Raw genomic sequence first — 72,089 nt, forward strand, 5'->3', positions numbered from 1 at the left:
CCAGAAATGTGCCTAAGCTAGGCAGAGCATTTGAAACTGATGTTAAGTCTCTGCGTCATGATTTGGGAGCTGGTTGGTAGCCCAAAAGAAAAGGCCTGGAATGGGTGGTCACTGTGGGGGCTGTTGTAGAAAGCTGCACACACAGGCTCTCCATTCTCTCATGTGAGATGGGGACAGCCCTGCGCTGCTGGGACATTGTGGGCGCTAACACTCATGGTCCAGGCTCAGTTCCTTCTCCACCCTTCACTCCTCCACTAGTCCACCTCCCATCCAAATGCCAAGAGACATGTGAAGAAAGACTTCTCTCCCTTGCCTGGAACTCTCCATGTGACTCATGTGTTTCCAGTCTGGTACATTCTACCCCAACTTTCAGGCTTCAGGACGCCACTGTGGCCCACACTGACCCCTTCCCAGGTCCCTCTGTTCCCTCTCTACACACCCACCTTACAGCTCAGCCACCTCCACTGTAGAGACTTCCTGACATGTTCCTTTTGAGGGGAGACTGACCACCACCTCATGTGTGTTCCTGTCTCCTTCTGACTTTCCTTGTCCAGCTCAGCTCTGGAGACTACCACATCTCTCAGACCGGAAACTCCTGCTGCAAGGGTGAAGTGTCTGCCCATCTCTGGTTTTTCTGGCCAGGCCATAGGAGCATGTCCATGAATGGAGGTGTGCACATCTTTCCCAAAGGCAGCCTGTTCCTTTTGTAAACCTACCTCAGATGAATATGTATTAGGGAAAATTCAGTTAGCAGAGGGACAGGAACACAGGTACAAGTCTAGAGCCTGCCTGTCTAGAAGGAAGCATGATGAGCTCTTCCTACAAATGCACCTTCCTGTCACCCTTATCTTGGTGAATCAAGTAACAATACAATCCCTGGGGACTTTGTGAACTTTAGTAGTGTGTTAGAGATATTTTAAAGTAGGCTTTTCAGGGCTTCACACATTTCTTCTTTGTTTGGATGGAAAAGCTGAAGCACAGCAATAAGAACAGACAGGGAGCCTCAGACAGCAGTGAAATGACAAGCTTCATACTTGGGAGATTCCAAAACTGAAGAGGACTTGAAGTCACGATCCCCACTCCCCCGTCTCTCTGTCCAAATTCTGATTCCTGGGCCAGCAACACAAGCCTCATCCTGGGCCTTGTTAGAAATAAAGACTGTGGGTCCTGTCTATACCCACGGGAGCAATAGGCCTGCCTAGGTGTGCATGTAGGAGTAGACTGTGGTCGTGTCCACACCCACAGAAGCAATAGACCTGTTACGATAAATCTTTCTGCCAAAGCTGCCTGAGCCCTACCACCACATGGGCAGCTTCCACCAGCCGCCTGAGTTCTGCCCCACCGCGTGGATGGACAAAATAATACAGAGACATATTAGGTACAAAGCTGCTTGGCCAATGACTAGGATTCCTCATCTGTTAGCTCAGTCTAAATGATCATAAACCTATATATTTTATAAGACTTATCTCATAGAGGATGCCTTTCGCTGGCGCCTCTCTTGCCGGTGGCTCACATCCCGCCACTGGAGGATGTGAAGGGGGAAAGGGACACTTCCTGTTTCTTCGTGCTTAAATATGAGTCTCCTTGCTATGTCACTTCCTGCCTGGATCACCACTTCTCTACTACATTTCCCAGAATCCTCTTTGACTCCTAGTCCTGTCTAACTTGCTATTTCATTGGCCAAACAGTATTTTATTCAATAATCAATCAGATGAACATGCACAGTACATTCCCCATCATAGACCCGTCTAAGTATGCATGTAGGAGTAGACTGTGCGTCGTGTCCACACCCACAGAAGCAATAGACCCGTCTAAGTATGCATGTAGGAGTAATTCCAGAGACACTGAACATCTGAAGTCCTCTAGGGCCTTCATACATAGGCCTACCCCACTGCAACCCCAAATGTGTGAGTGCACCCAGGAAGTAGCCAGCCGATCCTGATGTGCAGCAGACTTTAATTAGTCCAAATCTGGCCCTTTGTGTACATGGCATGCCCGTGAACCTCTGCTTGAGCCACACTGAGGATCTAAACCCCACTGCTTCAAAGCTGGCAGCACCTGCTCACAGTTAGATGCTCTCCTTGGGTGGTAGGAAAAGGTCTTTGGAGGTGGCCCAACCAGCTAGGGTTCCTTGGCTGACTTCCTGGTCCCCTGCTTTGGTCCACATCACAGGAAAGTCAGTTGTTCCTGAAGAGGACCGTAGACTTAGCACATGTGTGCACACACCCAGTTTCTTTTCTATACTGTGTCTTTCTGGTACTGTGGTATATCAGAGGTCTGTGAGCTTTCTATTCTCAGTTAACTGTTTCCTAGAAATCAGGGTTTTCATAGCCCCAGGTGTATAGGATGACACCATCTGGAAGGGACTAACTAGAATTTCTTCATGCATAGTTTCCAATCAAGTGCTCTTTGTAGTTTCTTTGCCTTCAAATATGCTATGTTAAGTAAATGGACTTCCTAGAAAAATATCTCAGTGTCTCGCCCCTCAGCCTGTCCCTCTCTCTCCCTGGTGGTATTTGTCGTTGATGTGATCATAGCATTAGATTGTATCTTAAAACCAACACAAAAGAAAACAAACCAAAACAAAAGAAAAGAAGAAACCCTGGAATATCCCTTATTCACAGTGACAGTGAGATGGAAGTAGAGGTAGGTAAATTGAGCATTCACCGCTGTGCCCCTTGGTGGGTTCCTGCTTGTCTTTCCATCCTGTGTGTTCCCCCAGCTGGTGGGTTACATGCAGTTCGAGTTCTGTGGAAGTGGAGAGAGAAGACAGCCCCTTTTGCTGAGCCAGGAAAGTTCCCTCAGATGACGAACAGATGAACGCTGTAGAAAGTGTAGCATTTCAAAGCTACCCAAAGCTCGCAGAATACTTTACATTTCAGGGGATTCATCTGTTTAACAGCCATTGTGCGCCTGGTGCGTGCCCCTCCGAGACATGTGCTTTCAGTTTGGCTCTTTATTGGTTTTGTTCTTTCTTCCACTCTTTCCTTTACATAGGCTCATAGGAAATCATGACTGAAATCATATTCATAAACGGGTGTATGGTGCGAATAGAAACAAATATCCCCTTTCTTCTGAGGAAGAGACAAGTCTAACAGTTAGGGGCGATTGATCATCCATGCCGCTGCTGGAGCTGCCTTTGATAGGCACGGAGGAGGAAGAGCCCTGATTAAAGACCATCTCCCACTCTGCTCCATGAGGCCAGAGAAGGTTCCAGAAAGTTCAAACCATGGTCATATTCATGTGACTTCCATAAGAACCAAATTGACACTTTTGTATTCAATCATAGCTCCATTTACTTTGCCCCCTCCTCCACACACACACACACACATGTGTTAGGCTGCATTAAAAAATGGGGTCTTTGAACATATTCACTTGTGCCAAGGTAGTCATTTGCTTTGCTGGCTCCTATAGACAAGGTCTGGCTGGTTCTGCATGTGTGTGCGGCAGTTAGAAGATGTGCAGCTCTGCACTGGAGCACAGATTTATAGAGAATGTGATGAGATGTGTGAGAATAAGACGACTCCAGGAGGAGGAATGGGATAAATGAATATTCTTAATATTGATGTCTGTGTGTTCAGGTCTATGAACCAATAAGGTGATGTGGCCAGGATTGTCACTAGACCAAATTGACCTCCAATGACCTGCTCATTGGAAGCCAACAAAAACCTCACATCAAAAAATTCCTAGGCTTAAAGCTGGCCTGATTCTCACCTCACACACCTACAAGGTACACACAAATGATCAGGAGAGTCATATAGATATTTTAGTCAAGAATAGATACATATGTAGCAGTCGTCTCATGAAATTATAACAGAGCTGAAAAAATCTTATTGTTTAAAGTTTTTTGTATATCTTTCTGTCATGGCTGGACCTGGAATGTTCTGTAAGGCTCAGATGTTCAAGGCTTGGTTGCAGATTACCGCACTATTGAAAGGTAGGTAGTAAATCTTAGGTGGTGTGGCCTAGTGGCAGAAAGTTTGGTTGTTGGGAATGAGCTCTTAAAGATATTGGGACTCTAGTTCATCCCTTTCCCCTCTTGGCTTGTCACCATTAGGTGACAGATGATGCCTCATGGCACACAGGTATTTTTTCGAAGTAGCTGAGAGCCAACTAACACACTTCTACATTTAGATACTCTTATCATTGTGTTGTAGTTTCTCACAGTATTCAGCACAATAAACACTGTAGGCTTGTATCCTCAGAATAATGAACTATCACACAGCTTAAGTGCATGGTAGTGGTAGGCTACACCACTTAGGACTGTGAAAGTACAGGGGTCCCCCTGTCCCCACCTCCCCAGTATAGGGATGATAAGTGTGTGCCACCATAATTGGCTTTCTTATGTGGATTATGGAGGTAAAACTCAGGACTTCGTGATTACAAGGATAGAAATTTTCTTCCTGAGATATTGCACAGCATGAAATGTTAATTTTAAATTCTGCATCTGTCACAGATTAGATGAAACCAGGTAAATCTGATAAATACATGACAAGTTGAATTATAATTTCATATTATTTAATCTAGTACACACCTAGCCACAGCCAACTAAAGTGTTTTACTAACTTGAATTATTGCTGTTTGCTCATTTGTTTATTTAATCAACAGACTTCTCCTAGTTCTCTCATAGACAGAAGATACTCTGAAAGGCATCAGGAGTAAAATAGTAAACAAGCCGTGCATAAGCCAACATATTCCATTTGTATTAACACACTTCTCAACTTGAAGAAACAATTTTATGAATCAGAATTTTTTCCCTGAAAATCAAATCAAATCCTTTTTTGTAAACCCAGGCTGTCTTAAACCTTAACTTCTAAGGATCAGAGACACATCCTGTAAGGGTCATTGTGTTGTACTTCTAAAGTTAGAAAACTGACAGATGAAATTTTTAAAAAAAGATTTGCCACATGCCCCTCAGAAATAAAAATACCCCAGATAATAAACTTACTACTCATCACTTAGGTCTTTTTAAAATAGCATAAACAGTAGCTCAGTCCCAGAGTTCTTGCCTCCTAAACAGAGTACCATTTTACATATAATTTGTATATTCTTCATAGGGTATCCAAATAAACAGAGCTCAGACTTCTGCACTGCACCATCAACTTTTTTTTAACATTTAGCATTGTTATTTTTCCTTTTTTTTTTTAATCTCAGTTAAAGGCAATCTTATTTTACAAACCAATCTCAGTTGTCGCTCCCTCCCTTCCTCCCATCCCCCCAACTCCCCCCCCCCGCCCGCCAACCTGCCATCCCACCTGCCATCCTCTCCCCAGGGAGGGTGAGGCCTCCCATGGGGCATCATCAAAGTCTGTCACATCATTTGGAGTACGTATCTAGGCTGAGAGCATATTCCTCTATGGGGAATGGGCTCCCAAAGTCCGTGCACTAGGAATAAATGCTGGTTTCACTGCCAGAGCCCCTATAGACTGTCCAAGCCCCTCAACTGACACCCATATTCAGGGGGCCTGGTTCAGTTCTGGTTCCGTTCTACCCCAGCTGGATGTCAGACTGGGGTCCATGAGCTCCTACTTGCTCAGGTCAGCTGTTTCTGACCCCAGCATGGTTGGAGGGTGGGAAGGTAGGAAGAAGGAGAGGTGGGCGGGCAGCATGAGGGATCAGGAAGACCGAGTTGAGGGAAGAATAGAGAAGGAGAGCAAGGAAAGAGAGACCTTAATAGAGGGAGCCATTAAAGGGTTAAAGAGAAATATGGCACTAGGGAAATGTCCAGAGATGCACAAGGATGACCCCAACTAGAACCATTGACTCTTCTTTCTTCCTAACTACAGTCAGCTTTAACACAAAGTTGAGATGTATAGAGTTTGGGACTGGGCAAGTGTTTGCTTGAGAGGCTGTATGGTGTTTTGTGCTCATTACAATTAACTGGTGGTTTTTACACTAAAACCAGTAGTTTGAAATGAGATTTCTCTTCAGTGGCATAAACTAAGGCTACACTAGTTCGTTAGCTAGTGGAATTATCTTTTTAAGTGGAGTTATTTGGGGGAAATCACTTTTGATTCATAGTAAAAATTTGTGTTTTTTATATACTCTCACAAATCCCCTGTAAGCCACTCTGGGGATTATTATTATATTATCTATTTATTATTTTGTAGTGATGTTTTGAGCATAAATAAAGGAAGAGAGGGAAGGAGGAAGGAAAGGAAAGGAAAGGAAAGGAAAGGAATGGAAAGGAAAGGAAAGGAAAGGAAAGTCCCTACTGGGAATAGAGTTGTTTGAATCAAGATCACAATAAATTTAAACAGCTCACCAAAAAATAAAGCCACTTCAATTTATTTTATAACAACAGAAAAAGTAACCTCAAATATTATAAAATAGTATTAAAAGAGAAAAGTGCAGACCAAGTTCCCATGTGGTTACAGATGCGTATTGAATCCTGCAATGTGTTTGTAAATTAATACATCATGGCTAAATAGGATTCACTCCAGGAGTAGAAAAATGACCAAATGTGGGGGAATCTGACGGGATAACTCATTACAGAAAGGAAAACATTACTATGCTATCATTTGAAAAAAAAAAAAACTGACCAAATGGTCTGGATAAAATATAGCAGAAGAAAATTATTTAAACATAGTAAGTTCCATTTACCCCAATCATATCAAATGGCAAAAGGCAAAGGCACCTACCTGACATAAAGGAGAAGATATGTTTTATCCTCAGTGTCTGCTGAAATGATTTTGGAAGTTTAGCTGTTGTGATAAGATAGGAAAACAAAATAGATTCTGTAGGTGAAAATGAAGAGATAAAACTATTTCTACAAACACGTGACATATGCTCATACACGAAGAAAAGATTCTACTAAAATTTTTTAAATTCATTTGTTTATTGGAAAACCTCTTATTTATTCTCTCACAACTGTATAATGTGTACAGTGTGCCTTGATAATACACACCTCTAACTTTCTGTGTCTTGCTTCCCCAGACATCCCACAACACATCCCCTGCTCACCCTCAAGTCCTCCCCCTTTTGTCTTTTGTAACCCTCTGGCTCCAATCTATACAGTTTGCTGAGATGTTGATGGAACTTGTTGACTTCATTTTGTGCAGGTGACCACAGCTGCACTGAGTTCATGAGCCCAAGGGCAATGCCATGAAGGGGGTTTATTTTATTTTATTCTTCTCTCCATTTTTATTTGAATAAGAAACAAGATTGTTTTACATGTCAATTCCAGTCCCCTCTCCCTCCCCTCCTCCCCACCCCCCCAACTAACACCCTACCTATCCCATACCCTTTCTGCTCCCCAGGGAGGGTGAGGCCTTCCATAGGGGGTCTTATGTGTCTGCGATATCCTTTGGGATAGGGCCTAGGCCCACCCGTGTGTGTCTAGGCTCAGGAAGTATCTCTCTATGTGGAATGGGCTCCCAAAGTCCATTCCTATTTTAGGAATAAGCACTGATCTACTACAAGAAGCCCCATAGATTTCTGAAGCCTCCTCACTGACACATTCATGGGGTCTGGATCAGTCCCATGCTGGTTTCCCAGTTATCAGTCTGGGGAGCAAGAGTTCTCCCTTGTTCAGGGAAGCTGTTTCTGTGGGTTTCACCAGCCTGATTTGGACCCCTTTGCTCATCACTCCTCCCTCTCTGCATCTGGATTCCAGTTCAGTTCAGTGTTTAGCTGTGGTGTCTGCTTCTGCTTCACCAGCTGCTGGGTGAAGGCTCTAGGATGGCATATAAGTTAGTCATCAATCTCATTATCAGGGGAAGGTGTTTCAAGTAGCCTCTCCTCTGTTGCTTAGATTGTTAGTTGGTGTCATCTTTGTAGATCTCTAAACATTTCCCTAGTGAAGGAAGGGATTGAAATGAATCCACCAGACCCAAGATAAATGATAAGCAGGTGTTTTATTGGGGAGCAGCTTACACACATGAGAGTAAAGAACCGCTGAGGCCTTCCTGCTCCAGAACATGCCATCTCTGCCCTTCTGATGCTCTCGGAGACCCAAAAGAGTGAGTGCCCTTAAAGCAGAGCACCCGAAACCACACCCAAAGGGCGTGGCCATTACTACAAGTTCACTACAGTGCCATGCTCAGAAGACGGCACAGCACTCTTTCCCATCCTCTAACTCTTACATTCTTTCTGCCCCTGCCTAAGCTTTTTGGTGGTGTAGGAGGGTGATATACAGATGTCCAATTTAGGGCTGAACACTCACTCATACATACTCTCGGCATTTTGAACAGTTAGGAGTATCCACACTAACTGCTGCCCACCGCAGACAGGCTTCTCTGACCAATGCTGAGAGCATCAATGATCTATAGGTATAAACATAAATAATTAGAAGACAGTTTAACAAGAAGTCTATTTAGCAAAACAGAGCTATTAGGCTCACCCTTAGGGCCTATGACCTCCCAAGCCACAGGTTTTCAGCCAGTTTTGCAGCATCGAGGATAAATTCCCTCCTGAGGTGCAAACCTCAAGTCCCATCAGAAAGTGAGTGGTTATACTCCAACTTTCATGCCTCTATTGTACCAGCAAGTACTTCTTTCTTGGTGACTCAGTATTGCAGTATTCAGGGTTCAATTCTGGGCAAAACCACTGATGACTTTTCTTCCCCCAGTGGTCTACATAGCACCTCTGGCACTACAAAAGCTGGCTGCACAAAGGAAATTTGGGGTCAGTTCCAGCTTGTTTTCTCTATGACTTTCAAACAAAATATGTTGTTTTTTCAGCAATGAAGTTTTACCATCAGTTGGAAAATAAAGAATAATGTCAATGGCCTGTGTTTTCTTTCTTTTTTTTTTCCATGATCTCTGGGGTCTCGCTGACCAATAACTCATAGGGAGTTATCCCACAGCTGGTACTAGATTTTCATTTAATAGCCCATTTCTTCCGAGGCTAAGAATTGTCTACCTATGCATGGTACCTGTGTTCAAATACCTTCTGGGACTCTTTAAATCCACAGAATTTAGTTAAATGGCTGGATAAAAGATGTATCATGAAAATTCAGTAGCTTCAAAACTGATATTTGTCAGCCTAACCCAAGCTAGAGTTATCTAGGAAAAAGAACCCTAATGGAGAAAATGACCCCATCAGACTATCCTGCAGGCTAATCTGTGGGATATTTTGATATATTCTTTACTAATGATGAATGTGGGCAGCCCATTGTGGGCAGTGTCACTTCTGGGCAAGGTGGTCCTGGGTTCTATAAAAAAGCAAGCCATGGGAGCAAGCCAGTAAATACCACAATCTTTCCCTTTTTTACTCTTTTGGCTCTTTACTCTTCAGGGGCCTGCCAAACAGCTCCCAAATTAATACATACACGGAAACTTAGTCTTTCTTATGGATGTCGAGCCTTAGCTTAGATTAGTTCTAGATAGCTTTTCTTAAGTTATCCCATCTACCTTTTGCCTCTGGGCTTCTTATCTTTCTCTATTTCTCTATAGCTCTCTTTACTCATTACTCCACTGATGGTCGTGTGGCTGGGTGGCTAGCCCCGATGTCTCCTTTCCTTCTTCTCTTGCTCCTCGATTCTCTCTTCCCAGATTTCTACTCCTATTTATTCTTTCTGCATGCCAGCCCCACCTGTCCTTTCTCCTGCCTGGCTATTGACCATTCATCTCTTTATTAGACCAATCAGGTGTTTTAGGCAGGCAAAGTAACACAGCTTCATGGAATTAAACAAATGCAATATAAAAGAATGCAACACACATTTGCATCATTAAACAAACATTACACAACATAAACAAATGTGACACATTTTCAACTAATATTTTACAACAGAGGTGAAATAAATTTTTCCTCCCCAAGTTGCCTTTGCCCATGGTCTTTATCAGCAATAGAAAGCAAACTAAGAGAGTAGGCAACATTTTAGAGGAAATAGAAATTGTATGGTTTCAGAAACACCTAACTAAGATATTTATAGAGTACAAAACAAAAGATAGTAACTTTCCAGTAAAGAAACTCAGTTGAGTCAAGTTATCAAGATGAAAATCACAAATAGTAAGATATTGTGGACCCCTTGATATGAGGCAATGGGAATGACTTAGTAGCATTTTCATTGTATTTTTGTCACACATGAAATGACATTACACAAAACCAAATTGAAAGGACACTTAAAAAAAAGAAGGGGAAAGGTTCAAGATCCCCTGAGAAAATTGGGAGCATGGGAAGAGGGGGGAGGGAGCTAGGAGAATGAGAAGGGGAGAAGAGGAGGAATGCAGAGGACATGAGGGAGCAGAAAGGTTGAGTCAGGGGAAGAATAGAAGAAAACAAGAATGGAGACACCATAATAGAGGGAGACATTTTAAGTTTATAGAGAAATCAGGCACTAGGGAAATGTCTGGAGATCTACAAAGACGAAACCAGCTAACAATCTAAGCAACAGAGGAGAGGCTACCTTAAATGCCCTCCCCTAATAATAAGATTGATGACTGACTTACATGCTATCCAATAGCCCTCATCCAGCAGCTGGTAGAAGTAGAAGCAGACACCCACATCCACAATTAATCACGGAACTGAACTGGAATCCAGATGCAGAGAAGGACGAGTGATGAGCAAAGACCTCCTGTAGTAGTTCAGTATTTATCCCTAGCATAGGTGTGGACTTTGGGAGTCCATTCCACATAGAGGAATACTCCCCGAGCCAAGACACACGGGGGTGGGCCTAGGCCCTATCCCAAAGGATACAATAGACTCTGATGACACTCTATGGAAGGCCTCACCATCTGGGGAGCAGAAAGGATATGTAATAGGTAGGGTTTTAGTTGGAGGGGTGGCAGGGGAGGATGGGAGGGAGAAGGGGACTGGGATTGTCATGCAAAACAATCTTGCTTCTAATTTAATTTTAAAAATCTGAAAAAAAGTTGATAGTTTTGAAATTTTTCTAGGTCATAAGAGACAAACATGAGGAACTGCTGTAGACCTCAAGAAATGAAGCAAACCCAAGTCTGACATGGACTCTTGATAGGACAACAACAACAAAAAGAAAATTTGTGAGAAAAGAAATGAGGGCTGCTCATCATAATTTTAGCCTTAAAATATCAAGAAGAGGGACTAAGAGCACAGACTACTCTTGCAGAGGACCTGAGCTCAGTTCACAGCACCCACATGGCAAGTGTCAAGTGTCTTACAAATACCAGTAACTCAAGCTTCAGGGAATCTGATGCCCTGTTCTGGCCACCTCAAGCACTGCAGCGTGTGTGTGTGTGTGTGTGTGTGTGTGTGTGTGTGTGTGTGTGTGTGTGTGTGTGTGTGTGTGTGTTTATATACACAATCTTAAAATAAAAACTTAAAAAAGTGTTTTAAAAAGGAATACTTGGGCTGGAGAGATGGCTTAGAGGTTAAGAGCACTGGCTGCTCTTCCATAGGTCCTGAGTTCAATTCCCAGCAACCACATGGTGGCTCACAACCATCTATAATAAGTTCTGGTGTCCAAGCACATATGCAGGCAGAACACTGTATCTACAATAAATAAATGTGTGTGCTGTAATTTTTTTAAAAAAAATACTTGTCAGTTAATAGTTATTAGGACAATGTACAGAATGATGGTCAGCATTTTCCTTCTACATCGGTGGTTCTCAGCCCTCCTAATGCCATGACCCTTACAGTTCCTTGTGTTGTGGTGACCCCTAACCATAAAATTATTTCATTGCTACTTTAAAATTGTTATTTTGCTACCATTAGGAATCATAATGTAAATATCTGATATGCAGGAAAGCTGAGATGTGATCCCCAAAGGGGTAATGACCCACAGGTTGAGAACCACCTGTCTAAGTCCTTGTATAAAAGAACAATTCAAACACTCACCCCAGTGTGTTCTGAGCTCCTGGTTACATGACCTCCTCAGACTCCTATTGTCAGCTTGTTCATCAGCTACCAAGAATCGATGAAACCCCAGGTGTAACCCTCATCTTCCTTACCATGGCTGAGACACTGCCTGCCTAAGACAAGGAGTCTTGACTACTTCTGATAGCACAGACCTTCCCTTTCACCTGCCATATTCATTACTTTCCTCATTGCTGGAATCAAATAGCAGCCAGAAGAAACTCAATGGAGGGAAGACTTACTTTGGCTTACAGTTTGAAGGGATACTATCCATCATGATAAAGAGGCATGTGAGCAGTGTGAGATGGCTAACCATATTGTGAACGTGTCAGGAAGTAGATAAATGAAGGCTGGTATGCGTCACCTCCTACACACACTTTTATCCAATCTAGTCCTAGCCCATGGGGTGGTGCTACCCACGTTTATGGTTGCTCTTCCCTTCTCAGCTGAATCTCTCTGAAACATTTTGATGGACAAACCCAGAGGTGTGTCTACTGGGTGACTCTAACTCCAGTCAACTTGGCACTGAATATTAAGCATCTCAAGTGGGGGCTTATGTGGTACACAAAGATCTCCATGTGATGAACCTGCCCTCTGGGACCCACCCACATACCTCGTCCCCAGAATTCTCTTATTTAATTTTCTTCTTTTCTAGACTGCTACCAACCAGATGACCATTTACCACTTCCAATTAGTTCACGTATATCCTCAGGTCACTTTACCCTCTACTCTAGGGAAAAGGGTGCTTCTTAAAGCAATTCCCCATAGGAAGAATTTCCCTTGGGCTCTTTTTAGGGTCTCACCGAGCAGAGGTGTCGCTTCCCAGCATGTATTTTAGTTTTCCTGATGTTTTGAACTGGGCTTTCCTTCCTGCATCAGTTGGTCCTAGAGAACTTCCTCTGTGGGCGTGTGAACATTTGGGGCACAAGTGGACACTGGAGGTTAACTCTACCTCCCATCATTCTCCAAAAGAATTTTCATTTCATGACTCTTCAAAGAGATATCATTGAGAGCACAGAGACAGGGAAATCTTGAGGATGTGATAAGGCCCAGCACAGTAGAAACAAGCAGTCACAAGGTCTCTGTGGATGCTTAGCTGTAGTGTCAACATTCAGAAGCTAAATCAGGAGGGTCTTAAGTTCAAGGACAGACTGGTCTACATGGTAATACTATATCACAAGCTACAACAAAACAAAAATACACTTTCAAGCTAGAAATTCTTAAAAACTGCCATATTTAGCTAGTAATGAATTTATAGCAATGCCACTAAACCTATATGGAAAAATCTGTAAAATCTTATTGAAAATCTTCAGATGAGGCCTGAAAAATATAGAGAAATATCATGTTTGGTGTTTATACCATAAACAGTTCTCAAATCAACTTAGAAACAAATTGTAGTTTAATTCAGTATTCCAATGATGCATTTGCTGGGACTGGAGTATGTGTATGAAACTATTTTAAAGCTTTCATATAGCAATAACTGAAAATGTCAAGGAGATGTAATATTTGGGAGGTCTTCTAAAAACTGTAAAATTATGCTAATATGCATAGATACATATAAATAATACTAAATTACACTATTATCTAAACAAAATGCCTTTCAGGGGGAAATGGAACAACAGATTAATAACAAAACAAATCCAGAGAAACATTACAGCTCATATGGGGACAAAATACATATATAAGGGATGCTTGAATGAGATGTGTAGAGGGTGACTTGCCACTAAATCATAAATGGATAACTGGCTATTTGGGTTGGAGGGCAGGGGAATGCCAGACTTCAACCCCCACACCAGAAACAAAATAAATTACAGATAAAATACCTAGAAGCCATGAATTTGGAGGAAGGACAGTCCCCACTGTCTGAGAGGTGGGATAGGGCTCTATGCTCTCCTGGGAAGTCAGTGCTATAGTGTCTGAAGCTCTGCTACTTCATGACAAACTCCACAGATTGTGATGGTGAGTTCATCATCCCAACATGAACCTGTCCCAAACCTGGGACAATGCATGATTCCAATCCAGCCATCTCCAGAGCTCAAAGTCCTAATTCAGAGGAGATCATGAAGATTCCTTGGGGATTGAGCAGGCATCTCAGTGGCAAAGCAGATGTCTATCATGGTAAAGGTCCTGGAATTGATTCCCAGACCACAAAACAACAGGAGAAAGGAAAGAATTTATTGAGAAGACATGAAGAATACCCTTAAGACAATTCCAGGTACCTTTCAGCATCTGGAGAACATTGGGGTAGGACTTTTATTTTTATTCTTATCATTGATATGTCTTTGAACCAACTAGTCATTCCTGGAAGACATCCTGCCCAACATCCTAGACATCAGTGACATCTCTTCCTTTATTAATATCCAGACACTGGTCCTGCAGAAGCAGCAGAATCTTAAGCTAATGGCCTCCCATCCATAGCGTCACTGTCTTCTGCCACTTGGTTTAGTTGGTATTGTTGTTCTGTGGTCAGTGTATCAGTTCTGCTGGCTCAATGATTTCAAAATGTGGGGTTTTCCTTTATTGTTTTTCACAGCCTGATACTTTACCCTTAGTGAAAGTCCAGCTTGGCTGACCTACTATATCATTTACTAATGGACTATTTTTTCTAGTAAAGAAATATTTATCTAATCACTTATAAAGGGAAGGGAGCCCAGGCTGACCCTATTGAGTTAGACCAATTCCTATGTCACAATGGACTCTCTTCTTTAATGTACTAACAGCTTTCCTAGTTCCAAGCTGTGACTTGGAGATCCGGGGGAACTTGAAAAAGATCTTCCACAGAGTGCTCTTAGAAAACCAGAAATCCCGAAACACTATTGCTTCTCCATTTAACTTCAGACCAAGTCCTAAAATGAGGCCAACTGTGTTTTATGCCCCAGATTTCAGCCATTTGATGTGTATATTTCTCTATGAATTGGTAAGTAGAGGAGACCTGTTAGTAGAGTAAAAGCATAACCACTGGGTGACTTCTTGGTGGCCAGGCATGACACCCGGTTCTCTCCATGTATATAGAGTATTAGATGAGTACTTCTGATATCAAGAACTATTAATAATTATTTTTATTTTTGTGTGTATGTCTATGCACCATGCATGTGCCTGGTGCCATGGAGGCCAGAAGAGGACATTGGATTCCCTGAAATTAAAGTTACAGAGTCACCAAGTCGTTACTGTGAATGGAAACCAGACCCTCTGAAAGAGCATCAGGTACTCTTAACCACTGAGACGTCTCTCTACTCCCACCCAGAAATTTTAATTTTAATTGTTCTGAAATACTTTAAGAACCACAAGAAGTGGAAAGAAAAAAAGAGAAATTCCAGAGACACCCTGGTACTTTTCATCCTACTTTCCTGTGATGGTTAATCTTGATGGTGATTAGAGATTCAGAAAGGGCCCCTCTTGGGTGTCTTTGGTAGTGTTTCCAGAGATGGATAGAGCACAAGGGCTCTAACCTAATCGCTTGGTGGATTCACAATATGATGGCAAGTGTTGGGGGTGGAGAAAGGCGGGTAGTAGGGCCTGTGAGGGAAGGAGGGTCACTGAAGACGCATCCTTGGGGCTGTATCTCACCCTTTCTCTTTTCTGTAATCCTTTCCTCTGCCTCCTATATACCAGGAAGTAAGGATCATCTTCTGCCACAGGCTTCCCCACCATGATGGTTAGTCCCAGTGCATGGGCCAAGCAACCAGGGCCTGGGCTGTATGAAATCATAAGCTAAAGTCTGCCCTCCTTTGTATTTTTTTCAGTTATTTACTCACAATAACACAAATGCCTAATACATCCCCATCAATGATTAAATATTCCATAACCACAGCACATTGTCAAAATGTGATGTTGATTGGTACCCGTGTGCTTGTTGGTCCAGGCACCAGCCATTCAGATTACCTTGCACTGCTTGGATCCATCTGGGCTTGACTCTAACCCTCATTAGTCATGGACAGCTCTGGAAGATTCTTGATGCCCTCTCCACTGTGGCTCACTCTTTCATAACATGAACTTTGAGGACGGTACCTACATGGCAGGGCTTTGGTGAGAACATAATGGTGTTTGTAACCCTCTGGTGAAGATTAAATGGGAAGTTAGCTGAGATGCTGCATACCATGGCTTACCTTCTTTGATCCACATGCCCCTGCTATGAGACTTCATTCTTCTTCCCATCTAAAGATAGAGTCTGTTTTTTCCTCCTTTGACTTGGGGTTTGTTATGTGAGACTTGTGTTGGCCAAGTGAACATGACTGTCTTAGGATTTCTATTGCTGACACTAACAACCATGACCAAAAAGCAAGTTGGGAAGGAAAGGGTTTATTTGTCTTCCATTTCCGCATTGTTGTTCATCACTGAAGGAAGATGGGACAGGACCTCAAACGGCAAAATCCCAGAGCTGATGCAGAGGCCATGGAAGGGGAGCAACTACCTGGCTTGCTTCCCCTGGCTTACTCAGCCCACCTTCTTACAGAACCCAAGACCAGAAGTCCAGGGATAGCACCACCTACCATTCCCCATGGTCACTAAATGAGGAAATGCCTTACATCTGGATCTCAAGGAGGCATTTCCTCAGCTGAGGCTCCTTCCTCTGATGACTCTAGCTTGTGTCAGGTTGACACAAAACCACCCAGTACAATGACATAAGTAGCAATGGGCCTGTCTGAGGACTGAACCTCAGGCCTGTTTTCTCAGTATTCTGTTTACAAGAATATAGCTTCCAATATATGAATAAGTCCAGGCTAGACTACATCACGAGGCAAGTCACATGACTAATGTTGCTTCTTAACCTCAGCCTCCAAATCCTGGAGTAAAACCTTCCCACTGACCAATAGATTCCAGAGCCCCACCAAAGGCCCCAGAATGACTCAGCCAAGCCCAGCCAGTACTGAAATGGCCTTTTGAGCCATTAAGTTTCCCGCAATTATTATGGAACCATAGACAATTGTTATAGGTAACATGGCAGCACTACTAGAACCTGCACATATAGACTATGAAGAGAATTAGTGAGGTCAGGGATTGTCAGCTCCAGTTCTTCTTGCTGTCATCCCTGTAGTCCCCTTATTTCACTACACAAATACAAAAACCAAGACTGGAGAGTTTTTCCAGCCTCACTTCACAGGAGGAAATAAGTGCCTGGAACTTAGACTGGCCCAAAACTCATGGTCATTGGAGGTGAGCCTACTACTATTATGTTGCTAAATGGACACAATGTCAAACAGCTGTCTATATTCATACCTCTCTACCCACAGGTTACTGCAGCTCTTAGACCTATTAGAGAAGTGTCAATGTAAAGGTGACAGTGATTAACACAGAAACTCACAACTGATCAAAGTACAAGAAAAAGTATCAGTGGAGTGCTGATCCATTCATGGGACATCTATATTACATCTTCTCCCTCAGGTCCAGGAACTACCACAGATGGGCTAGAAAGACTATAAGAGCCAGAAGCCAGGGATGACCAGAGAAAAACAATGTTTTCTGGACATGACAGGACCTCTGCACTCATAAACTCATAGTAGCTGTGGTTGCCATACAAGACCTGAACAAGATCAAGCCAGTCAGTGTTCTAGCATGAAGGAGAAAGGGTTCATGAGCCCCTACCCTTAACTGAGGATCTATGGACAGTTGATGGCTTCTGGTAGCAGGAATGACAGTTTTCTGGGCTCCTGATAGGTTGTCCATGCACTGCAATGGATGATGCAAGACCCAGAACAGCACAAACTGGAGTTAATGGGTTATTGAAAAAGGAGGAGGAGGAGGAGGAGGAGGAGGAGGAGGAGGAGGAGGAGGAGGAAGAAGAAGAAGAAGAAGAAGAAGAAGAAGAAGAAGAAGAAGAAGAAGAAGAAGAAGAAGAAGAAGAAAGCTGGATGAATAGAGAGGAGGGAATAGATTAGAAGATCTGAGTGTTGTTAGGATAAGAGTTAAGTATGATCAAAATGCATTGCATAAAATTCTTAAAGAATTGAATAAATATTTTAAAGTTTTCCAGAAAGCAGTTGAGCTTGGATCAAAGATGAGTTTGATTCTAAAGCTCTGCACTTTTTCATACAGGAAAACCTCTCTCTGCTGTCCAGTCTGCAGCCTCCTCTCTGGAATAGTGCTAATCTAATTTACCAGTGTTAAAATAATAACACTACAAAACAGGATCTTGTCTTTCCCCATTCCTTAGTGGAAGTTATAACACTTTCATATTGAAAGTTGGCATTATGAATATTTATCTGTACCCATGTATCCCAAAGCAGGGAAAACTACTTGAAATGTGTAATTATTCATTTAAAATGAAAATATTTAAACATCTCAATGGAGGAACCATATGGGACAGGCCCCAGAGAGCCCTTCAATACTGTCATCTTTGCAGTGTTACAGTTGTTTGGAATGCTGGGAAGAAGCCAACTGAATGTTCCTGAGAGGGTAAAAACAAAGATTGAAAATCTTGGGAGTTCTTAATAATTGTCCTAAGTGATGTATTATAACAACTTGGCACATTTTTCCCTCTTGGGTGAAGGCTATGGTGAATTGTGGGTCACATCAACGTACTACTTTCTGTAAGTAGGCAGAATCCCATCAGTGATTCTGGGGAAGAAATTTAACCTTCCCCAATAAAGAAAAAAAAAACAAGCAGTGGTGGGGCAATGTTTGCAAGGGGGATCTAGTTGAACTGAATGTACTGTTTTCATTTTTGATGAAAATTCGTTGTTTTTAATACTATCATAAACCCGAACATAATCATGGTCCAGATGTTCCTTTTATGCAGATACTCATCTTCTTTGATAATTCAATAATGTGGTCATGTTTCTGACCATCTCAAAAAGTCAGAAATATCACCCTCAGTGTACCATTTTGGCTTGGATTCTAGAGGAAGAACCAGAAAGCAAAAAGCTAGCCTGATAGATAAGGGGTCCTTCACCCACATGATAGACTGTCATCCCTCATGACAGAGATATCTAGTGATTAACCCAATGCTTGCCTCCCTCAATTTTAAGCTGATAGAACTGTGTCTTCCAGCCTCTTCTATAACCAAGGATGGCCAAGGGGCCAAGTTCTGCTAGTAGTGTGTAGGCATGTTACTAGGTGAGGCTTTGTGCTTCTTCATCCATTCTTCTAGGGATAGCTAGCCATGCTGCAGCCAGTTTGCAGTGATGTTCATATGACCACTTAGCCCTTAGTTGAGAAATGGCTCTAACTTTCTTGCCCTCGCATTTCCTTATCCCTGAAGTCTACATGGCAATGTAGACCCATCACAGGTGAGATCAGACACACAAAGAACCTCAAGCAATCACTGGTACCACAAAATTCTGGTGATAGACGGATCCTTTTTGCAGAAGTGTTTAGAGTAGACTAGATAAGCAGTCTTAGTGACAGCTGCAGTAACATTTTTGGTGATAAAGCAATCTGAGGGCTAGCATCGGAAGTACTTAAAATGCAATTATAAGGTCTTTGAATTCTAATGTACATAGAGAATTTATTTGCATAATCTTAGGGGGGATAGTAGCATGAACCCATCTAAGTAATATCTGGCAGACAGTGTTGGATAGATTCAGAGTTGGAAATGAAATTAACGGCATCAACTATTACGTTCAGGGGCAGAGGGTGTTAAATGAGAGACAAGACTGTTGTTTGCTCAGAAATCCTCAGTAATATCAATAGAAGGTTTTGGTGGGGTGGGAGACTGTTTCTTGAATTATGTCTGCCCTATGGGGGTTGATGGAGCCCTTGGCAAGCAGGAACTTCAGATTTTTCCTAGATGTCCCTGTGCTTATGCTCTGGCTTGGTATACTCCACAACTCCCTCCGGTGGACTTTTCCGGTACCTTCTTCAGTTTACTGTCAATTACAGTGGTTGGGCTAGTTTGTTTTTAACACTGTCATTTTCTATGGGCAGCTTCAAAGATCTGGAAACATTTCAAATCCCAAGTGCAGCTACTGCAGCTGTTCCAGACATCCAAATCCTTGCCCTTTTGGCATCAGTGAAAGAAAGCATTCTTCTAAAGTCATCTTTGGCTTGGAACTGTAATTTGCTTCCAATTTTGACGTTTCTCTGGGTTCTACCTCTGAGAAAATGGTGTGTTAGATTGCTAGGGAAATGTTCTAGACAAGGCTATGTGTTAACAGTCCTGTCAGGGTTAGAGTACATAAAAGTCACTATTGAGTGTGAATTGCCTCCCCTCATTTTGATATAATCAGAAACCCAAAGTTATAATTATTGCTCATTAAAAACTGCCCCAGATGTTTAAAAACCTAATGAAGGATTTGAGCAAAATGTCAAATATGCACTCTGTTGTTACAAATTCATGGGTCCCCAGACATTTGTGCTGGAGAAAGTTTCAGCCACTGAGCTGTCATAGCTGCTATTCTGTAAAGAAAACCTTGCCTAATGTCAGAGTGAACCAATTGCTATTCTGTAAAGAAAACCCTGCCTAATGTCAGAGTGAACCAGTTGGGTGTCATCTGGGAGCTCATATCTGTCTGTGCTTCCAGAACTGACAATGACAACCTGGTATCGACTTCTTGGGATTTATACACTGAGAGTGTGTAAGGACCTAGAGGGACAGTGGACTTAGTGGGTCAGTAGTATCTGCCAGGAGTCCACTAGCAGTAAAGAACATCAAAAACCAGGATTTTCTATCCCTGAGGGCACTATATAAGAGAAAGGCAACACGGAGTTGAAGGAATATTATATGTGTGAACTTACAGAACTGTTTCAGCTGGGACAATCTTTTGGCTTTTACTGGCTAAGGCTGTCCTCTGGGCAATTGCATACCTTCAGGGAACGTCAGTTTCTTTACAAAATTAAGTGAGATGGACCAATCACCTCTGAGATCTCTTTAAACACGAATGCACATGCTTTTTTAAAAAAATAATCTCCCATATAATGGATATTAATCTGCAGGATAAGATTCAGGGTGCTTATTCCATGCCAGCCTCCCTGCTAAGCCTCAACCTCACTCCCTTAAATAACATTGTCACCCCAATTACAAATTAGGACTCTGAAACATACAGAAAGCTCAGTAGTATGTCCTAGATCACAAAATGGAAAGACTAAGAGAAATGCCCCTAAAATAAATAGATTCAACAGAAACTCCTGTCCATGCCTGTTACGACATCACCACAGAGCCCACCACATGCAGCATGGGTGATGACTCATGGAGTTGTCTCCCTGAAACTCCTTGCTCAATTTGCAAGCAGAACCATTGAAGAGTCTCCTTCTCCTCAGCAATGGTTTTCTGCTTATATGACCTATGGACATACTCTTGTAAGTTTTGTGACTTTATGAGCCAGGTAAGTTTCCTTTGCTTCTGGAATCTTATAAGCCTCCCTTCTTCTACACTGAGGAAATGTTTCCTAACCTGAAAGAGTAGGTCACATTATACTTCTGCTACCTACATCTAATAGGGTGGGCTTTTCATCTTACTTGTGTCCTTGTCTCCGTAGTATTGTCTTCAGGGCTGGCCAATAGGTAAAGCAAGGAAAAGTTGGAACAATTATAAAAGGTAATGGTAATTAGGTCATGTCATTTTCTTGTTTTTAATCTATGATTATATCCTCTATTGTTTCCTGGATATGCCAAATTTAAGCTTTCTGGTCTACCTCAGAAAGGCCAAGGTAACTACAGAACATAAATCAAAGCAAGCTGCAGGATATATCAGTTGTTACCTCTACATTAAGGATCGGAGCCAACATTAGAGTTCCATCAGTCATATCCAAGACAGTTCCCTAGCCTGATCTTGAAAATACCGTTTCTTCTCCATGAATTCATGCTGGCAACCCTTTGCAGAGCCTAGGAAAACCCCTGAAATTCAGCCAAGTGCCTAGAAATCTTGTAGTGGAAACATTCTTTTGGCCTTAGTTTCCTAAGAGTTGTCTGTGGACCAACACCAACAGCATCACCAGGGAGCTGCTTAGACAGGAAAAATATCAGATCCCATCACTGACATGTGGGATAAGAATCTGTATTTGCATGACATCTCCAAGAAATATGTGCATGTGAGCATTGGAGATGCTCTGGAGTACAATCTCTGAGCATCAACACAGTGGTTTTGGGTTCATGATGTAGCTTAGTTGCTGCTTGCCTTGCAAGCATGAGGACCGGAGTTCAATCCCTAGAATCCATGTTTTTAAGGTTTTTTTTTTTTTTTTTTTTTTTTTTTTTTGTACAGGCATGGTGGTGTATGGTTGTAATCACAATGCTAGTGGGCTGGAGACAGGTAGATCCCTGGGGATTGTTAGCCAGCCAGCTTGACCTATTTGGTGAGTTTCAGATCAAGGAGAGACCCTGTCTCAAAAATCAAGGTAGACAATAACTGAGAAACACTAGGCAAAGTTTTCTGACCTCTACATACATGAGTAAACACACAGAGAGAGGGGGGGTGAGGGGAAAGAGAATACAAGCAAGCAGTGGGGTTTCAAACACTTAAAAACGTCTGGTATCTGCATCCTAAATCATATCAATTAAATCGAACCTCTTGGGGTGTTGCAAGAAGTTTCCAAAGCTTCCCCAGTTGATTATAAAGAGTGGCCTATGTGGGGAAACACTGATTTTAGCAGCACCTGTCCTCTTGTTCTTACATCACTCAGCATGGCCATTTCCTGACATGAACTGGTGGCACCATAGCAGGGAAACTCTCCATGTGACCAAAGAACAGCGTAATGAGTTTCATAGATATAAGCTGATTTTCTACTTAAAGCATTGGCTTTTCTCCTGAAATTATGGTTTTACTATTTCCTTCTGTCCTTTCTTTTGTGAAATGTTACAAGACATAAACATCATTCATTACACAATAGAGCAACAAATCTAATTTGCTTCCCAAATTTGGAGGAGGTGTGTGGCAGGAAGACAGATTCTCATGTAGCCTGGACTGGCCTCTAACTTGTAGATGACGTTGCCTTTGAACTTCTGATCCTCCTGTGTCTACCCCCAAAGGACTGGGAGTATAGGCTGTGCCACTACAGCTATTGCTGTAGTGCTGGAGATTGAATCTAACATCTCATGCATGCTAAACAAGTACCCTGCCCACTGAACTACATCCCGAGCCCCCAAAACATATTTTTTCTAAAAATTAATTTTTCATTTTCATACCAACCCCAGTTCCCCCTCTATCCCTTTCTCCCGCTGCCACCTCTCCCCTTCTCACTTGCCACCCACTCCTCAGAGGGTGTAAGGCCTTCCTTGGGGGTTCAACAAAGTCTGGCATACCAAGTTGAGGCAGGACCAAGCCCCCCCCCCCCGTATCAAGGCTGAGCAAGGTATCCCACCACAGGGAATGGACTCCAAAAGGCCAGTTCATGCACCTGGAATAGGTCCTGATGCCACTGCCAGTGGCCCCCAACAGATCAAGCCACATGACTGTCACCTACATTCAGAGGGCCCAGTTTGGCTGGTCCCATGCAGGCTCCCCAGCTGTGAGCTATATTTTTAAAGACAGGATTGTGCAACCTTGCCAACCAGGTAAGTCCTGGATGGGAGACGAGACCCCCTTATATGGAAGCCTGACGTTAATGTCCAGTGGGCATCTCCCTGAAGTCCAAGCCCCTACCCCATTTGATCCACTGCCTCATAATCCAAAGCTAGAGAGCTGCAACCAAAGACCCGCCCCTTCCCATCCAGCTGTCCAGTGCTGACAGCGGCCCCCTCGGCATTCAGTGGCACCAAAGGAGGGGGAGGAGTCCCGCGCAGCTCCACTTTGGATGCACCTGCAAGCTGCTGGACAGCCCACCGGCCTCCAAAGGTCCTTAGCCAAATGAGGCTATCTTTCATTAGCTATCTATCACAAGGCCTCCACTAGGCTGCAGGATATGAGGGCCATTTAATTAGGCCCTGCACCACTCTCTGGTGTGAAAAGGTTCTCAAATGCTTTGATTCCCCGCTGCTTCTCAGCAGGAAGTTGTTGGCGATAATTGACACAGGATTTCCTTGTTAACCAGCAGCAGACATGCCGGATTAAAGCGACAGAGATCTCAAGAAGAAAGTGGAAGAGATAAGGAGCTTGGGAAGACCTCTGCTTATTTGGCACTGGAGGACTGGAGGAAACAGCAATAACCCACTCAAGTGGAGACTCTGGAGTGCAAGGCCGTCCCTTTATCAGGCCCATTTCAGCTTGGCTGATCAAAGATTGACTCCCCGTAAAATCACATAGGCCTGGGGTTTGTTAGTTTATTAAGCGGCAGGTTTGGAGAATTATCACAGGTTTAAAGATGGATTGCAGTTTATGTGAAGGGGAGAGGATTATCAGGTTTTCATCTTAACAATTATAAAATATCACAGCTGAAAGCTTACTTGCAAATGACATAATTTCCTGCTGCCAACTAAACAGGTCATTGTGAGTCTGCGTGTAGGCGTTCTCTGGGAGGGAAGAAATTAACTCTGGGAAAGGCGGCCGACCAGAGGCCTCCAAGCACCTTGTTCTGTTTCAGGAGCCCATGCGATCTCATTTGCCCTGCGCAAGTCTATAGGTAATTATATTTAATTTCTTACTGGGACCGTTTAGGTCAGATTGCATTAAAAAGGAGAGGTATGAGACACACAACCCACTGAGATGATTCGTGCAACCAAGTTGTGATAAATGATGGGGAAATAGAGCCTCATGCGCGGAGGAAAATAAATGTCTACTTTGGAGTAGAGACAATTGCTGTGTGTCAGTCACTCAACCTTACAAGAACACATGTGGCATTAATATAGGGCTGGTAGCTATGAAGGCATGTTACCGGCCTTTCTTTTGACAACTATATACAGGTCCTGCCTGGAACAGTGGGGCCAGGAGACACATTTGCCGTGGTGCCCTCGACCATGGGCCCATGCTTGAGAAAGAAGCAGGATCAAGGCAGCTTGCTTGCATTATCTGGCAGCTTTGGAAAAAAAGGCATTTATTGGTTTGGGATTTTAAGTTATCAAAGAAATAGGTGTTTGTAGTAGAGGATTTCAGAAATACAGCAAAACATGAAGAGTGACTAAGAAGACTAGTCCCTCTTCCCAGTGGTAAACACTGATAAAGGCCTGGAGGTTTATGTGATCTCCTACAGAATCAGGCTTGGTCCTTACGTTGAAACATGCATAGTTTACTCAGTAAGCTGTATTTTCCCCCATCTAGGGAATATTATTTGAAGGTCTTGTTTGGGTTTGTGGTATCATGTAGGACAACATAATTTACTTAGCTAGCATGGAGAGGGTCAGAGTTTTGTTACTCTGTTCAAGGCTGAAATGACCAGGTCTGAATGTCACTCTCTGCATATGTATCTTTCTGCCTCCATGGCAGAGTTAGAGTAAAAAGCCTAATTTCTGGCTCAAAGGCCATGTGTTTGCGTTTTTTTCAATGGAGCTTACAAATAATTTCTTATTTTGAAATACACATCGTCATAAGACCAGTTCCTTCATCAAGGGAAGGACCCATGTTCTGTCTACCTCAGCAGGGCTCTCTGAGTCTGAACTGACCTTTTTCAGCTAAGTCCTAAGACAATGATAATAAACAGTACTCGATATTCCAAGTCCATAAGGCCATAGTCTGAAAAATCAAGCCAGTGCTGGGGACTTAAATACATCTTGCATTCAAGAACTTCAGGTTCATTATCAAGCCCAAATGCAAACAGGGCTGGTTGGAACAAACAAACAAACAAAAAACTGAAAGTGACCCAGGGAGATGAGGAGGGGAAGCTCATTTTGAACCAAGCCTTCAAAGGGGAGGGGAAATGATTAAACAAAGAACCCCAGAACCTAACCAACCAAAAAGAAGTCTTGGTGTTGTTGTTGCTTCTTCTTGGTGTCTTTCCAGTCACTCTTGGACAAGTGGGAGTGTTTCAGAAAGTCTGACAACTCCTCTCTTGAGGCATGCCCAGTGTGTCTAGGTATGGTGTTGCTCAGGACCGAAGAGACCAGAGATTGTGTTTGTTTGTTTCATTCATAAAATAGGCATGGAAGTACACTCTTGTAATCCCAGAATTTGAAGGAGACTCCAACATTCAGTCATTTGTAGCTACTTAAGGAGTTTGGGGCTAGCCTGAGCTATGTAAGTTCTCTTCTTTAAAAAAAAAAAAGTTAAATTTCAAACAGTTTTTGCTACTAAGAGATTTTTTTTCCCTCTGTATACATTGTTCTTGAAAGATATGTGGGAAAACTGTCCTTAATCCATAGTCCTATGGAAATGATATAATGATATATATTTGTGAAAAGGTGTTCTTTATCCAGGAAAACATATATATATATATATGTGAAATGCGGCTCGGGGGCATCTGAAGCCAAGGGTTTGGTCACCGGATCCGAGATCAGCAGTGGGGACCTGACACACTTGGACGCTGCCGAGGCTGTTCTGCCTCCTTCCACCGGCCCAGATAGGCCAGGGGCTGTCTCTGGTTCTGGTTCAGCGGATCCAACACACCAGACACTGCCAAGGCCCCGGTGGCAGTGCCACCTCCATCCATGACAAGAGGAAAGACATCAGAGTATTGCAACTGTTTGCATCTACAGAAGGGAACCTTGGTCCCAAACCCACCAGGAGAGGAAGAGACTCCTGCTACACCCACCAGAAGAAAGGATGAGAAGAGGTCAATGTAAAAGCACATTCAACAACAGAAAACCCATAAATTGGACTTTAAACTAAAATCAATCAAAAGAGATGAAGGAGGTCATTTCCTACTCATCACAGGAGAAATCCATCAGGATGAAGTCTCAATTCTGAACATTTACACCCCAAATACAAAGGCATCCATGTTTGTAAAAGAAACATTATTAAAATTCAAATCACACATAAAATCACACACACTTATAGTGCGAGACTTCAACACCCCACTCTCACCACTGGACAGGAACACCAGACAGAAACTTAACAAAGAAACAAAGGAACTAATCGAAGTCATGGCCCAATTGGACTTAACAGATATCTATAGAACATTCCATTCAAATACAAAACAATTTACCTCCTTCTCAGCGCCACATAGAACCTTCTCTAAAATCGACCACATACTTGGCAACATAGCAAACCTCAACAGGTACAAAAAAATTGAAATAACCCCCTGTATCTTATCAGACCACAATGCTTTAAAGTTAGAATTCAACAACAACACAAATTACAAAAAACCCTACAAACTCATGGAAATTAAGTAACACCCAATTGCACAATTCCTGGGTTGAAGAAGAATAATAAAAAAAAAAAAAAAGAATTAAAGATTTCCTAGAATTCAATGAGAATGCAGACACAACATACCCAAACCTATGGGACACTTTGAAAGCAGTGCTAAGAGGAAAGTTCATAGCGCTAAGTGCCCACATGAAGAAACAGGAGAATAATCACACTAGAGAATTAACAGCACAACTGAAAACTTTAGAAAGAAGCCAATACACCCTGGAGGAGCAGACACCAGGAAATAATCAAATTGAGGGCTGAAATCAATAAAATGGAAACTAGGAGAACAATACAAAGAATCAATATAACGAAGAGCTGGTTCTTTGAGAAAATCAACCAGAAGGACAAACCTTTATCCAAACTTACCAAACAGCAGACAGTGAACATGCAAATTAATAAAATCAGGAATGAAAAGGGGGACATAACAACAGACACAGAGGAAATCCAGAGAATCATCAGGTCATACTTCGAAAAACTATATTCCTCAAAATTTGAAAATCTAAAGGAAATGGACAATTTTTCTGGATGGATTCCACTTACCAAAATTAAATCAAGAACAGATAAGCAACTTAAATAAACCTATAACCCCTAATGAAATTGAAGCAGTCATCAGAAGTCTCCCAACCAAAAAAAAAAAAAAAAAAAAAAAAAAAAAAGCCCAGGGCCAGATGGCTTCAATGCAGAAATTCAAAATTCAAAGTACAACTAATACCAATTCTCCTCAAAGTATTCCACACAATAGAAGCAGAAGGGTCATTGCCAAATTCTTTTTATGAGGCTTCAATAACCTTGATACCCAAGCCACAGAAATACACAACTAAGAAAAAGAACTACAGACCAATATCCCTCATGAACATTGATGCAAAAATTCTCAATAAAATACTGGAAAATTGATCCAAGAACACATCAGAGAAACCATCCACCACAATCAAGTACATTTCATCCCAGGGATGCAAGGATGGTTCAACATATGAAAATCCATCAATTTAATCCATCATACATAAACAGACTGAGGGAAAAAAAACCACATGATCATCTCACTAGATGCTGAAAAAGCCTTTGACAAAATCCAACACCCCTTCATGATAAAGGTCTTGGAGAAATCAGGGATAACAGGAACATACCTCAACATAATAAAAGCAGTATGCAACAAGCTGACAGCCAACATCAAATTAAAATCAGGGACAAGACAAGGCTGTCCACTCTTTCCATACCTCCATATTGTCCTTGAAGTTCTAGCTAGAGCAATAAGAAATCTAAAGGAGATCAAGGGAATACAAATCGGAAAGGAAGAAGTCAAAGTCTCACTATTTGCAGATGACATGATAGTCTACATTAGTCACCCGAAAAACTCTACCAGGGAACTCCTACAGCTGATAAACACCTTCAGCAAAGTGGCAGGATACAAGATTAACTCAAAAAAAATCTGTAGCCCTACTATATACTGATGACACATTGATGGAGAAAGAAATCAGAGAAATATCACCCTTTACAATTGCCACAAACAATATAAAATACCTTGGGGTAACACTAACCAAATAAGTGAAAGACCTGTACCGTAAGAATTTTGACTCTCTGAAGAAAGAAATTAAAGAAGATATCAGAAAATGAAAAGATCTCCCATGCTCTTGGATAGGTAGGATCAACCATAGTAAAAATGGCAATCTTGCCAAAAGCAATCTACAGATTCAGTGCAATCCGAATCAAAATCCCAACACATTCTTCACACACCTTGAAAGAACAAGTCTCAACTTTATATGGAGAAACAAAAGAACCAGGATAGACAAAACAACCCTGTACAATAGAGGAACTTCTGGAGGCATCACCATCCCTGACTTCAAGCTCTATTACAGAGCTATAGTCCTGAAAACAGCTTGGTATTGGCACAAAAATAGACAGGTAGACCAATGGAATAGAGTTGAAAACCCTGATATTAACACACACACCTATGAATACCTGATTTTTGACAAACAATCCAAATTTATATGCTGGAACAAAGAGAACATCTTCAACAAATGGTGCTGGCATAACTGGATTCGGACATGTAGAAGACTACAGATAGACCCTAGCCTATTGCCCTGCACAAAACTTAAGTCAAAATGGATCAACGAACTCAACATTAACCCAGCCACACTAACCCTATTAGAAGACAAAGTGGGAAATACCTTTGAATTAATTGGTACAGGAGACCGCTTCCTGAACATAACACCAGTACCACAGACACTGAGATCAACAATTGATAAATGGGACCTCCTGAAACTGAGAAGCTTCTGTAAGGCAAAGGACACAGTCAGTAAGACAAAACGGCAGCCCACAGACTGGGAAAAGATATTCACCAACTCCACATCTGACAGAGGGCTAATCTCCAAAATATACAAAGAACTCAAGAAGCTAGTCTCCAAAGCATCAAACAATCCAATTAAAAAGTGGGGTACAGAACTAAATAGACAATTCTCAATAGAGGAATCTAAAATGGTTGAAAGACACATAAGAAAGTGTTCAACATCCTTAGCCATCAGGGAAATGCAAATCAAAACAACTCTGAGATACCATCTTACTCCTGTCAGAATGGCCAAAATCAAAAACACCAATGACAGTTTATGCTGGAGAGGATGTGGAGAAAGGGGAACACTTCTCCACTGCGGGTGGGAGTGCCAACTCATACATCCACTTTGGAAATCTGTATGGCGACTCCTCAAGAAAATGGGAATCAGTCTACCACAAGATCCAGAAATTCCACTCCTAGGCATATACCCAAAAGAAGCACATTCATACAACAAGGACATCTGTTCAACGATGTTCATAGCAGCATTAGTTGTAATAGCCAGAAACTGGAAGCAGCCTAGATGCCCATCAACCGAAGAATGGATAGAGAAATTGTGGTACATTTACACAATGGAGTACTACTCAGTGGAAAAAAACAATGGAATCTTGAAATTTGCAGGAAAACAGATGGATCTAGAAGAAACCATTCTGAGCGAGGTAACCCAATCACAAAAAGACAAACATGATATGTATGTACTCATATGTGGATTTTAGACATAGAGTAAAGGATTACCAGACTACAATCCACACTGCCAGAGATGCTAGTAAACAAGGAGGACCCTAAGAGAGACATACATGGTCCCCTGGAGAAGGGAAAAGGGTCAAGATCCCCTGAGCAAATTGAGAGCACGGGAAGAGGGGGGAGGGAGCTACGAGAATGAGAAGGGAAGAAGAGGAGGGATGCAGAGGACATGAGGGAGCAGAATGGTTGAGTCAGGAGGAATAGAAGAAAGGATATGTGAGAGGTAGGGTTTTAGTTGGGGGGTGGCAGGGGAGGATGGAAGGGAGAAGGGAACTGGGATTGTCATGTAAATCAATCTTGTTTCTAATCCAAATAAAAAAATCTGAAAAGAAAAAGAAAATAGAATATGCTGCTCATGATTCTTATTAGTTCTGTGGAATTATAAATATTTAACTTTAGGTATTCTGAAGTCTGTACTCTTCCACCTACAAAGCTGAGACCTGGCCACTGAACTGCTCAGCTCTGAGACTAGAACCCACTGTGTCTGCAGCTCACCATGAACCTGAACCCAGGGCATCATAGGCCAGGCATCAGTTAGCCTCTTCTCGGCTGGCAGAAATAACTGGCATGCATTTTTTTCTTTCTTTTTTCCTTCTTAAGGTTTTTGGTTCTTTTTAGTTTGGTGACGCCTGGATGATATTGTAAGACAAATGTAATGAAGTCTTTATGCACAAGGCAGAGCCAAAGACTGAAGGAATTTGTGTTGTGTTTCTATATGGTAACCTTGACTTTCAACACTTTGATCCCTCTAAAGGCCTGAAAAGGAACCACTATCCTGTCTGTGGCCATGCTGATGGGTGATCTTCTCAGCAGTTAATTTTCTCAGACAAACATCTGTCCAAGGAGCAGACACTGAAGGAGGATCAGAGGCTGAAATAAAATACAGCAAGGACATCACCTGTCCATCTGTGCTGAAATGGGTCTTGGGAAGGACAGCCCCAGACCTCCACCTGTGCTGAATCAGGCCTTGGGAAGGACAGCCCTGAACCCCTCACACCCCTTGGGCCCCTTGGGCCCCTTGGACCCCTTGTAATTCAGGGTGCTGAAATCAGAGACAAGAGAATCTGATTTTAATCATTTTCTCATCTCAATCTTGAGCAATTTCCAGCCAAGGTCTGGGAAAATAACACAATGCTTCGATGCTAGTAATACTATCCAACTTACAATTCCAGTTTTCACAGTGCCTTGGAGATGCCTGAGAGACAAACGTCTAAGCCAGAGTTTAAAGCTATATGTGCAAATCACATCACAGAGGTGGCCAGGGGCCTCTGTCTAAATGTCAGCGGCAAGCTTGCTTTTTTTTTTTTTAAAGGAAGAAGAATTTGGACTTTCAATTCCACACACAAGAGAACCCCAATTCTCAAAACCCTTAGCGCTTTCCTTTCAGAGTCAAACAAAACAAGATTTGTTTTAAAAATCCTTCCCTCAAGAGAGCCTTAGGATTGCTTTCATCTATTATTAAGCTGTGTATTTTTACCCACAAGAGAAGGGACATTATATAATAAACGATATGGTCTGTGGTCTCAATGTACAGCCAATATAATATATGTAGCATACAGTATGTAAGATATACAATTCTGTGTTAAAGTAGCATCATTTAAAAAGAACAAAAAATGTGAACTTGTGCACTGGCATTTTGCTAGATTGTTACCCTCCCACCCCCAATCCTTCCTTAGCAGTTACTCTGCTAGAAGATTTTTCTGCAGGTTTCTGTGACACCTCCAGGAGAAGGAGCCAGGAGAATATGTTCACAGGCAAACCAATTTTCTTAGCACTGGGGTAATGGAAGGGGCCCATAAAGAGTGAAAAAAAAAAAAAGACATAAGGCACAGGCCTGTAATCACAGAAATCCAAAGTTATCCTTGATTACCAGCTTGAGGCCAGCCTGGGCTACGTGACACTCTGGAACACACACAACAAAACCATGGGTACAGATTTAGGAACATCTTGACTTCTGACTCAGGAACCAGAGGTGGGACCCCAGCACTGCCATTTCCAATACACATATGTGGGTGCCTGAGACCTGTGTGATTTAGCTAGTCCTGGACGGTGTCCATCTGTACATTAACCACCATCATACTTTATCTACTGGCTGCTGCAAGGAGTAATAAAGGAACGCCACATAGTCAGGAGCAAGCATTCAGTAATTCATTACTGCTATCCTTAGTACTGTCATTCATTACTGCTATACTTAGTACTGTAACAGCCTAAGAAAAGCATTATAGAATTACAAGATTTTGGAGCAAAAAGTTTCAATTGGTAATGTTGGTCTCACCTCTCAAAGATTTTCTAAGACTTTTCAGTGCCTTCTCAATGCCTGCATCCCAGACCTGATGAGTGACAGCAGCTTTTTCCGTATGTTGATGGATTGTGTGCCTCCCCCCTGAGAGGAGATGTTCTCTCTTCCCTGAGATCATAGATAAATATACACGTTAACTTCTTCTGTTCTTTCAAAATTTCACATATGTGCTACAACTTTCCTTTACGGAATGGAGACAATAATTAGCTTCCATAGAAGGACATTAGTAAGTCTACTACAGATCCCCCAAATTTAAAAAAAAATGATTTTACTGTATCAGGATTGTAAAACTCACCGCACAATAATCAGTATCTTTCCTAGAAAATGCAAAAGTCAGCTTCAGCCTAGAAAATATATATGCACTCAAATGTGCTGTGTGGGGGCTCTGTTTTCATTTTCCTGTGCCAACTAGGATTGCGCAACGCCTGTTTGAGCAAAAGACTTTAAGCCATGCATCTGCTTTCCTGGCTTAGATGGAACAGACATATCTCCTATGCTCTGGGTTTTCTTAAATAGCCAGGAGTCTTGATGATAAAGACAAGCAACCATCTAATAGAGAAATAACTCCAAGACAGAGTGCCATGGCTGCCTATGTCGCCTTCCTGACAACCTATAAAAGCGTCATATTGATGAAGTGAATGAGACCTTCTCTGGTCATTTTCAACTAGGAACTAATAACCCACGCCATGCTATCAGGCATGCAATAACCTCCGTGAAAACTTGGTTCGTCCCATAAATCACTCAGGAATTTTTCTATTTCTTTCGCAGGACACATTGCACATCTGCTCAATGAAAGGAGGAAAGAGGCAGTATTTCTTTGATCAGGATCCCTCTCTCTTTCTGTCTCTCTTTTAATATCCTTGTATCTATCCCTTGGGATGCTATCTTTTCAAGTGGGTGCAGAGAGTCCATCACTTTCTAATGAATGCAGGGAATTTATGAATTTGAGCTATAAAACCAAATATGAGGGATTTTAGTTCATCTCAATCTATATTTTACATTGTCATGAGAAAAATCAAGCGGGCCACAAAGCTGTATTGTGCCCCGTTCACTAAATCTCCTGCTCTCTCGTGACCCCTCAATGTGTTCCATTTGTGGCCACATATGGAAGAGGGTTACAAACAGATGATTGCTTTGTGTTTTCCCTCAAATATGTCAAAGGCATAGCATGCTTTTCAGACCATCTTGGTTGAGGACAGGAAGAGCTTGGCCAGTGCAGCAGACATCAGCCTCAGCTAATACTGTCATACATTAACATCTTACTGATTCCGTTACTACTTGCTAGGCCCTGGAAGCACTTTGGAATTTGTAAGGTGGACTTGGTTGTCATCCTATGTCCTGAGGAGGTTTAAAGCCTCAGGTCAGATCCCCGAGTTAGAAGGAATTATGAGAAGAAGAAGTTTTTCCTGCGCGTGAAGTAAAAGAAGCTTTGCAGACAGCGAGGAAAGCTGAGAGCTTTCAGCCAGTGGGGAATGAGCAGGCAGCTATTCCAGGTTGCTTCTGCTGGCCTCTTTCACTGGTATGGAGAGGATAATGGTAGAGAAGATGCAGGGTCCAGTAGACCCATGCTCGAATTTCAAGCATTGAAATTCCAGAGACTATGGGGGACATTTATCCTTCAAACCACCATACCGCCTGGCAGTGATGCAGCAGGACAATTCTGTTAACCTGCAGCCCCTCATTTGGGAATAACACCACTGACCTGTGGAAGGCCACAGACATTGAGCAAGAGCTACCTGATGCCTTCCTTACCTGTTACGTAGCAGGTGCCCCTAAAAGTGGTAACTGCTTTTCTCACTTATGTTCAAAGCCCCACCTTGCAACTTGCCAGCTGTGTGATCCCAAGCATGACACTTAACCTCTCTGATCTTCAGATGCTAACTGTAAAAGACTATTACCAAATAAAATATACCTCTGAAGGTTGCTACATAGGAGACACTTGGGAGCAAAACGTGGAGGACAGGAGCTGGCACACAGTAGGTGTTACATAATGTTACTTATATAAAAATCTGATATTGGAACCTCACCTTAGCTGCTGCTGTTCCAGTTCTTGGTTCTTTCTAGTGGGCTGGTATTTCTTCCCTTGGGCTATCCATATGCCCATCCCTTTTTGTTCAAAGCCCCTGTGACTTCCTTGGAAATAAAATTTGCATGAGCCTTTACCTTCTGTGAATTACCAGGCAGTGAAAGAATAGTTTTCAGTGTTGTTTTTCCAACCACTCCTTACCCCTAAAAGGAGAAGTTATTAGCATGTATTAAACTTGGCTGTGAATCATATATTTTAATATATGTTTTAGTTTAACATAGTCATAGATTTTCAGAAACATTACAAAGAGTACAGACTTCTTACTTCCCTGTACTGAGTTTCAGTGTTCACTCATGCTACCATCTTATGTCATCAAGGCACATTTGTTTAAATCAAGAACCCATTTGATAATGAACATTCCTAATCAGAAAGTCTAGAATGTTCCAAGAGCAGTGACCTGTACTAATGCTAATACAGCCTCATATTTTATTTGGATTCTAACAGGTTTTTCATTATTGTTCTGATACATGAGACTATGCATATTCTTTTACTCCACGTTTTAGCCCATTGATCTTCTCCTATCTATCTACCTACCTACCTACCTACCTACCTACCTACCTACCTATCTACCTATCTCTATCTCCTCCTCTCCTTCTTCCTCTCTTTGTCTCTCAGTTGTGCTTTGCTCTACTCTGCTTGCTTCTGGAACAGGCTACAAATAAGCAAATGGGGTTGGCATGAACCAGTTTCACTCCTGAGCCAGAACCCAAACCTGATTCTCACATTCTCACTCTGGACACTGGAGGAGAACAGTCTAAATTTCTGATAAAACAGGCACTGGCAGGACTGAAGCTCCAAACAAAATACACAGTGATTTTGATCACACGGTTCATTAGGAGTGGATGAGGGAGAGTGACTGGCACAGAGTATCTCAGTTCTGAGGTCCCTGATCACTTGAAGGGAGAGGCCAATGCCTTCCTCCAAGCTTCCTTAATGCAGTATTCTTCTAGCGACCATTGGGAATGTTCTGATCCAAGTCTCACTAGTTGGAACACTGCTGAACAGAATCTAAAAGGGCTATAAAACTCTCTTTTGGTCCTCATTATTAAATGAAGAGATTGAGCTTATGGAATTTAAATATTTAAATAAAATGATCACATTTAAAAGGACAAGGCTGGACAAGGTATAGAAGCATTCAAGTTCCTTATGTAGTTACATTTAAATTATGTTTGGGCTTCAGGAGATGGCTCAGTCAGTAAAGTGCTAAGCAGACAAGGAAGGGGACCTGGGTTCAATTCTCATCACCCATATTTATTTTTAAGAATCTGAGACTAGTAGTGTGCACATGTAATCCCAGTGCTGAGGAATGGAGACAGAAGGATCGCTGGGATTCATTAGCCAGACAATCTAGCCAAATTGGTGGCCCACACTGCCTCACAGGGTCTCTGTAGCCCATAGAATGTGCTGTTCAAGGGCTTCACTGACAGGCATGCCCTGTCTCAAAAAATAAAATGGAGAGTGATTGAATAAGATGCCCCCCATGGACCATACACACACACACACACACACACACACACACACACACACACACACACACACGCGCGCGCGCGTGCACGCACACACTTGTGTGCATACACACAAAAACATAAACACTCATACAGACACCAAATGATTTTCAGGGATAATTATTTTTTCCTACTATGAAGATACATTTAACAAAAACACCGCAGTAATTTTTTCATGCTAAGCATTGGATAACTTCGGCATATAACTTGGACCTTCAGAGTCCAGCCTGATAAGAAGGTGTACCCAAGGAGCCAACCTTAAAGTACATTTCCTCATGCACAAAAGAAATGATACATCTTTTTCTTTAATCATTAATCATTTAAATCTCTCCAATTGAACTAATGTCAAAGAAAGATGCATTTTATCCTATGGAGCTCGGTTTTACTAGCCTTGCCTCCAGTGGATTTGTCTCTAGTGTGAGACAAGGGTGTTTTCTGAAATTTAAGTATTTTCAATAAGAACTTGATATGACCCAGCTGAGCTGTAAAACACCTGTCAGGCCTGTCCCCCAGCACCAGGATGACAAAGGAGGTCTGCCAAACACAGAGGGCCTTGAATGAGCCCAGTAGAACACACCTTTGCTGGGGCCCTTAGGGACTCTGGGCTAATGAATTAAAAGCCGTGATTTATAATTAGGGCAGTGTTAGAGCTGAGTGGGTGTTTCCAGATTGACTGAATGTGTGCCTAACCCAAGTTGAAAAGGGCCTATAATGCTAATTACATAGGGGCTTCTTTTCTCTCCCCTTCTAAGAAAATCTATTTTCTAGGGACAAAGAAAAGCAGTGGGGAGGTGGGAAGCTGCTATTTATTAGGAACCTACTATGTGTTTGAGTGACTACCATGTACATGAGCATCAGAGAACCTGTGGGAAGGTAGTCAGTTCCAAACTGGAGGGCATTCAAAACTGATTTCTAGATTTCTCTGAGGAAAATGGGGTCATTTTCTATAAAGCCATGGTGCCTCACAGGATCCCCGTAGCTCATAGAAAATGCTGTTCAGGGGTTTCGTTGACAGGCACACCCTGGAATTTCATCGTGGGCAACCCAGGTGGCCTGTGATGGGTGAGAGCAGGTGATCTTATGATATTCTACCAAGATCTGGCCCAGTGGCCTCAACATCACCCACATTTACCAGACAAGCCCTGAAGAGACACCTCTAGGTGAGAATTGGGCAGAACTATAACCCCAAAGGCTGGCCCTTGGGTGATGTACTTCTTCCAGCTAGGCTCTACCTCATAAAAACTTCACAGCCTCTCCAAACATTGCCACCATTTTGGTTCCAAGCAGTCAAACATATAAACATGCAAGAGGCCTTTTATATGAATGCAATCATACATTTCTACATGGAATGTATCCCAAACACAAAGCACCCTGGCTTCCAAGGCGCCATGTGTTCCTTCCCCTTCCTACCTCCCATTCTCTGTCCTCCTTACATCTGGCCCTGCCTCTCAGTTTTGCAGAACCCCGCCCATTCCCTTCTCTGAGCATGCACATACCCTCTACTCCTCTTTTCATCCTTTAGCTCTGGTCTTAAACTTGTCAAAATGTCCAAGCGTTACCTTACCCGAAAGCCTTCCTTGGAAGCATCAATAGATGCTTCTTCAGTTATGTCCGGCCTCATGCCTTGCCTGTTTCCTTAGCAGCTTCTATTCCTACCTGTAAAACTTACACAGCTACACATTTGCATACTTGTTATTTTTGTGGTTGTGCCTGTCTCGTCCTGTTAGCTACAACAACCTACAGGGGCAAGACAAATGTCTGTTAGTCCCAGCTCACATCGGACACCAGGAGGGCATCTACTGAATGACGGAATGAGTACCCGCACTTGACAGCAGCCAGAATGGAGCACTACTGGGAATGGTCAATGGTCTGTTCGGCTGTAGCTTCATATATTCCTGCAGACTCCAAACACACATCCCTGGATCAGACAGCAGCTCAAGGCTGGAGCAGCTCCAGATTCTCCCTGTCAGTGATAAGAGGGAGATATGTCCTGCCTGAGAAGCAGCCCCTGCTTACTTTCCATTTCCACTTTGGGATATGAGGAACTCTTGGTCAGCCATGGTCCATGGGTGTTTCGTGTTTTTCTTTCCCTAATGAGATGGTCAGTCATGACAGACCACCTCAGGTCATCGGACATTGTGTTTGCAAGCTGAGTGTAAAGCCTGGCTGGTCCAAAGAGGATCCTCAGAGGCCCTGCAGGATAGGAAGTAGGAAGGAGACATCGGAGAAGAAGAGGAAGGGAAAGGAGAAGATCCAAGAAGGGTTGGCACACGAGGGCTACCATGGTAAGTGCTTTCTGTGTGTGGTGTACCATGCCAGAAATCAAGGTCCCTCATTTAGGTCCTCAGCGGACATGGTACAAGGTGCCCCAATCACCCAGTGACTGAGCAGCAGATCTGAAATCAGACTATTGAAGATGATGCAATGTTCTAAGTAAATCTTTGTTGGCTGAGCATCTAGCCAAGCCATTTGTACCCTGGGCTCCCTCTGTCTCAGCTTTGGCCCCTCATACAAGGCCTTGTTTGGAGCTGACGATCTGCCCTGTGACTCTAGCTGAGAAAGAAGACCCAGGCACCAGGATCAAAGATTAATAAGGGTCTCTGAGGCACTCTTTCTACAGGAATCTCATGTTCCTGTCTCTGTTAGGATTCTGGTCACAGAAATGACAATACTGAGTCGTGGTGCTAATAGATGACTGAACCAGCAGTCACCAAGCTCAATCCTAAAAGTGGGGCACTGGTAGTACTGGTTTCATTTTGCAGATGCGAAAAACTGAGGCTTCTCACAGCTAGGAAGGCTTAAGACCCGCTAAGTCTCCCCATAAGAGCTATTAACAAGCCCTAGGGTGTTTCAAGAGAGGAGTTGCCAAAAAGAAGACTTGTGTTTGAAATCATTAGTCATGGCCTGTCATCTGTATCCAGGCATGGTACCTCCAAGGTATGACGAGAAATCCATGGTCACAAACCACAAGCAGACCCTGGAATAAGCAGCCCCCTAGCCCACATTTCGTGAGGCTTGCTCCCCTGATACCCCACCATACCTCCAGTGAATTCTCTCCTCTGGGCTCAAAGCTAGTGGTGGTGACTTTCTGTGCTTGTTCAGACCCCTGCTTCTCCATTCACCATCAGGAAAGGCCAAGCCACGCTTTCCCTTTGCTCTGCCCCACTTACTCCTTGGCACACACTAGGTACAAAAAAAGACCACTTCTACACAATCAGAGCAGGGTCAAACATGGAGCCCATCCAGCGGAAATAACGTCAGATGGAGTCAGAGCAGGGTGGCGTAGCTGACCCCACTGCCCTCTTCAGGACCAACCTGTTTGTGTCTCTCCTGGGACGTGGAGCTCAGCGTTCGCATCCAGCCAACCTAGATTTGGCTTCCACTTTGCCACCTGTGCCAGGTCGACCTTGGACTCAGCAACTCCTACCTTATTGACCTTGTGTAAGTAATTTGCCTTTTACCTCTCGGCTTCTTCTGCAAAACTGGGCATAATGACATTTCCCTCTGAGTTACTTGAGGACGAACTAACAAAACAAGAAAATCCACCTAAGAGATGGCTGCTGGCATTCCTCACAGATGGAGTCACACCCACCCATCTCCTAGTCTCTGGGAAATCTCATCCTGTGTGGCTTGTCACTAGCACCTCTGACCCAGGATATGCAAGTCCTGTGCCTCCCAGGTCTGGCTGTCACCCACCTTGCCCAAGCCACAAGCCCTGTATTGTTCCTGTTTGGGTTCCCAGGTAAGGAGAAAGTGTTGGGCAGCCACCCTGCCCTGGGGAGAGGTTGCTGTCAGGTCTGGGCTTTAGGGGTAGGAAGAAGAGGTAGTCCAGTGAGGGACACATCTGTGGGCCCCAACCTGGGGGAACTCCCAAGAACAGATTCCTGGCTGACACTTTTAATGATGGGAGGGAATGGGAAGCTAGGGCTAAATGGCAGCTTGGGCCTGGGGTTGAGGAGGAACTGAGCTCTGTTTCCAGCGACTGACACCTTCTGACATCTTCCCCTGTAGGTTAGTGTTCGAGCATTTCTCCTATTCCCTTTGCAGGCCGCTGCTATGGAACCCCTGTTTACATGGGAGAGAGGCATGGAACCCCTGTTTACATGGGAGAGAGGCGGGGGGGGGGGTGGACAACACACAGATCCTAGAGAATGTAAGGACTGATTTGGCTAATTGGCTGGAGATGTTATCTTTCTGGGAGGGCTTTTAGGTGGGGCAGCTCTGAGGATAGCTCATCTCCTTCCCTGGATGGCTGATTCAAGGGAGCAATGACACCCAAGGCTTTGGATGCTCTTCCTCATCCTGGGGTTAAGGTCAGGGCCTGGAGCTGGGCACACCAGCTTAACTCCTTATCCCTGAATCACTCACTAATTCTCTGACCTTGGCAAGGGCCTTGGCCTCTCTGAGCCTTCACACCATCACTGACAAAATTGAGACAATGGTAACATCTGCCAAACACTGCATGAGAGAACACCTGATGAAGTCTTTGGATGCTTCAAATGATTTTTATTAAAGTATTAAGCTGGCCCTTTAAAGCGTTCAGTTCACCCAGTGGGACTCACAAAGTGGACATTCACTAGTAAAGCCATCGTGTTGCCAACTGAGCCTAGGGCGCAGGACCCCAGCACTGTACAAGGGGTATGCAGGAGAAATGCTCCAAGCCATTTGACATGACAGAGTGGGTGAGAAGACACCACAGGGAGGAGGGAGTGCAGGGAGGCAGGGGAGAGTGCGCTGTGTGAGGAGAGGTGGTGGACAGATGAAGTGTGAGCAGAAGGTTACGGGCTGCTGAGAGCTAGCACGGGCAGCAAGGAGAGAGGAGGCAGAAAGGAGAGGGAAGAACTTGGCCAGGATCAGCAGGAGGATCAATGGTAATGACGTGCCAATGGGGAGCAGACACGTGGGAAGCCAGGAAGGGAAATCTGAGCTATGCTGGCCAGGATGGCTGAGGAGCCGGGAAAGTAGGATGAGCGTGTGTGCCAGCATGTACATGAGTGTGGGTTCCAGAAACACAGGCAACTGAAGGTGTCTAACCTCAAGGTTGTTGTACTTGTCGGGTTTAGAACGCAGCCCCTGCTTTAGCAGGTAAGGAGTTTTGGTGGCAATGACATCAGCAGCAACAAAAATAGCTTTCTTCAATATCTGCCTATGCATGCCCTCAATGGAAGCCTCGATCGATGCGGGTGCACTCTTTCAATCTCATAGCACAGGTGGAGTCAACATCATGATGTTCTCATTCAAGAGACAGGAGTCAAAGCTCAAGGTCACAGAGCTATAATGGCCAGTGCCAGAAACCACACAACCTTACTGGCTAGCTGGTTACATGGTCCCAAACCATCCAAGGCAACAGGTATTTAGTCAGGAACCCAAACTCCCAACTTGCCATTGCCACAAAATCATCATTTTGTTGTTTGAGACAGGACCTTGCTGTGTGGCTGAGGTGGGCCTGGAATTTGAGATCCACTGACCCTCAAAATTCTTTTTAGCAACTCCAAAGGAATATAGTGTAATAGCAATTGGTAAAGCTTGAGAAAGATGGTCCAGGGGAGTGTGAACAAGGAGGTTTGTTTGATCATTACACACTAAATGCAGGAGTAGAAACAAACATCACACTTAACCCTATGCATTTATGTTTTTAACGCTATTATATTGTTACATATGCATTATCAATACAAAGTGAAATAAGACAAATATTCATTTCTTACTTGAAAGTCAATAGCCAGTGACCACTAGAAACAACAGGCTAGCCAAGGGTTTGCAAATGAGAATGATGTCATTCCCCAAGGAGCCCTAGGGTCTCAAAGTGATTCTGACATCCACAGAACATCATTGAAGAAAGAAGACACTGAATGTCTGTTGATGACATTTAACTTATTGCAAATGTTGTCATCATTAAGCACAAGAAGAAAAGAGCGTGTTTCAGTGCTGTGATGTTCCTCTCTCTCTCTAATTCTAAGCCTCCTGCTAAATCATAGGCGATTGGCTGAATCAACCTTGGAAATACACAGCTCTTGCATCCTGAATCAACCTCAGATTGCTGCTGCTGCTGCTGCCCATTGTCACATTGCTTCTAACCTCAACCTATCATTTCTATTCACAATTGAAATTTGGGTCAGTGGTAGGCCAGTGGCCAGACACATCTCCATTGTGTCTCTTGGTTGAGGTAAAGCTCTCTAACCCCAAATCTTGCAGTTACTAGAGTTTATTAAGCACCAACCCTGGTCAGCTGTGTTGAGGGCTCCCTCCTGTTGCCATTTGTCAGACGGCATGGTGTGTCTCAGTGTTTCACTGGCTCTGGGCCTTATGTTAATGGCGTGAGGGAGCCGGTTATGACAATGATAGGCAGATGGCGGACAGAGTCTGTGATGTGTTGAACATGAATTTGACTGTGTGGTGTTGAGCAGCTGTGGGCACTGAATGGGAGGGCCCATGTCAGAGCCCAACAGAGAACTATAGCGATCGCATGTTCAACAAAGGGTGTGCACGTGGGCTGTCTTTCTCACCTGCCTCCTAGTGCTGTGGAGTTGCCCGTGGCTCAACATGAACTCATGTGTTTTGGTTCAGTGATGGTGCTGGGTTGACTTATTTATTTTGCTCATTTATTGTGTGTAGAGAGGGTATGCATGTGGAGGGGGAGCACCTGGATGCAGGTGCTCTTCATGTATACCCATGTGGAGGCTAGAATCTGAAGTCAAATGTCTTCCTTAATTACCACCTTGTTTTTTGGAAAAGGTCTTTCACTGAACCTGGAGCTCACAGATTTAGTTATACTGGCTGATCACCAAACCCCAGGGAGCTTCCTATTTCTGTTCCTCCAGATCTGGAGTTACAGGAACACACCACCATGCCTGATTTTTACACAAGAAATTCAGACTTCAGACTTTATGAGCCATTTCCCTAGCTCCATGCTGCTGTCTTTACGGGACTGGGAATAGAGGTATTCATCTGAATCCAATAAGGAATATATTCCTACTAAATGTTACATCACAACCTACACAATCCCTGGCATACTCACTGCATGTCACCCACCAGTTAAGGTCCTAAGAAGGGACCATGGATATTGATACTGACACCATGGGGCCATTAAGGAAACTAAGCCAGATGTTCAGCTCTGGTCTTAAGATCTTAATACGCCGTTTATTTTTCTATTGACCAATGCCTCTCATTCCATTGTGAAGAGGAGGCAAGGGAGAAGGTTCTATCCCTATTCTGGTATCTATCCTTAGAACAATGTGTTGCCAATATGGATAGTACTCACCACTAAAGGAATCATTGACAAAGACTGGAGACATTTTTGGTTGTCACAAGTGGGTGGAACTGCAGCTGGCATCTGGTTGGAAGAAGCCAGAGGTACTGCTAAATGTTCATTTGAGGTGCAGGACACCCCAAAGTCAAGAACAGCAAAACTATCAATAGCGCGTTAGGGAATCCTGCTTTAAAGGTGGCCCAGAGAGGCACTGAGGCACCAGCAACTTAGGCACATTCATATTTAAAGATAGGCAAAGACCCAAAGAGACCTCAATGGTTAAAAGGTGGCACAAACCACTCAGGGCTGTGAACTGTCAGGATTTGACCTCAGTCAGCTGCTGTTGCCAACAAACACCCCCACCTTGGGATTCTGATCCCTGATACAGCCAAACCAAACATGTCATGAAGCAGGTCAGACCTCTAGATGGTACTAACCTATAGCTACTGAAGCATTCAAAGTGTACCATGTGTCCAGGCCAGCCTGTGCTACAGTGTGAGACCCTGCTTCAGCAAAACAAGACAAAAGTGCCATGCAGTTCAGGGAGAAGGTAACACAGAGCCTTCCCAGTCAGTGTTAAATGCCATGGAAGAAGACTAGGGAAGCCACACTTGCTAAGGGGGGTTAGTTCTGAAGGACAGAGGTGAGACCGCGGGCACTTACATTTCATTAGAGCTGCCATTTGCGTTTGCACAATCTCTAACATTGCTAAGATGAGTTTCCGTAGTGCTAATTGGATATCGTGCCAAACTTTAAAAATCAGTTACCAAGACACTCCCATAAACCCACACCCAGTTTTACTTATTGAGTGTATTTTAACACATTTGTTCTACTAACCTTAGCCTCTTCTCCATTAGTCAGTAAATTGCATACACCAGAAATCTTCATCTCATATAGCTGAGCAGCAGATGCCAAGATGGAGAACCTCACCATCTATGGCTCTTAACCTTGATGGTTTTGGAAGATTCTGTGCCTTTTTCGGCAAAATGACCCTCGATTTGGATTTGTCTGTTTTTTCCTGGGCACTACATTTGGGTTACGAGTTTAAGACAGGAACAGTGCGTGTGTTCTTGTAAAGCATTCACTATTTAAATGGAAAACTCCAGATTGACCTTTATCTGCAGCTCCCTCCCTGCCAGCCATCCCCCGCCTATCTTCCTGCCTCTATTGGCCAATCAGTATTTTATTCATCAACCAATGAGAGAAACATATAGACAGAAGGACATCCCCCCATCAACCCTGTTTCAAATGTGAAATGAGGAGCGGCAGAAAGATGATTCAGTGGTTAAGAGACCTTTTTGCACAAGGATGGGGATCTGAGTTCGAATCTCAATACTTGTATAAAAAGCTGGCCATGGCAGGTCCCCACCACAAAAGAGGATAAAGGCAGTGGGATCTCTGGGGCTTCCTGACCACCAGTGAGAAGACCCTGCCTAAAAGGAGTAAGTGAGAATGTAATAGAACAGAACATTCAATGTCCACCCCACATGCACGTGCAAGTACACACACACACACACACACACACACACACACACACACACACACACACACACGGGACTGAGTGGGTAAAGTTCTTGCTATACAATGTAAAGAAATGAGTTCAAATCTCCATGTCCCATAGGGAAAACCAAGAACTGCTTGTGCATGCCTGTGACTTCAGCACTCCTATCAGAGAGGGAAGGTAGAGACAGAGAAGCCCCAGAAGCTCATGGGCCAGATAGTATGGAATACATAGCACAAACATGAGAATGCTGGCAAGAGAGGCAAAGAGGCACCTCGAGGGGACTCCATGTAGCCACCAAAGGAGTAACAGGTCCGGGCATTCTCTGGTAAGCCAATACCATATGGAAATACATATATTTATAGAAATAGGTTAATAATTAAGACAGAGCTAACCAATCAGAAGCCCTACCATTGGCCAACAGTTTAATATATAGCATTGTATATAATATAGCATCTCTGTGTGTGCATTTGGGGCTAAAGATGCAGGACCTGGTGGGACAAGAAACTCCAGCCACACAGGGTCTCTTATGGTTGAGGCCTGCTTTCAACTCCCCATAGCTGAAGCTGGCCTTGAACTCATGGTCCTCCTGCCTGCACCTCTCCAGCGCCGACTTCACTGCTCTGCAATACCAGGAGTGGCAGCAGAATGCCATTAAACCATGGTAACTCGAGTGTAGCCGTTCTTAAGCTATCTCTGGCACTCAGAACCTTGTATCTTCATTTTGTAACTACCGGTTTTTCTGGTAACATTCTTCACTTTTAACTTTAAGCCCATGCAAAGTAAATGGGAAAGAGCTGGTTTAAATTAAAAGGGAGAAAGAATTAGATTTTGACAGCTTAATTACATTCTTTCTCCAGCCTAAGTTTCTAAACAAGGCACTGTGCATATCAAGCACACCGACTGTATTTTTAGATTCTCTTACAATTAACAAGAGTCCCCAGAGGAAACAAATTAGACTTTCTGTCCCACTCTTGGCTCCTCGATGGTAGGTGTGCTCCCAGAAAGCTCCCAAAAGACAATGCACACCCAGTCGTAACTTGGAGATGGTGGGTGGAACACTGAGCTCCACTTCCTCTTTTTATCATCAGAAAACAAGCAAATGTCCCATGTCTTTCTACAGAGTCAACAAACAACATGGTTGTGAAAACAGATTCAGACTCTAGAATTTGAGCCAAAGGGACCTCTCTGTGTTACCTAGCCTTGGGTATTTTGCTATAGCTAATTGAATGAGCACCTCCTATATGCAAGCTCTTTGCTCCGAGGTGAGGAATTGAGCTCAGATCTTACCTGGCAGGAATTCCACCGAGGAGACAGGAAATAGCTTTCAAACATTGTCCCCAGGGTATAGGGGCAAAGGGTCACAAGAATGATAAGGAAGAACTCTGCTCAATTCAAACAGCTTCTTGTCCCATTCCTCCCCCGTTCTAGAGTCAAAGGAATTGGTGGGGGCACGAGACGCTGGTCAATAACAGGCTTAAACCCTGGCTCCTAGCTCCTCTCTCTACAATGCCATACCTCTGCCAAGAAGCACTCCGTGTGATTTCCCTTACAGCTAGCACAATGCCAAGGGAATATTGAGCAGGTGCATGTTATATTCACACCTGGGGATTAGCAAAGGCTGCAGGTGCATTGTGAAGCAATTTTAAAGGCTTATGTTTTCAGCATGGGGTTCCCGAGTCACACAAGTATAAGTGGCATATGAGCACCGAGCCAACATGACCGAGAGCATGTGGCCAGGGCTAGAGCTGCCTGATAGAGAATCGCATTGGCCCTGGATATTTTCAGTCACGTTAGATGTGATGGTGCCCATCTGTCCTAGAGCTGTATGGGCATCTTCTCCAGGAATAATTGTGTGTGGGGGGGGGGGGCAGAGATCAACTTTGATGCCTTTTCAATTGCTTTTCACTTTTTTGTTTTGTTTTGCTTTCCCTTGGGGTGGGGGAAGTTGTATATAGGGTTTGGTGGTTCTTTTGTTTTGGTTTGGGTTTTATTTGTCTGCTTGCTTTGGGGATTTTGTTTGTTTGGGAGAGTGTCTCTCACTTTTAATGAGAACAATGTGGTTTGGCTAGGCTAAATGGCCAGTGAGTCCCTGGGAGCCACCTGTCTCTGCCTCCCCAGTTCTGGGATTAGCACATGACATCACACTCAGCTTTTAAAACCTAGATTTGGGGGATCAAATTCAGAGCTTCATGTCCCCTGCCCTTTCTTTACCTTTTATATATGGGTGTTTAATTGTTCTCTTTTTTTTAACCTTTGACAAACTAACTGATACAAAGAGACTCTATCCTCAGAAACTATAATGAAGATAAAATTTAACTAAATTCTGTCTTGTTGGCAAATATGAGACAGACCAATTCATTTCCATTGATAAAGAGACCCTGCTGTCTGTGTTATCACTCCATTCTGTGGTCTAATGGGTTTTGCTCAGCATCTGAGACCATACCCCTCATTAGGCTCAGAGAAGTTGGACTCCTCCAAAGACTATCATGGCTAAGAGTGGGTAAAATAAGACCTTGCCTTGCCCTTCAAGCAAGTGAACTGTCACTCGCTAAAACTGTCTGCCTCTGCCTGTACCCTCCTGTCGTAGAATCGGTCCTCCGAGGAATAGTGGCTCCTTGCACCCCACTGGCCAGTTCAACACCATCCACTTATCCGTCCAGCTCACTCGGGCCTGTCAGTCTGAGCGCCCCACAGGCCATCAGAAAGAGGCACAGGCTCCATTATAATGCCTCTTAGCACTTCCTGCCCTTCTGTGCCTTGCTGGTGGGATACCTGGCCGAGTGACAGGGGACTGCAAATGGGATTAGAGGCATAACATCACCTTGTCTCTCCCTCCAGCGGGGGCGAGGGAGAAGGCGGTCACATTGAGTGATCATACACATCCTTGGCTTTTCTCAGAGGTCTCATTCAAGGTCTGTTACCCCTGAAGTTCCACTTTGGTGGGTGAACCGGCAATCCTCAACGCAGGGCTGCCACCCAGGGCTGCTTAGCTTGCACAGCTATGGAAACTGAGTCACACACCATGAATCACAACATCTCTGTGTACGAGGAAGGTTCTGACACCTTCTTTCTGGTTTTGTCTGTGAGTCATGGTGGTGGTTTGTGCTTGGATAAATATATATATTTTCCCCTAGTGTCTGCAAGAAAAATAGGGTAGTCTAGAGGGAGGGTACACAATGTTCCCGGAAGCAGAGACCAGGTGGCTGGGAGATGGGGGTAAATACCTTAATAGTCTAAAAGAGAAAACAGCAGTAGAGTGAGCTTGCTTAGCATGCACAAGTCATTTTGATCCCCAGGATTTGATCCCCAGGATTGGGGGAGGGGCCGAGTAGAGTAAAGAGCCTATGAGTTCACCAGAGTTGACAACTTGAGGTGTACTTTGTGCCATTTGGACCTTGCCTGCAACCCTCCCAACTGTCCCAAGCAGAAGAGAATAGGCCCTGGGCTAATTACCCCAGAGGCCAGCTTTCTGCTCCTTTGAAGAGCTTGCTTTGATGTGATGCAACTCTGCTGCCAGGCCCGGCTGTGCCCAGATTAGGCACATAATGAGCAATTATCAGCTGGGCTGGAGGAGCGTGGCTGAGGCAGCCGAGTGGAAACCTGGCCCATGTCTGCCTGTTCTGAGGTTCCTCTGAGTCCCTGGCTGGAGTAATTCATTTACCCACTTCCCTTTGCACCCCTGCCATCGGTAAGGTTGTCCCCATCTGCAAAATGGGACCAAGGAAGCTCTGGGGATTGTGAGGCACCCTCCTTCAAATGCAGACTTCTCCGATGACTGCATAAATCTTGTTTTAGACACAGTGTGTATCAACAAAACTTTAAGATGGGTCTTTGCATCATAACCTAGGATGATGAGCCTCAGAGGGCAGGCTGTTCTCAGGCATCCCTGAGACCTGGATAAGGGGTCTATGGCTCTCACTTCTGTTTCCTCACTGGAGAGGTGGGGTACTGAGAGAACCACTGCAGGCTTGTTGGGAGGAGCCCTGAGTCTGTGTGCAGCCAGTTCTCAACAGACAGTCTCCTCACCAGCATTGTTAGGATACTGTCACAATTATGCACAGTGGGGAGATGTCCCTGGGGTCATTATAAGAATAGGGTGTCTGAGGCACTGGCTGCCTAAGGACCCGTTAGGTCTGTCTGTCTTTAAGGCCATTTCAACAGCATTCTGCAGACTTTATAAGGAAGTGACCTGGCCACCTCTTTGGGGCCATTAGGAATAATGTCTGGGGATGCTTGTGTGTCTGATGGCAATGGTGCAGAGTCCTATTCTGACTGCTTACCTCAGGCACATATAGAGTCTTCTGGGAGAGAAAACCCCGACTGGATGAAGATCCTTCCAGAATCCTTCTGCTCCTCACTCCCTGAGGTGTTTTTTTGTTTGTTTGGTTGGGTTTTTTTTGTCCCCCACAAGACTGACAGCAGAATTCTATAGCCTCAGTCCTCAGTACTACCTGTGGGTCCAGACCTCTAGCCAATCCAACACATCCCTAACTGCCATCACCTCCTTCCTAAGCTCTGACCTGTGAAGACTCACAGAAGTGCTGGTGACAAAAGTTAAGAGCTTATTGGAGCAAAGGCCACATTTTGTCCCTGCATTGCTGGCGTATGCTTCAGGAACTCTTTGGTTTTTAAAGACTGCAGGCTGGCATTATTTCTGGAGGACAGATCTGGCAATGAAAAGGTACATGACAAAGGCAGACACGGGGAAGAGCTAAAGACAGGCCACCTCTCAACTTTGTGGAAAGCCAGCTTTTGCCACCTTGGCAGGCTCTAGAATATTCTGTCTGCTCACCCTCGCTCAGTCTTTACACCAGCCCTCCTTCTGGACCCTCGAATGAAGTGCGTGCCTTCCTGTACCCCTTGGCCCTTTTCTCTCACACAGCCTGTTGCCTTTTGCGTTCCTTTCTAACTGAAGTCTTTCACATGGAACCCTTTCCTCAGAGCAGCCACACCTCGGACTGCCTTCACATCTCATCACATCCACTCCTTTTCCCCATGGTCCTCACACCAACCTTCCGTCTTGTTTACTCATGAGACTACCCAACTGATGTTTGTCTCTGAAGCCCATTGGACAGCAGGCAGGCATCATCTGGGTACTGATCCCTGAAGCTTTCCCCGTGTTGGGGACACCACATTGCTTAAAAAGTGTGGATCACCAGCATAGTTTTTAGTCCAGCTGCCAGTGTTACCCAGAAACCTAAAACGTGTGACATACAAGTCAGAGAAAAAGGATGGAGCCCAGGTAAGAGCACCCCCAAACTCAAATGGACCTCAGCTCTTCCTTTCTACTTGCCACAAACTCAGATTTATCCTTCAGTCAGTATTTTCTTAATAAAATGCCCCATGCCTTCTGCAAGAGGGTTGGATTTCTGACATTCACCTTATTTGGGGTCAGTCACATCCCCTGTACCCCAACACACAGGCAACTGAGTGACCAGTGTCACCCTCCCTCTGAGTAAAGTCACATCTAGGGAAGTCAGAGAAAGGGGGAGGGCGGGAATGTGGGGGAGAGAAGGCAAGCAAGCAGGTTTTCACATCTTGATCTGAGATGATTGCCTTTCTCTCTTCTCTCAGCAGGTGGGAGGTGTGTTATGAGCTGGTAACTTCAGGCTGGGCCTGGAGACAGAACAGCCACAGCCACAGCAGTAGTCAGAAGTGGTTAGCAGGTCTCTCCACACCTATCACAACTGAACCCTGGATCGATCCACAGCCCATCAGCAAGTCTTTATGAAGGCTGAGCTGGGGACTACAAGGGGATGGTCCCTGAGCACACCCGGGGAAGGGGCCTCTCCAGAGAGGATGTATGGTGTTGGAGAAGCAGAAGGACAGAGGGAAACCTGCTGTGACCTGCTGAAGAAAGGTGTCCCCCTCTAGAGCCCCCAATGCTTGGAGAAGTCATAGGCCTCCTGTAAGATGCCGTGTGCGAGTCTTTCCCTCCATATCCATAGACTCAGACACTCACTGCAACACATGGCCCCATCATCTATCAACAGACATAATGGTATTTGCATGACAGTTCAGGATTCAAAGCCACAGGTGCCCAGTGGCAGCGAAATGACCTTGAGCAAGGCCCTGCTCTCCCTTTTCCTGTGGTTACATACATCCTCTGCGAGGTTGATTGTGAGTGTCCAGCTCACATGTGACACGGTGCACATGGGGCTGTAGTTCTCCGTGGAATGACAAAAACGCAGTCTTGACTGGGCTTTGTTGTCCTTCTCTCTCTCCTTCGGAGTCAGGACAGGATCCACTGGAGTCACCTCTCCTTTCCCCGAGCCTCGTGCCTGCCATTATTCATTTGAGAATTCACAGTTCCTGCACATCCTAGTGTTGGCTCACACGAAAAGATAAATGAACACAGCACCCTGGAAGCCAAACCCAGTGCCTGCATTCTGAACAGTGTCTCAGAGGTGGCAGAGTGTTCTTCAAAGATAAGCCACTTAGATGAGCAAGGCAAGGGGTCTTATTAAGGTACGAAAGAGGTGGGGGCGATGGGGGAATCAATCAAAGGTCCCTAACTGAAAGACAGCTAGGGGAAAGCTGCCCCCACAAGTCAGGAGTGCCTCTGACTAGAGGTGTCCTCACCTGGCATGTTTTCTCTGCTAGCCACATCTAGGGGGCTTTGGGGAGGCTGGGGTAGAGGCCCTAGCTCTCATGTTGTCAATGTTTACGTATTCACACCCAGACTTTTTCAGAAGGAGTCAGTATGACCTATTGACAATGAAGAGACACATGGACACCCATCTCGTGCTGTTTTCAACAACAGCAAAATGCTTATGACAGTGGTCCCACGAGATTATAGTGGAGATGAAAAACCCCTACTGTCTCCTGACAGTGTGGACCCCACAATGTACCTTAAGGCCTTCCTTACATGTGTGGTAGTGGTAAAAATAAACCCACTCCACTGCCAAGCATATAAAAGCGTAGCAGGCATAGTTCCGTGTCTGTGTGATGCTGGATGTCACTAACTCGGCTACTGGTCCATGTTTTTACTATACTGTCTGCAGTGTCTGTGAAGCATACTCCTGCTTCTAACAGTATGCACGGCCAGACCAGTAGCAAGCAGCCTAACCTGGCTCCTGCTGACTTAATCTATTCCTATTATCAAGAGGCCAGGTAGGGTGATGAGCATATAGCGTTGAGACTTTAAAGTCCATTGACTGTATCAAAGTACAGTCTATGCTATTCCGGTAATGACAAGACTCACCTGATGATACATTTCTTAGAATTTGTGCTCAATGCGTGCGTGCGTGCGTGCGTGTGTGTGTGCGTGCGTGCGTGTGTGTGTGTGTGTGTGTGTGTGTGTGTGTGTGTGTGTATGAGAGAGACAGAGGCAGAGAGAGCACTCACAAGCAAATGAAGTTAATAGACGAAGAAATATTAAAGAGCATAGGACTTTTTTCATGAGCCCAGGGATTCAGCCACAAAATCTGGAGCCCTCTGTGGGGGGTCCTCTGGTACACTGACACAGGGAATCAGGCTGTAATTATGCTAATGTAAAGTCATCCCAAATCTCATGGGCCAGGGCAACTGTGGGTGGAAGTAAGCCACAAGTCTCCAAATGGCTGGGTCTCACCTCACATTACTGCTTTACACTGAATGTATTTCTTTACTCAAAAAGAAAGCACTCACTGCCATTGGAGCCATGGCCTCAGGCACTTTTTTTTTTTTTTTTTTTTTTTTTTTTTTTTTTTTTTTTAACAGGGGACTATCCTAGCCCAGGGATCAGACTACTTCCTGCCCTGGGGTAGAGTATACCCTGCTTGTGGGAGAAAGCCAGGCTAAGCATCTCTGACCCAGCTCAAGCAAATATTATTCTCAGGAGTTCCCAATTTTACAGTGTGCAGTGAGCATGGACTTGTGCATGGACCCTTCCTACCACGGGAAGAGAGGAGCCACTCTTTCAAGAAGAGGGCAAGTCACATGGAGCATTTTCCTCTTTTCATTTTTAATGTGGGAACAAGAAGACTTGGTATCCTAACAAATCCGAAAAGACAAGTTTACCACTGAGCGAACCAGACGGGGAATGGTAGTTTTACCGCATCATTAAAATTTTTGAATTCCATAGCCTTATCCTTTGTGGGCGAGCTTCCTCTGCCTATGTGAACTTTCACCTCACTGCATCCAGACTTCCTTCCTCTGTAAAATGGAGCAATGATGATACTTACATGGGAGAATTAGCAGGTGGCCTTAGAGAGCGTAGACCTCATATTTAATCATGGCTCTTATTCAGTAAGTGCCCACTACTGTTATTCATATTAACTTTGTGGTGATTGATAAAAAGACAGATGTGATGATGATGAAGCTTTCAGGCAGTGTTTCTCAACCAGGGGCAATTTTGCCTCCAGGAGATCATTTTAGTTATCATTAACTCTTAGAGAGGATGCTGCCACATCATGCTATTAACATCATGAAAAGAATGGAGAGGACCAAACTGCCAGTAAAGCAAAAAAAAAAAGGTAGAGGAACTCCTGTGTATAAGAGATATAAAATGCTCAGAACTGAATTCTTGCTCTTTCTTTTCTTTTTTTTTTTTTAAAGAAATTCCATTTCATCAGCTAGAGAAAACAGACTTTTAAAAATTAATTAATTAAAAAGCAATTAATTTATTGAATCTTACTTAATATTTCATTGATATAAAAATGATGGATAGGCTAGGGAGACAGCTCAGTGTAGTAAGTTCTCACCTTCCAAGCAAAAGGACCCTGGTAGATGCCTAGAACCCAAGTGACAGCCAGGTGTAATGGCACAGGCTTGTAATCCCAATGCTAAGAATGTGGGGACAGGAATGACCCTGAAGCTTTCTAGAGAGAGAGTCTAGATATCTTGGTGATATCCACGTCATTGAAAAACTCTGCCTAAGAAACAACTGAGTTGTCCTCCAGCCAGTCTTCACCCACAGGTACACACGTGTACTTGTACCTACACACACATGTACTTGTGAGTACACATGCACCTGCATGCATGGGCCTACACACACACATACACACACACACACACACACACACACACACACACACACACACACACCACATACAGCGCAGGGATACCATTGTCAATGCACTAAGTGGCTATGTACTTTGACTTACTCTACCTGTGCCTCAGTTTACTATCTGTAGAGTGGTCTGGCAGTACTCATAGATTTTCAAGTATCCTTCTGGCTCCAACTCCCTCATGTCTCTGTGATTTCAATTTTCAATAGCCCTCTTTAGAGCATGAAGGACAAGGGGCCAGGCAGAATCTTGCCACACTCAGGAAAAACATAAGCTCAATCGAATTCCTCCTGGCAATAAATCATCTTTTCATATAAAATCTTCTGAAGACCATTTCGAGAAGAGTAATAGGGCTGCCAGTTCAACACCTGCAAGGTGGGTCATAATTTACTTAGCCCAGTGACTTGGGGGCAGGTCCTTCTCTTGATAAATGGCCCAATTAAGCGTCTGTTAATCACAGCACTATCTCATTGGAAGGTGGAATACCTACATCTCCTAGAGCAGTTTCTCAGAGAGATAACATCACAAATTCCCAAAACTGTGAAGGGAGCAGGATGAACAGTCTTGGGAATGGTGGCCCTGCCCTCTCCAGGGCTTTGGCCTCCACAGGTTCAGGAAATAACCGAGTGCCCAGCCCCAGCCCTTCCCCCAGCAACCTCCCCATAACCTCGGCTCCTGAACTCTTGTGTTCATCTGAGGCCTTGATAATAAAGCGACATCTGCAAAAACCTACAAGAACTTTACTGCACTTAATTGAGTAATTGAAGCAAGATGCAGGGAGGGGTGATCTATGGGCCTGAGCTGAGGGCCGAGAAAGGGAGACAATGGATTTATTGCAAAGGCAGTGGGCGGCCTTGGGTCCAGGCCTTGGTTCACGGGAAGTTTGAGGTCATGTGGGATTAAAATATCTTTAGAAACAAATGGAATAATTTGGCTGAGATATCAGCAGTGCTGTGCCAGTTCATGCCAGGAGACTAGGTATGATTTATTTTCTTGTGCCCAACACTTTTTTAATGTGTCCCTTTAGTTTAAACATATAGATGGGAGTCCCTAGTGACTGACTGTCTGTTTCTGTCATCCTGTTGGTTACATGAAGTTAGGCTTTATGGAGTTCAAAAGAGAGTTATGCCTTAAAGGGACTGAAGGCCCGGAAACCATAGGGGGTAGGCATAGCCAAGGATATTTACAATCTAGCAGTTGGATTTGCTCAAAATGGCTTACTAGAGTGAATTGGCATTGGTGGTAATATCTTCTTGTAATCTGAATAAATCCATAAATCTATGTGTAAGCATAGTTCACCACCTTGAAGTCATTGGGAAAGATGTAATTGGCTTGCCCACCTTGCGAATGACAGATAAACCCGTTATAGATACATTAACTTGCCTGTGTGAACACCTGGCGTGGGTCCTGGCCAGGCAGCCAGCCTGGACGCACGACCCCAGCATGCAGGGACACGGGATTTGGCTGAGGCTTATTGTTCCTTTTGTAGTTTTTCTGCTGTTTTATTAAATCCCAAATTCCTTGCAAAACTGTACAATTTTAATAACTCAAATCCGTGTGGATCATAAAGCTGTCTAAACATACCTCACGCCCGGGTATCAGACAGATCCGAGGGCGATGATGTCACAGGGCCTGATTAACCAGCACAGGTCACCCGACAAGATTTTATTACAAGTGTCATTTAGGTTTCTGACAGCTTTACAAGGCTTAATGGCTTTTTATTAAATACATTGTGTTCGAGGAAGCTGACAGTTCGGGATGCCTTGTAAACACAATACAACGGAATTTCCTTAGAAGCTCCATGAGAGAAAGCAGAAAGGGTGTGGGGCATCCCTCCCTGTCCCCAGTTCCATTGCTCAGAAGGCCCTGGGTTCACTGCCTCCTGAGACAAAAGACAAATGACCCCCTGATACTAACTCCCGACAGCTCTCCAAACTAGTGTGTCTGCCCAGGTCAGGTCAGCCCAGATGTCTATATCGGAAGCTCACCAGAAAAAAATTCCCCAGTTCAGAAAGTGACCTCACCAGCCCCAGCCTGCAGTTCTCCCCAGAGACAGGCATGCTCCCAGCAACTAGATTTCCTGAATGTTCTCCATGAGTCACGTTAGCTAAGCTGTTTCTGCCTCACATCTGAAGGAAGACAGGAGGAAAGGTGGATGAACTAAGCTGGACCCAAACTGTCTCTTCCAGGTGCTGAATACCACGTTGGATGCTCTGGGTAAGTGGCTCTGTCCAGTGTGTACATGTTGATGGCAGTACCCCTTCCCAGTGGCACCCAGAGCAAGAAACTGCCCACATTGGCATGTAGCAAGCCCATCCATGGCAACTACTAGGCTGAAGTGGCTGTGTGGGGCTGGAAGTATTGTCTGAACTCGCTGAGCTGCAAATCTCACTGATTTATAAAAGGGAAGTGATGGCAGTAGTCACCTTTGGGCACCACCACTGTGTCAGGAGATGTCAGTGAACGTGTGACTTCAATGATTACTACATGGGTGCAATGTTCCAGAGCGGGGCTGCTGAGCCAGAAACCTAGTCACACTCCCAGAGACCTGCCCAGAGAGGGTGGCAGCTTAATCAGGAAATATTTCCATTTGACATAGAGCTGTCTCCAGGGACTCTGCTGGGGAGCCATGCCACCTCAACCAGGTTTCCTCTGTTTTGAAGTCAGCCTTAGAAGACAGTATGGAAGAAGACCAAGTGGGTCCAAATAGATGCTCCCATTCACATCATCCCAAAGCCTGTGAGGCTGAGGCAGGGTAGCCATGTCTCTCCTTGTTATTTGCCCATTTCTGATGGGTGGAGTAGGCTGGTGTCATTTTTACTACGTTTCTCTAACAAGTTCCAATAGAATCCATTTAAGGGAAAAGTAATTCACTGTTCTAGAGAATTCCTTCCAGAACCCAATTTGACACTTGGTGAAATGAAAGTCTTACAAAGCATTTACCCAGATGTCTAATTTAGAGACTTTGTTGTTGCCATTGTCGTTACTGAAATGAAACCATGAATTTTCAAGTTTGTGTGGGGCTTCCAGAGAATCTATCCTTGGAGTAACATTAAGAGTCAAGGTCAAGGGAACCTGGAGTGAGGAGGCCACTCAGGGTGGGCCAAGGCAGCCTACAAGGAGAGCTCAAGCTACACTTGTGTCACTCATCCATTCCTCAGGGAAGGAACACCTGCCCAGAGAGTCTATGGCCATCCCCACATTTTGGATGGCAACTTGGAGCTAATTCCCATAATACTACATCTACCTCCCATGTTTGGAAGGCCAGGGCCCTGTCCTCTCTGTCACATGGAGGAACATAGAATCTCTGTGTTCATTTCCTGTCTCCTCCAGAACAAATGCCATCCAGGAGTCAAACCTTCTTGGTGACAGTTTATTCAATAACTGTTTTCAAAAATACCCAAGACACTGGAAATCAGAAAGTTGGTGACAATTTTACAAACTTTTGGCAGAATCCTCTGAAGTTGTGAGCTTCTGTAAATGGAGCTCTTAATTGGTCTAAATAATAAAAACTTGGAGTCAGATAGAGAGGAAAATGATGAGAGATCAGAGAGAAGGAGCAAGCCACAGCCACACCTTATCTCTAGTGTCTCAGCAGGCAAGAGGGCCAGATCCTGTTTCTGCCTGCTTATATCCTCTCTCTACCCAGCCATCTCCTTCCTGTCTGTCAGTACAGACCTCCAGATCTCTATGGTTAGCTAGTGGAAAGCTCCATTCTCTGACCTTTAGACAGGCTTTATTTATATAAGCAAGATACCAGGCTTCTAAGCCTATTTTCCAAATCTTCCTGCCCAAACCCTCTGTGCTGTGTGAGGGCGGGCATCCACTAGCCATGTGGCACTGACAAGGGCTGGAATGACTGATGAGTGAGTGGGCTCCACCCTGACCCTCTGTATTCTCTGTGCACCACACTAGTTATTCCAGAAGAGGGGGGACAGGACTCCTTAAAATCTTCAAGGTGCTCAGCAAAGGGCCAGCACAGAGTTGAGGCCCCATGTTCCCACCATGTCCCCCTGGAATTGACTGTGCAAGCAGAAAGGGGTCTTGATCTGTTCATCTAATTGGACAAAGTGTCCCTTCTGGACAACACACTTCCCAAGAGAGTGCTAAATGTCAACTTCGTGGGGCTCGTGTCTGGGACTTTGACTTCCAGAGGTTGGGTAGTAAGCCCTACACTCCCTGCTTTAGCTTCTCACAAATCAGAATTGTCAGGAGATCTAGTGCCTGTCCCCACAGTCACTGGTCCCTGTAGGCCTAGGAACCCTTGTAGCATAGCTGATGGCAGTGGAAGCCAGCCATTTCTAGACTGGATGGGGATCCTCCAATTCACCTGCCTCCAACTTTTCAAGTGGCCAGGCCAGGCCACCCTCTCTCTTGCCAGGTTGCTCCTGCCATGCTGAATCACTGCCAAAGGCGCAGTATTCTCCACATCTAAGTGGAAGGCATCCTCCAGATACAAGGACTGGGTTCAACACAGGACTTCACTCTGATGTGAGATGTTTTTCTGTACATATGTTTCTCTTATTAGTTAATGAATAAAGCACTGTTTGGCTAGTACCTAGGCAAGAACGGGGATAGGCAGGATGCCAGATGAAGAGAATTCTGGGAAATATAGGCAGAGAGGAGTCATCATGTGAGCCCAGGAAGAGAGGACGCGAGTCAGGCGTTCTCCGGTAAGATAAGACCACATGGAAATACATACATTAGTAGTTATGGGTTAGTAATTAAGACAGAGCTAGCCAATAAGAAGCCCAGGCCACTGCTAACAGTTTCATAATTAATATAGCATCTGTGTGTTCATTTGGGGATCAGGAGCTGTGAGACCAGCCAGGACAAAGAATATCTCATCATACCAGGGGTCAGGAGGAAATAGCCCCATGAAGGGGCAACCACAAAGCAGTACAAGAAAGCAGGTGCCCCATTGGTTCCTTGCTTCTCCTTGGTGACCATTCATGACTCTACTACCACAGAGCTGGGTATTTCTGTAGTCGAGTTCCACGACTGAGTTCACACACTTTCTGCAAAGCAGCCTTGCACCAATGCCTCCTTTTCCTGGAACCTCAGTTTCCCCTTCACTGACAATGAATGTTATGGTGCCTGTTCCACCTACTTCTTAGGATTAGGGAGCCAAGAGAGCTATCATAAGAACATGTGCAAAAGCAATTAGCTAAAAGGTCATTACTACACAAAGGTCATAGCAAACCCATGTCTTCAAAAGGGGCCTAAGCTCTCAAAGGGTATGGCAATCGCCTCTTCATACCTCAGAATTCCCCATGAAGACATATAGTCTCCAACATGTAGGCTAAGATGCCCTGATGCTTGGCAGAGTTCATATGTACTGATGGCTGCCCTGGGACAGCCTTTATCTAGGGATTTAGTTAAATCCCATGATGGTGGGAAGAGGAACACTCTCCAGATATATTCTGAGCTCTTTTTTTCCCTGTGGCTGCGTTTTCTTCTCTGAGTTCTACCCTTACAGTGGCGTTCACCACATTACTACAGTCATGTCATTAGTGACCCCAAGGGACTGTCATGTCCTAGGACCCAGCTGTGGGTGGTAGGCATTTCTTATGTCCGCTGACAGCTCATGCACCTAGGCTAGGTCTTGCTTAACCCAGATGTCCCTCTATATAGCATCCCTGCCAATGTCAGACTCCAATCTACTTACCCTGCCCTATGCATGCTAACTATCCCCTTCTCTGGGATATCAATCTGCTTGTGTTACCCTTTCTCCTCTTAAAGCTCACCCATGCTTTCCTGTTACACTCAGAGAAATTTCAGATTACTGTTCAGGGTGCAGAAAGTTCTTCTGAGCCTGTCTTCCTCCTCTGCCCTTTGCCCAGCTTCCTCCTCCACCAGTTTACAGATCAAGCTCAGACATGGCCTCCTCTAGGAAGCCTTCCTCAATGCCCTTCCATCTCCTCCAGCTGGCCATATGTCCCAGGGAGGCCTGCATTCTGTAATTGTTCACCGGCTTGTCTCTCTTGACTGAAATAACCTACTCCTTGCTGTGATCCAGCATTGCACCCAGAGTGAAACCATCTACAACATGAATGACTTGACAGATTTTCCATGACTTCTTCTATAGCCAGTACTCAAAGTTCTTTGGGCATCTCAAGACAAGCAGCTCAGAATTCCCATGATGCTCTGGGAGATGTCAGAACTCTCCAGCCTGTAGCCCCAGCAGAGGTCTGTGGTTTTACTGCCTATGGAAATTGGGCTGGCAGATCAAAGGCAGCAGCAGTGACTGTGGCTCACATTGCCAGCAGCCGGCACTATCAGGATATCAACATCAGCAGAATTGATCATTCAAAATTAAGTGAGTTAATGATTGACGTCCATTCGTAAAATCTGACCTACCGCCTCACCTCCCGCAAACTGCCTTTCCCACTCTGCCCCTGCTGCAAGAGATATGGCAAATCGAATTGCAGTTCCTGCTTGCCTTGCCCAGCCCTGCCCAGGCCTCAGCCAGACTTCACAAATCCCCTGTACTCAATCCCTGCACCATTCCCGTTGGGTGGCTCTGGGAAATCTTAGTTAGCACTTAGTTCGCTTTCAGAGCTGGGAGATCACAAATCTGAGCTGAAAAGGGAAAAGCCTGCTGCAACTTTGCACCTGTAATATGTGAGTCACTTGATTTAAAAAATGCTTCCAAATCAGGTTCAGGATCCTCTCTGTGTGGGCAGGAAAGGGGGGCAGGTGTAGGTGAGAAATGTCTTCAGCTGCATGGCTTAGCAAATGGTGACCCAGGTCTGCATGTTCTCTGACTGTCTGCATTTACACACACACACACACACACACACACACACACACACACACACACACACAGAAGAGAAAAAAAAAAAAACCCTTTTGAGTCAGTGTTTTTTGTGCTGGTCAGAGAGGAGAGGCAGGAAGTAGGGTAGGAAGCTGTTTTCCCCCATTCTTGTTGGAAGCTGAGGGGAGGAATGAGACCTCAGGAGGGAGGGCTGAGGCCCCCTATACCAGATGACCCCATGAGCACCCCTCAGGCAAATCTGCCCAGGGAATTTGGAGATCTGTAGGAGCATGTCCCTCAGAGAGACAGCCAGCATCCTGGAACTTCCAGTTCAGACAAAGCCCCGTTTCTCCAGCCATGGACAGCCAGCAATAGGAACCTCTGAAGGCTGGACCAGGCTTGGGATGGCTGACGGCCCAAGACAGACCTTGGCGCCACTGACTCTTCTTCTGGAGAGTATGGATGGTCCCTTCAGCGATGGTGGCCATTCAGGCAGCCAAGTCATCTACACAAAGCAGGTGCTTGCACCCTGGGGTGGTGCCCAGTACCCAGCCACTTCCCTCCCTCCTAAGGGGCAGCAGCCACATTCATTCTCGATGACTGCAATGCACAGGTCACCTGGAGTCACTACAGGAATGCTTTTCTTTGTTGCTTGTCTTAAACCTTTCTAGAAAATGGGCAGAGGACATAGAAAGTAGGAACCCAGTTTCCTTGTCACATAAGGTCCAAGGGACAGTCTGGGATGTTCCTTCCTGAGCTCTGCACACTGGCTGGACTCTTGGGCAGCGTGGGATGGCGTGGAGATGGGAGGCCAAGGGAACACAGATGGTAGGGATCGGAAGGCCACCTCGGGTCCTTTAGCTCAACTTGCCTTCTGGGACCACATATTAATAAAACAATGGAATTTTTATTTCTTTTTCTCATAAATTACATAATTCAAACCTTAAAGCACCTTTAATGAACAGTGAGTGGGCATGTGACACTTAATAAAGTGGGCTTCATTCAGTTTCTGCTTGACAGGCTACCAGCCCTGAATGTGCCTAGGGAGTAAATGATTAAGAGGCGGAGGCCTTTCCCGGGCTCTACTATTAAACACTTCAAAGGTTTCCCAAGCCAGAAAAAATGGAAAGCAAATGTGTCCACTGCCTCTCAAATGCCTCGAATGTTTTAGCAGGTGCAAGCAATGAAACCTTCCATGGCGACGGCAGTTTGGGGTCTGCAAAGTGCACCCAACTGGATTCTGGGAATTCTGGACCAGCTTCATAAAAATTCATGATTTCCACCAAGGAGAGATGGGCGTCTTCAGAGCGCATCTGCGTTTGTGGCACAGAAGGAAAATATCTCGGGGTCCTCTGGGTCATAGTTCAGCTAAACCTCGTGGGTTCCTGGCTGGAATGGCCAGCCTCGGTTATGCTGGGAAACAAGGAGCAATTTTTTAAAATTTAGTCTTGACTTTCTTTTTGTGTTTTGGGGTGATGCATGCCCATGTGAGTGAATGTCTGCGTGCGTGTATGTGTGTGCATGTACATGTGGAGAGCAGAGAAGAACTTCAGAGTCGTTCCTTCCACACCACTGTGTAGTTTGAGATAGGGTCTCTCATTGACCTAGTGCTCACGATGAAGGCCAGGCTGTCTGAGCAGTGAGTATTTCCACATGGGATGGACCTAAGGTCCTCATCCTTGTTAGTCAAGTGATTCACCAGCTAAGCCCAACCCTGGCCTAGATTTTCTAAAGGCACATTCATGTTCAGGTCAAAGCCATGTCCTCTTTTATTAGTGTGGGGACACTAATGTATAGGGACCCAGGTACATTTTGTGTGACCCAGGAACACATCACAGACTGAAAACAAGCACATTAATCATATATATATATATATATATATATATATATATCACATGATTTTACTCAGTTCACTTTCTGGACATGGTTTTCATTGGTAAGACTGGGAAAACAGTCTGAGTTTCTAGGGAATATTAAGTAATGAACATCCTAGAAGCATAGAGAGCACATCGAAGAATTTAGTGTGCGTTCTTGATTTTTCTTAGGGTTCCATTAGGAAAACAACATGAAAAGTTAGCATTCTATAGCCTTTCCTTTAAATTTTGTTGTAATTTAGCTTTATAAGCCATAGTCATCTCTCACATAGACATATAATATTTTATAGTTTATAGTGGACATTCTGAGACATTACCTCACTTTATTCTATTCAGTAGTGACGCCAGTGAGGGGAGAGGTCCATTTGTGGATAAATGATAAGTCTCCAGCCCTGCCAAAGATCTCTTGCTCAGGGTGGGACCCATGAGATGGACCTCTGTGTCCTGAGGGTACCCATCTATGAAATGGGCACAGACAGGCTCCATCTGCCTCCTGGCACTCACATGGATGTCTGCTCAGTTCTCAGAGCTTACCGGCTCCATCTCTTCCCACGTTTTCTTTGTTATTCATGCAGGAACTCGAAGCCGTTGGCATATCATCTCAAGGATCTGGCAGGCACCTGCTTAGGAGACCTCAATTTTATTCTTCCCCTGTCCTAACGAGCAAGGTAATGAAAAGGCATTCCAAGAGTCAGTGAAGGAGAACCCCTTCATTCTTTCCTCGGGGAATAACTGAGCAACGATTGTTATCAGAGAACGTTCTGATTTCCAAGCAACACAATGACCTGCCTCCTCCTCCACAGCACGCACTACTCAAGGACATACTCCCAGAGTTTGTGGAGGTTCCAGAGTGCTCAAAACTGAGGTGTATCTCACAAGCTCTTCTCCATCTGGGGGATACAACCTACAGCCTCTCCAACTCCACTGGCTCTCTGCTTATTGAGCACTCTCTGGTAGAGACAGTCTGGAGCTGGGATGTCTTTCCCTAAACTCTGGGCTGAGGTTTTGACTCAAACATCTTGACTTTCTCTCCCTCAACACCAGAGAACATAAAGTCCAGGATGGCTTCTGCTATTGGCTCTTAGTACATGCCACCCATTTTTGCTTCTATAATTGTGACAATGGAGGACATAACAAATGGTTACCAGGAGCTGTAAAGATGGCTCAGTTGGTGCAAGACAAGCATGGAACCTGAGTTCCGTCACCAGAAACCATGCTAGGGATTGTGCATTAAACTAAAATGCATGTGAAAAATAAGCCACAACCTTTGGCCAACGTCTAAATAAGACACAAGAGTTTTATATGGCACACTAAATTAAAGAATGTATATGGTACTGCTGGGCATCTGCTATGACTCTTTTCTGGAAGTATATGTTGCATTCATTTATTTTAAATGATCCAAAGCTGGTCTGGAGAGACGGCTCAGTGGTTAAGAATTCCATTCTGTTCCCAGCACCCATGGTGGCTGCTTAACAAGCATCTCTGACTACACCTGGGTGCTCCAACACCTCTGAGCTCAGAGGATACCCATGCTCATGTGCACATACCCACATACAGACAAACGAACATGCATATTTTTAAAATAATTCTTTTTAAAATGAGTCAACACTTTTATTTGTTCATTTCTTACATCCAAGGGACTTTTCCATGGCACCCTGGGCCTGAGATTCACTACCAAATTCCTTAAGTGCTGCAGCCAACCACTTTACAGGGTTTCTCTTCTTGAATAGTTTTATAGGGGCCTATTCCTAGCTTCTTGGCATCAACCTGAGAGGAGTGATTTGGTGTTCATCACAAAAGGACCTCCACCAACTTGACATCCATAAGCTCATCACACCTGAATGCAAGCACACAAGGGCAGGCTTGGTGCAAATCCCAGGTGCTTCTGTCATAAACATCAGCTTACTATTCTATCAGTTTAATAGTGTTTGATTCGCTAACTGAAGCTTCCATATACTCTCCATACAATGCAACATTTTTTTCATTCATAAATACTACAAAACAATGTATGTTTAGTTTTGAAAGCCCACAGGACCACAACACAAGTCTGTAAATAATGTTTACTTCTCAGAAATGTGATTTGAGACAATATATTTTTCCATTTCTAACCTACATTCATTTCTGATTTCTCTGTAGGAAATGCAAATGCATTTTCTTACATCCAAATGTTTTCAGTGGACATGTGGCAGCATGGACAGAGGAGAGATGCCTTCCTGCCTCCTCCTACTGAGACAGATGGAGGAGCTGGCCCTAGGATCAAAAGTGGGCTGGCCCTGCTCCTCACCTGCTGTAGTACCCAGGAGAGTGGCCCCTGTACCTCACCCAGGCAACACAATAGAGCTGTCCCAAGTGGCTTAGGTTGAAGGAGCTGACCCTGAGAGGGTGAAAGCAGAACTGGCCACACCTCTCACTCATTGCCAGGGCAACGCTAGAGAGCTCACCCTGGTGGTGAGAACAGGGGAGACCTGGCGGGTGGACCAACCCTCAGTGGCCCAGGAACAGAACAAAACCAGGGTTGTGACTTGGCCCGCCCATCATTCACTCCATCTATGATCTGCTGAAACACATGAAGGGACCTGACCCACAGACCCAAAGATGCAGGGTCTCCACAACACAGAGCAACGACAGGATATCCAGGAGGAGCCCTAATGAGGGCCCAGCATTGATAGTGCTGTAGCAACCAGAGACCTCGAACCAGACCAATGACTCTTTGCAATGAACATTTGCAAGTGAAGACATATAAACAGAGAGGGTTACTGCGTGGCTCACTGTGTCACACTGCACCTTCCACGACAAGATTTTTAATCCCCCCTTTTCACTTTTTTCTCTTAAATTTTGTTTTATTTGGGGGATATATGGGCAGAGGGCAGATGCAGAGGGGTGGAGAATTGAACAGTATCAAGATACATGATGTAAAGGACACATAGAAAAAATAAAAAGAAAGTTATAAAAAGTGTTTTCAGTTGAGAAAGAACCTTTGAGTTTTATATTTGCGAATGGCCTTGAAGGACATCTAAGGAAAGGGCTTTTGTTTCCACGAAAGAACACAGGAGTGAGGTGCCTGCGTGCTGTTGGCAGAGCCGTGATGAGTACCCACAGTTCCGGACTCATCCCTGCTCTTCCCGTGGTGTTCTGTGATATCTCTGAGACACACAAGGAGGGACTTTACCATGGAACTAGCTGCATATGGCCACCTCCTGAATATTGTCACCTGACGCAGAAGCCAAACATGCCTCAGATTGCATCCGTCTTCACCCCTTTCTCCATTACAGCATTCGGGGTTGAAACCAGGTACTGCAGAGCAGTATTCAGGCCTGTTCTTCCCCAGACTTCCACTATTGCTTTGTTGAAATTCTTGTGTCCCTTCCCAATCATATGTGGAAACCTCCATTCTCAAACAGGTGCAGCATGAAATGAAGTCCCTGCAAATAGGAGTGAGTACATCTATTAGACCCATCTCCTGGGTCCCCTGTCTCCTGTATGAAGACATAGGGGTCATCATAAACCAGAAAGAAGATTCTCTCTAGCCTAAATCTGTTGACACTTCAATCTTGGACATCACAGCTTCCAGAAGTGTGAGAAATAAGTTTGTCACAGCAGCCCCAGTGAATGAGGACAGCTGTACATGGGGACAGTGTTGGGTCGCTGCTGGTCCTCACTCTGCTTTTCCCCTGGACTCATTCTGGTCCACTATGTGGTTAATGGACAACCTTGCCAACAAATGGGTTGAGATTGTATCAGCCTGTTTAATGCAAAGTTTGATTTGGTTTGATTTAGTTTTCTAAGTCCCCCAGGCACTTGTCGTTTGTCACCTCTAGTCTATGTGACGCATTCATTTGTTGCTGTTGGGACAGAAGTGTCTGCTTTGTTCAATTGCAGTCATTTTTCCATCCAGTAGAGAGGGAATCTGTGCTCAAAGAGACCACATTAAGGGAAGTGATTGTCCCACGGGGGCCATAGCAGTTTGAGTAGACTGGAGGTGAGGGCCACTCCCTGACAAGGCTGCCCAGAGAGCAAATTCAGATTGGTGTAAACTTAACAGTGCCCACATCTTCCTAGGGTATAGGACTTCACAGCTTCCCACTGAGTCCCTGCTAAAATCCCTGGAGAAAGGAGCCAGAGCCATGATAAAGGGTAGGGTGAGTGTCTTATGTAACTTTGGGTGATGTGTTTTCTTTCTTGAGACTGAGTTTCCTGCAGCACTTTGACTTATGCTACTCCTGTCTCTGACTCACAAGTGCTGGGATTGAAGGTGTGCACAACCACATTGGTTTCTTCAGAGATGGGAATTGAAACCAGGACTTGCAGCATGCTAGGTGAGCACTCTACCAACTGAGCCATATCCCCAGCACACTCTGGAACAATGTGAGTAGCTGTGGTACCCTTTGTTCTGACTCTGACCTTAAAAAGACCACAGGGATGCTTGGAGCCATTTAGAAACAAGGACCAAAAATATTCTATTATAAGCCATGCCCCAACTACAGAGGTCCCTGACTCGGGATTTGAGTGACACAAATCATTTACTGATTTTCTTTCAATCCTTAAATGGTCCCAGAGTCTGCAAGTTTTCATTCCAGGAAGCAAGGCCACAGACAGAAGCCCAGTTGCCTTACGACAAGCTTCTACAGGTAAATGTCTCAGGACAGTTCGCTACCTGTGTTTGTTGTAGCCAAAACATCAATCTACAAAATAAAACTACTGTTCTTAACAGGCAATCGTTCAAAAATTTTTAATTCCTCCCCACTGTAAGAGCCTTGATAACCGATTTAAGAAGGATTCCACTGACCCATTGGTAGGAGGGTAAGGAAGACACAATAAGCATGAATCAAGTGTGAGCGACAGACTTGTTTTTATATCTGTTCATTATGATGTGGCACAGACTAAGGGACACACATGTAGCAGTCTCCTGCATGGGTCATAGGTAGGGACCAGGAAGGGAAGCAAGATTTTTCAAAGCCTGTGCTTAGACACAGCCCATGCGTAATAAAATCTTACTTGGTAACATTGAGTGTAGCCAAACGCAGATGCCGAAACAAAGAAAGAGGTGGTGTATTCAGACTGCCAGGCTTGCAGAGCCATCAAGTTCAAAGCAAGGTAGGTGGAAAGACTTGCACCAAGTGGGTCTCTACTTCTGCGAAACCAAATGGGATTCCTAAGGATGGGCCATGTGTCAAAGCTGCATGGGAAGCCGCAGCAGCCCCGGAGGTTGGGGTGGGACAAGGTCCTTAGAGACTTAGAGACCCTTACAGTTTTTGTCCTTATGCATTGCTTCCCTGCCTCAGTTAATGCTTTCAAACCTTTTATGTCTTTCATTTGCTCCTAAGTATCAAGTTGACAATGATTCTATCCCGTATTGTTCCTATTCTCTAGTGATTTTCAGGGAAGCACCAAGTCTCATTTCTTAAACAGGTGGCCTTGTGGGCCTCTGTCCTTGTCCTTGAATTTAGAAACAGCCTGAGCTGGGTGGGTTTTTTTTTTTCTTTTTTTTTTCATCCTTCCTCTGAGCAGCTGGGCCCTGCTTCCAGGGCCTGGTGAAGGGCTGCAGGTGTCTCCTGTCAGGGGCAAGGTGAGGCCCGGATGTGGTACTGGTGGAAATGCATTCCTCTTCAGACCTAGGGAAAAACAATATGCCCTTTGGGGTCTTTGGGAGTCTAAGAAGGACAGCATGGCCTGATCTATGCTTCAGCCACCTGGAATCAAACTGTGGGTCCTGCCGGGTCTTGTTTCTATGGATGTCCTAGACGGAGGTGCCATTTTCTGCTCTCACCTCCCATCCTAAGTGTGGCTTGGAAGTTAGAACCCTGTGCAAGCCCAAGAATGAACAGGCAGCCCTCTACTTCTGTTTTCCCAATTGCCTACAGTAAGCATAGGGCCAGAAAAAGCATAATTGAAAAATACTAATTTTATCACTATGTTCGTATCACTGTATTTTACCATAAGAGATGTGATTTTGTAGAAATGTAAAGGTCTGGGAAGTCAGAAGGGAACAGACTAAGGCTCCATCTTAAAGGAAGTTGGTGGCTGTGGTTAGGATACAGCACACACACAAAGTCATCCTCTCTCCCTCCCTCCCTTTCTCCCTCCTTCCTTTCTTCTCTCTCTCTCTCTCTCTCTCTCTCTCTCTCTCTCTCTCTCTCTCTCTCTCTCTCTCTCTCCCTCCATCCCTTCTTTCCTTCTTGACTTCCTTGAGACAAGCCCTGCCAGTCATAGCTCAGTCTAACCTATAGTTTTTGTGCAGACCAGGTAGGCCTCAGACCCATGGTCATCTTCTTCACCTCCCGGGTTCTGTGGTCACAGATGTTTCCCACCACATACACTCCGGAGGCAGAGTTTTAAGGGTTTACAGAAAGGACAGGTTCTCCTCAGTCAGCTCTTTGCATGGTGTCATCCAGACAATCCTCCTCAGACCTAACTGTAGTCTCTCCTGCTTCATTTAAAACAAAACAAAACAAGGCCTGCCTCCATTATCGCTTGTGAAAACAAGCTTAGTGAGGCCCTTGCTCGTGAGAATCTCCACAGACTTGTCGGAGGTTAGTCATTAAACCTGCCTTCATTTCTCCATCTCCTACACCCCAGCCTCCTCCACACACCAAGTACAAACCACAGTCGTGCTTGGGAACATCGCCACATGCCTGTCACTCTGGCCTCCTCCCATGATGTCTGCATCTGTCTGCAAGCATGATGTTTAAAAGGAGACCTCAGCTACCATAGAAGTGTCTGGGCTTGGGACTCTGTCTGATAACGCTCTCCCATATAGGTGGCATAGAAGAAAACAGTGCTTTTCTATTGGTCGGACTTTTGCTGGTTTCTCCAGGGAGCCTGCCAGTGGGGACTGCCTCAGTTTGCCCCTTTCACAGGGCATCACAAGACTGGTTTTGGGACATCTGCTTCCTGGGGCCCATGATGGCTGCATTCACTTGACTGTTTCCCACAGGCATCAAATTGCATGTCCAGAGAGGCCACCCTGTTGACTCAGAAGGGCCACAGGGGAGGCAACTTCATGAGTGATGCCACTCTCCCATGGGAGCTGACTGGAACTAAAGACAGACTGAGGGGCATGGGAGGCAGCTACTTTGGTAGAGTGCTTTTCTATCGTGAGAGAAATCCTGGGTTCAATTTTCAACACAGCACAAACTGGGCATGATAGCAAGCCTGCAATGTAAGCATTGATGATACAGGAGAGCACGAGTTCAAAGCCACCTTAGGCTACAAAGCAAGTTTGAGGCCAGCCTGGGCTACATGAGACACCCCATACACACCTCGTGCGCACGCCCAGTCTTAACACAACCAAACAGATTGGCTTTCTGTGATGGAACAGTGGTGGCTGGTTCCCACCAGAACTGCTGAACTCAGAGTGCAGGTGCAGGCGCACACTCTGCTTATTGTTACATTAAAAAACAAATTTAAAACACATTTATGGAGTTAACAGACTGTGAGAGCTTTTTAACAAAATTAATTTGTAAAGGTTTTTAAACGTTAACAAATGGTCGGTGAGAGTTTCATAATTGACTTAAGAACCTCATTAGGTGTGCTGTGTGGCTTTTTCATTAACTTCTGCTTGGACTCCCAGCTGTGCTAAAGGACACTGCAGTACGTGTAGGAGGGGCGTCCTTGGGACATCCAAATTTAAGTTCCCTCGGGAGCCTGTCCCTTTACCACCTCCAGATGGATGCGGAGCTAATCCTCAGCTTCCACTCCAGTAACAATATATCTATCACGCCTTTAATCCCAGCACTCGGGAGGCAGAGGCAGGTGTAGGGCACACCTGTAGCCAGCCCCTAAGCAGGAGTGGCTACAGCATCCCCTACAGGCAGGTGGATCTCTGTGAGTTTGAGGCCAGCCTGGTCTACAGAGCAAGTTCCAGGACAGCCTCCAAGGCAACACAGAAAAAAATCCTGTCTCGAAAAACCAAGAAGAAGAAGAAGAAGAAGAAGAAGAAGAAGAAGAAGAAGAAGAAGAAGGAGAAGGAGAAGGAGGAGGAGGAGGAGGAGGAGAAGGAGAAGGAGAAGGAGAAGGAGAAGGAAAGAAAGAAAGGAAGGAAGAAAGAAAATATGTATTTTCTTATTCATCCCTCTGTATATCCAGCCATCTACCTGTCCATTTGAACGTCATTTATTTACTTTCACTGGGTACCCACTTTATGCCAGGCACTTGCCTGGATGATAAACATTCCACTTCCTATTATGCCTTTTTTTTTTTTCTTTCCCAAGAAGAGAGCGCAAACAGAAACTTGGGAATCACCATCAACGCTGCCTGCTGGCTAGTAACTGTCAATACCTCTTTTTCTTGGGAAGAGAATTCTCTAAGACATCTGTATGCTTCTCAGAGCTGTAGGCAGCAGCAGCGGAATCCTTAACACTTGGCTGTGGTGAACGCTGAACACCCTGAGTCATATCCACTGATGCTGTCTCTGTGACTACCACAAGCGACACGCAGCTCAGACTATCAGCCTATCCCAAAGGCATGCCAAATGCCTCTACTGCTTTTTGCTTAGTACCATCTCCAAAGCCACTGTTCCACTCGCAAGAGCAGTGTGTAATTTGGAATGACCAGAGAAGGAGTCCCAGGCTTGGGGTGGGCAGGGCCTGTGGACGATGCTCCAGTGCCCTGTCCTTCAGCTAGCAAGGTCCTTCCAGAGTTCAAGCCGCAGGGTCCCCATCACCCCACAGCAAGCAGCCTCAACCATACACCGCTGCCCAGACGGCTTCCTCTGCTTCACTTCCCCACACTCTTGCTTAGGAAGTACTCATGGATCACGAGTTGTCATTGCTTTGAATTCCAGATTCTCGTAGAATAGTACAATTTGTATCATGATAAAAACAACCAAAATGTATCTGGTCAAAACTGTGTGTCTGGTTGGCCAGATGTGACACACAAAGGAATTACGGGCTTGTGGCACCTTGTGGAGTGAGATTGAACGGGAGAAGCCTTTGCTCTGTCATCTTTAATGGACAGACCTTCTTCATACTTCCCATGCCCCCAGGATCAAGTTTTTCCCAAAAGTCTGTCTGTGTCTTTCTAGATTGCTGTGGCCCTAACCCCAGGATTTGTCATTCGGTTCTAGTCAGGCCCATTTGTGGACAGCAGAGTGTGATGCTCTGATTGGTCAGGCCTGGGTCACATGTCTAACCCACAGTGCATTTGGCAACTACCTCCCAGCCCGGTGAGTCTTCCCGAAGCACAGACACTGGTTCAGTAAGGCTGAGTGAATGCCCTTCCCAGAGAGTTGTTATTACCTGTGTTTGGAGACCCAGACACAAGGAGATTATTAGGTTTCCCCCAATCACACAGAGTTCTGGAGAGCTTTTCTTAGTGACAAAGCCACTATGTTTCAAATAATACCAGAAGTGTGAGGCACCTGCTGCTGTAGCCAGAAACACCACCATTTGAGCTTTTGTTCTTGGGAGCTGAGGTTCCAAGAATCGTGTGCATAAGAGGCTTGAGTCTTTGTATCCACATCGCCTGCCTTGTGGACTCAATAAACGCCCTATGTCCTTCCCTGTGAACACAGCTCAGAGTCATTCCCACTCCCATCCACTTTTATTCTTTTTTTCTCTCACTGGGCAAGAATTGAAACATCATTGTAGTAACTATTAGTTTCAAGGAAAGATTGTAATTGCTTCTAGATCCACTCATGGTTTCAAGAGTGATTTAACCTTTAACTTTCTCAGTACAAAGGGAGGCTTGCTGTGCAGGGAATCTAACAAGACCATCCTTTATCGCTGGCAGAGTTCATTAGTCAATCGTAACAGTTTAATTATTAGCATTTTAATGCATGAGCATTTAACCACCACACAGAACAACAAGCTTGGTGCACAGAACAAGACTTCTTAAAGGGAGCGGAACCAGCCCACACAATTGCTTGCATTGTGGTGTGTTATTAAAATGAGATGAT

This window comes from Cricetulus griseus, chromosome 3 (assembly GCF_003668045.3).
Source record: "Cricetulus griseus strain 17A/GY chromosome 3, alternate assembly CriGri-PICRH-1.0, whole genome shotgun sequence".
NCBI lineage: Eukaryota > Metazoa > Chordata > Mammalia > Rodentia > Cricetidae > Cricetulus > Cricetulus griseus.